Source organism: Saccopteryx leptura, chromosome 3 (genome assembly GCF_036850995.1).
Source record: "Saccopteryx leptura isolate mSacLep1 chromosome 3, mSacLep1_pri_phased_curated, whole genome shotgun sequence".
In the NCBI taxonomy this organism is placed as follows: domain Eukaryota; kingdom Metazoa; phylum Chordata; class Mammalia; order Chiroptera; family Emballonuridae; genus Saccopteryx; species Saccopteryx leptura.
The window spans coordinates 51,793,356-51,865,444 of record NC_089505.1 but is presented as its reverse complement, the minus strand read 5'-3'; the positions used below and the strand labels follow the sequence as shown (position 1 = coordinate 51,865,444).

The 72,089-nt window shown below is 41.5% G+C and overlaps 1 protein-coding gene and 1 non-coding gene across 2 annotated transcripts; both read left to right on the top strand.

The window, feature by feature from the left end:
• Positions 1-27,051: 27,051 nt before the first annotated feature.
• AMD1 (adenosylmethionine decarboxylase 1) lies at positions 27,052-49,428 on the top strand. Its single transcript, XM_066373472.1, has 9 exons — positions 27,052-27,460; positions 43,983-44,069; positions 45,005-45,131; positions 46,084-46,186; positions 47,238-47,280; positions 47,381-47,525; positions 47,652-47,744; positions 47,826-47,981; positions 48,577-49,428. Exons 1-9 carry the CDS (start codon positions 27,351-27,353, stop codon positions 48,715-48,717), a joined length of 1,005 nt encoding a protein of 334 aa, XP_066229569.1. The 5' UTR covers positions 27,052-27,350; the 3' UTR covers positions 48,718-49,428.
• A 16,114-nt stretch (positions 49,429-65,542) lies between these two features.
• Positions 65,543-65,648, top strand: LOC136401994 (U6 spliceosomal RNA). Its single transcript, XR_010750908.1, has one exon. It is a non-coding gene; the product is annotated as a U6 spliceosomal RNA (small nuclear RNA).
• Positions 65,649-72,089: the final 6,441 nt, after the last annotated feature.

Genomic DNA, 72,089 nt, shown 5'->3' with positions numbered 1-72,089 from the left:
AACTGGGAAATATCTGTTTTGTAAACCTTAGTTATATCAAATAAAGGCTTATATTCTAGCCTTAGCTTAAAAATAAAAGGTAACAGGCCCTGGCAAGTTTGTTCAATGGTAGAGCGTTGGCCCAGCATGTGGAAGTCCCAGGTTTGATTCCCGGTCAGGGTACGCAAAAGAAACACCCATCTCCTTCTCCACCCCTCCCCTTCTTCTTCTCTCTCTGTCTCTCTCTCTTCCTCTCCTACATCCATTGTGCTTGATTGGTTTGAGCACATCACCTGGGATGCGGAGGGTGGCTCTGTGGAGCCTCCACCTAGGTGCTAAAAATAACTTGGTTGCAAGCATGGCCCAAGATGGGCAGAACATTGGCCCCAGATGAAGTTTTTGGGGTAGATCCTGGTTGGGATGCATGCAGGAGTCTGTCTCTCTATCTCTCCTCCTCTTACCTGGAAAAGAAGAGAAAACATATATGAAAATAAAAGGTAAAAATAATAAATGATCCAAAGAATTACTAATTTTTACCTGTATACTTTATTTTTTATTTTATTATTACTATCATTTTAAAGATTTTATTTATTGATTTTAGAGAGAGAAGGAAGAGAAAAGCAGGGGGGAGGGAGAAGTGGGAAGCATCAGCTCATTGCTTCTTGTATGTGCCTTGACAGGGCAAGCCCAGGGTCTTGAACTGGTGACCTCAGCATTCTAGATTGATGCCTTATCCACTGAGCCACTACAGGTCAGGCTATACATTTTTATTTTTATAACAAACTTCTTATGAAAACCTCACAATGCCAATATGAGTCTTAATTTCAATACTTACTTCAATGCCAAAATAAATGTTGATGAATAGCTGTTGCATAAATAAGTGTTTGCAATCATTCATTCATTCATTCATGAATACATAAAGCTGATACCTAAACCTAAGTGTTCTGGGAAAATATAAGACTAACAAGAAAAATACGTAGGTTCAAGTAACCATATCATTGGTAAACTACCTGACCTTTTGAAACTAATCATTAAGGTTAAGAATTCTTCATTTTGTCTCTGTGGCTACATAATATTGTAGCCCTATCAATTATATAGTGGGATGATTGTGAACCAGCTTAGGGCTCAAGGCTGTGTGATTGGATAGGCCCACCACACAACTGCATTCATGTGTTACGTAGCAGATTTCCCTGTGCCCTCTCACCTCCTGTTGGGAAACCCACTCAGAGGCTGGGGAACTTGGCAGAGGTGAAGGAAAATCCAGTGACAGATACTTTAGGTCCAGGAATTTACAGAGACTATAGGTGTCTTTTGGTTTTGGATGGCAGGGTTTTATTCCTAGCTTTTTTTCCCCCTTTATTTAAGGATTAGAGCATATATACTAGAGAGTTTACTGCACAATAAAAGATGCAGAACAGAAACATGTTTGACTGGAATAGTGTTTTTTAGCACTGGTTCTACCACACCTTAATTGCTAAAGACATTTCTGCTGGGAAACTCTGACACTCCCCTTCTCACACTTGGGGTTACAGCCCTGGAGAGTTAAGCAATACACTACTTCACACTGAAAACCTGAATTTAAATGAGTTGCAACTGTCTTTTATGTAGGTCAGCAAGGTGCATGAAAAAGAAAGTAAATGAGTACAAAAGAGGAAGGAATCACCCCTATTTAACTTCTTGGCTGTAAGTATGAATCTGAGTTGGTAAAGTGTATACATCAATACCAGCCTATGTGAACAAACATAAGCTGACATTATTACAATACTTTGTTCACACAATTACGTTCTAAAAAAAAAAAGGATCCTGACAAGTAGTATCATAGTGGATAAAATGTGACCTACTACCTGGACCACTGAGGTCCTAGGTTCAAAACCCCAAGGTTACCAGCTTGAGTGCAGGTTCATGGGCTGCTGACTTGAGCACAGGATCAGCATGAACCCAAGGTCGCTGGCTTGAGCAAGAGATCACTGGCTCAATTTAAGCTCCACCCCCACAGCCATTAAACCTCACTCCCATCAAGGCACATATGAAAAGCAACCAATAAACAACTACAGCAGTGGTTCTCAAATTTTTGAAGTTGGGGCACATTTAAAATCCTACAAATAATTGTAGGCGCACTATATACAAAATTTCTGAGAAATATAATAACTAAGTCAAATATTAAAAAATATAAAGTCCAAGCGTGCTTTTATGGTAATTAAATGAAATATGACAAAATTAAATTTATTCTGACATTAAAAAACCATTTTTATGTTACAGTTTTTGAGTTATGCTTTTTAGAATTTGTAAAAAAACGGGTTAAAGGCCCTGGCAGGTTGGCTCAGTGGTAGAGTATCGGCCTGGCGTGCAGAAGTCCCGGGTTCGATTCCCGGCCAGGGCACACAGGAGAAGCGCCCATCTGCTTCTCCACCCCTCCCCCTCTCCTTCCTCTCTGTCTCTCTCTTCCCCTCCCGCAGCGAGGCTCCATTGGAGCAAAGATGGCCCGGGCGCTGGGGATGGCTCCTAGGCCTCTGCCCCCGGCGCTAGAGTGGCTCTGGTCACGACAGAGCAACGCCCTGGAGGGGCAGAGCGTCGCCCCCGGTGGGTGTGCCGGGTGGATCCCGGTCGGGCGCATGCGGGAGTCTGTCTGACTGTCTCTCCCCGTTTCCAGCTTCAGAAAAGTACAAAAAAAACCCAAAAAAACGGGTTAAAAAATGAAAAATCGACAAAAGATTATCTTTTTATATATATAGACACATTCTTAGTAAGATTTAGTAAATTCAGCAGGTCCCGGCACAAATGTGTTAAGTTTTTTCATCTTGTGTTTATGAGAAACATGAGCCTGATATGTCCTAGCAATTTCTTCAGTGTTTGGGCATATATTTGAAATGCAAACTCTCATTTCCTGGTCAATACATTGAAGAATTCCCCTCTTTTTACTCTTAATTGTGTTGAGGGTAGAAAATCCTAATTTACATAAATAGGATGTTGAAAATTGTAGTAAAATGCTCTAAGCTTTTTTAGATATTGCCACATATTTCTTTTATAGAAATCCAAAAGGCTTCAAGAGACAATTCCTTATGTTTAATCATCAATCCAAAACCCCAACCATACATATTATCTTAACTTTACACCAAAGGATAGAAGAAACTTGCCTCCAGTCTTTCCAGGGAACATGGGAGGTAGTGTAAACAATCCAGCACCACAGCTTAACAGCCTTTGCAACCTAATCAGGCAAGTGAGGTGGGGGTTGGGCAGACTGTCAGCTTACAGCCAATTCCCCACACCCCTGTCCCCCAAAAATCTAAACTCCAAAAACCCTGTTTGATTTTTGGTCCCTAAAAGGCACATATTTCTCTGGAAACCATAGGATGCACCTGGAAATCTCTCCTCCCTCTCTCTCTCTTCCTTTCTCTGAATAAATAAATAAATAAGCAAGTTGAAATGAATAATTACCTTCTTAAATATTGTTTTCTTAAGAAAAGCTTATATTTAAGGCTAAGTGAAAGTAATATGCTAGATGTGAACTGAGTTGTAGAAATACCAAAATGAATAAAATGTTTTACATTTTGTTTAGGTATGAAAGTAAAACAGTATTGTGACTGCAGTATTCAGAGCAGATAAAAATTACATTGTCATATATAGTTGAACTTAAAAGATTTTATTTTTTTTTAAGTGAGAATAGAGGAGATAGTGAGACAGGCTCCCACATACCCCCTGATGGAGGTCTACCTGGCAACCCCCATCTGGGGCAGATGCTCAAGTCAACCAAGCTATCCTCAGTGTCTAAGGCTGACCCTCGGAACAGCAGAGCTATCCTCAGCGCCCAGGGCCAAAACTCGAACCAACCAAGCCACTGGCTGTGGGAGGGGAAGAGGGAAGGAAGAGGGAGAGGGTGGGGCAGAGAAGCAGATGGTCACTTTTCTTTTGTGCCCTGGCCAGGAATCGAACCTGGGACTTCTGCACACTGGGCTGATGCTCTCCACCGAGCCAGCTGGCCAGGGTCTATAAAATTTTCTAATTTTTTAATTATCCAAGGATAGAAATTACTGACCTGTGGTGGCGCAGGGGATAAAGCGTCGACCTGGAAATGCTGAGGTCACCGGTTCGAAACCCTGGGCTTGCCTGGTCAAGGCACATATGGGAGTTGATGCTTCCAGCTCCTCCCCCCTTCTCTCCCTCTCTAAAAATGAATAAATAAAAAAAAGAAGGTTGTCAATTATTCCCTTTTATCCAAAATGACAATTTTTTTTTTTTTAGAGAGGAAGGGAGAGAAAGATAAGCATCAACTCGTAGTTGCTTCATTTTAGTTGTTAATTGATTTTTTTCTCATATGTGCCTTGATGGGGGGGCTCAAGCCAAGCCAGTGACCCCTTGCTCAAGCCAGCAGCTTTGGACTTCAAGCCAGCAACCTTGGGCTCAAGCCAGCGACCTTGGGCTCAAGCCAGCGACCTTTTGGTTCATGTAGATGATCCCACACTCAAGCCAACAAGCCCACACTCTAGCCAGTGACCTCAGGGTTTTGAACTGGGACCCTCCGCGTCCTGTGGCTCACCAGTCAGCTAAAATGAAACCAATCAGGCTAAAATTACAATTTTTATTTTTGTCTATCTCACTTTCATAAAGATTTAAGGATTGTAAACTGTGTGACTTATAAACATAGTTTTTGGGGGTTTTTTTGTTTTTGTTTTTTTACACAGAGACAGAGAGAGGGATAGATAGGGACAGACAGACAGGAATGGAGAAAGACAAGAAGCATCAATCATCAGTTTTTTGTTGCGACACCTTAGTTGTTCACTGATTGCCCTCTCATACGTGCCTTGATCGTGGGCCTTCAGCAAACTGAGCAACCCCTTGCTCGAGCCAGAGACCTCGGGTCCAAGCTGGTGAGCTTTTGCTCAAACCAGATGAGCCTGCGCCCAAACTGGTGACCTCGGGATCTCGAACCTGGGTCCTCGGCATCCCAGTCCAACACTCTATCCACTGCGCCACTGCCTGGTCAGGCTAAAGATAGTTTTTATTAATCACAATTTAAAAGTTATTTAAAGAAGAATCTACCTGGAAAGTGTGTACTTTATGATATGACCAGATAACTACCCATAATTATTTGCTGTTTGCACATACAAAAAATTATCTAATATACCATTCTTAACAAGGAGATCTCCCCTACTTCAAAGTTTTGTAATTCTTGTAGTCTGTGGGATAAAATTTATTAGTTGAGTTTATAGTGAAATGTATAAATTCCTAGTTTCATGCATTTTATATATGGTCGTTTAAACTAAAGGGTCCTGATATTGTGCTTTCACATAGTGCTATGTACACAGTAGACACAACAAACTTTTCCAAAGTTGATAACTACAGTTGTAGATTTTGAATAAGTAATACTATACTGGTTTTGTATAAAATGTGAAGATTAGTTGTTTTGTTTTGTTTTGTTTGTTTTTTAGCAAAGGAGAACCAGAGACAGGACAGGAGAGAGATGAGAAGCATGAACTCATAGTTGCGGCTCCTTAGTTGTTCATTGGTTGCTTTCTCATATATGCCTTGGCTGGGGGCTCTAGCCAACCCAATGACCTTGGGCTCAAGCTAGTGACCATGGGGTGATGTCTATGATCCCACACTCAAGCTGGAGACTCCACACTCAAGCTGGTGAGCCTGCGCTCAAGGCAGTGACCTTGGGGTTCCAAACGGGGGTCCTCAGCGTTCCAGGTCAATGGTCTATCCCAGGGGTCAGGAACCCATGGCTCGCGAGCCAGATGTGGCTCTTTTGATGGCTGCATCTGGCTCGCAGACAAATCTTTAATAAAAATAATGTTAAAAATATAAAACATTCTCATGTATTACAATCCATTCATTTACTACTGCTCATGTTCATGGTTGCTGGTAGCTGGAACCAATCACAGCTGTCCTTCAGGACATCACCGAATTTTTATTAGATAATGCTTAATGTACACTGGTCGTTGTATGGCTCTCACAGAATTACATTTTAAAATAGGTGGCGCCCTGGCCGGTTGGCTCAGCGGTAGAGCGTCGGCCTAGCGTGCGGAGGACCCGGGTTCGATTCCCGGCCAGGGCACACAGGAGAAGCGCCCATTTGCTTCTCCACCCCTCCGCCGCGCTTTCCTCTCTGTCTCTCTCTTCCCCTCCCGCAGCCAAGGCTCCATTGGAGCAAAAATGGCCCGGGCGCTGGGGATGGCTCTGTGGCCTCTGCCTCAGGTGCTAGAGTGGCTCTGGTCGCAACATGGCGACGCCCTGGAGGGGCAGAGCATCGCCCCCTGGTGGGCAGAGCGTCGCCCCTGGTGGGCATGCCGGGTGGATCCCAGTCGGGCGCATGCGGGAGTCTGTCTGACTGTCTCTCCCTGTTTCCAGCTTCAGAAAAATGAAAGAAAAAAAATAAAATAAAATTAAATTAAAATAGGTGGCGATCATGGCTCTCTCAGCCAAAAAGTTTCCCGACCCCTGGCCAGTATGCCACCACCTGGTCAGGTGTAAAGGTTAGTTTTTGTGGGTTTTTTTTTTTTTTTTTAATGTGAAGGTTAGGTATGTCTATGAATATCTCTACCTAGGGAGGTTTTCTACACATTCTTTGACTGCATGCTGAAAATTCTTTATTTTGATAATTTCTCAGCAGAGGCTTTCTCTAAGAGAGATCTCAATACTATATAGTTTATTAAAGTTTCAACAAGGGAAGAGAAAGAAAACTCCATTCCCACACACATAAAGAGTAATCTTAACATATTTTTAAAACAAGAAATTTTCTACCTGCGGTGGCGCAGTGGATAAAAGCGTCGACCTGGAACACTGAGGTCGCTGGTTCGAAACCTTGGGCTTCCCTGGTCAAGGCACATATGGGAGTTGATGCTTTCTGCTCCTCTCTCTCTTCTCTCTCTGTCTCTGTCTCTCTCTCTCTGTCTCCTCTCTCTAAAATGAATAAATAAAATCTTTAAAAAATAGATAAATATTTAAAAAAATAAAACAATTAAAAAAAATAAAAACCACTACAATTATGTAAAAAGTGATGTTTGTAAAACATTAATTACCTTGTGGTTATGTTCAATCCAAGAGTCATTGCCCTTTAACTCCAATTTAAAAAAAAACAAGGTATGCCATTAACTATAACAAAAAGAAATTAAAATTGCATAAAAACTAGAGCATGCACCAAAAAACAGATTTATAAATAAAAAAATAAATAAACAAGAAATGTTCTTTTTTAGATTTTATTTATTAATTTTAGAGAGGAGAGAGAGAGAAGGGGAGGAGGAGCAGGAAGCATCAACTCCCATATGTGCCTTGACCAGGGAAACCAGGGTTTTGAACTGGCGACCTCAGAGTTCCAGATCAATGCTTTATTCACTGCACCACCACAGGTCAGGCTAAAACAAGAAATTTAAACGCAGTATCTTGAGTGTGATGTAGAGGGGTGTTTTCAACATCTGGGGGTAAGGAGCTGAGAGTATTGTCCAGCAAGGTATAGTCAGTGCCATTAATGACATCAGTGAAGAATTTTATCTTATTTGTAGACTTTAATTTACTGAATGTATTAAGGTTATAATTATTCCTAAATCTTTTTTATTGACTGAAAGAGGAAGAGAGAGAAAGTAGGAGGGAAGGAAAAAGAGAGAGAGAAGCATCAACTCATCCCACTTAGTTGTTCCATTTAGTTGAGTATTCATTGCTTCTTATCCCACCCTGACCCAGGATTGAACCCAAAGTCCAGGTGCACAGAGCAACACTTTACTGAACCACCCAGCAAGGGCCAAAGTTATAATTTTATTTATTTTTTTATTTAGAAATTAAATTTTGGTCTCATCTGTGGTGGCACAGTGGATAACATATTGACCTAGAATGCTGAGGTCATAGGTTTGAAACCCTGGGTTTGCCTGGTCAAGGCACACATAGAGGTTGATGTTTTCTGTTCCTTCCCTTCTTCTCTCTATTTCACTCCTTTCTCTCTCCACTCTAAAAAAAAAAATGAATAAATAAAATCTTTTTAAAAAATTAATTAGGCCTGACCTGTGGTGGCACAGTGGATAAAGCGTCGACCTGGAAATGCTGAGGTCGCTGGTTCGAAACCCTGGGCTTGCCTGGTCAAGGCACATATGGGAGTTGATGCTTCCAGCTCCTCCCCACCTTCTCTCTCTCTCTCTCTCTTTCTCTCTCTCTCTCCTCTCTGTCTCTCTCTCTCCCTTCCTCTCTCTTCTCTAAAATGAATTTAAAAAATTAAGAAAAATAAATAAATTAAATTTGGCCTTGGCCAGTTAGCTCAGTCAGTTAAGAACAACATCCTGAAACAACAAGTTTGTGGGTTCAATCCCCGGTCAGAATGAAACAACAAATGAATGCTTCCCTCACCCTCCTCTCTCTCTGCCTTCCTGTCTCTCTAAAAAATTTTAAAATAATCAATAAGTTTAAAAATCAAGCCCTGGCCAGATTCCTGGTTGGTTGGAGCATCATCCCAGAGAGAGAGAGAAAGAAAGAAAAAGGGAAAGAGAGAGGGAAAGAAAAAGGAAGGAAGAAAGGAAGGGAGGGAGGGAGGGAGGGAGGGAGGAAGGAAGGAAGGAAGGAAGGAAGGAAGGAAGGAAGGAAGGAAGGAAGGAAGGAAGGAAGGAAGGAAGGAAGGAAGGAAGGAAACATTGTTTCCATGTCTTGGCCACCATGACTACTGCTACAATGAACAGGGGACATTTATCTTTGCATACAGAAGTTTTAGAGTTTTTCAGGTAGGTACTCAGTAGAAGGATTGCTGGGTCATAAGGTAAGTTTATTCTTAATTTTTTGAGGAACCACCATACTGTTTTCAATAGTGGTTGTACCAGTTTACATTCCCACTAGCAGTGAATAAGAGTTCCTTTTTCTCCATAACCCTGTCTTGTTGAGGATCATAATTTTATTATTTTATTTTATGAGAGAAAGAAGGAAACAGAGACAGATACAGAGACAGAAAGGAGAAAGATGAGAAGCATCAACTCGTCATTGTGGCACTTTAGTTGTTTATTGATTGCTTTCTCATATGTGCCTTAACTAGGGCAATCCAGCCGAGCTAGTGACCCCTTGCTCAAGCCAGTGACCTTGGGCTTCAAGCCAGTGACCTTTGGGCTTAAGCCAGCAATAATGGGTTCATGTCTGTGATCCCATGCTTAAGTCAGCGCCCCACACTCAAGCTGGTGAGCCTGCCCTGAAGCCAGTAACCTCAGGGTTTTGAACCTGGGACCCCGGTATCCCTGATTGATCCTCTATCCACTGCACCACCACTGGTCAGGTGAGTGTTATAATTTTAACAATTATGTTCCTTATTGCAAACTCCCCATTATTGTTTTAGAATCTGGTCTTTCTAGCAGATAATCTGTCTAGAAATTTGATACTTTAATCAAATTCATTTTAGTTTTTGCAAAATTTCTTTTTTTTCCTCCAGATCTTTAAGATTCCTGAGATCAAGGAAATATATGAAAATTTCTAAAAATATCCATGTTTATTTAAAACACTATAAGTATTAACCCTGTAGAAAAACTGATGGTTAGGAACCTGCAACCAAGATTTAATAGCTTTATTTTACAAAAGAGTACTGAAAGAACAACAAACCATAATAGATACAATAAAGTTATAATATTTATTCACAAATTAGCTTCAAAAATGTATAAATTCATAAATGGCATCAAATTATATAGATTATTCATCAAGTGGCTGATCATCTGGTTTTTTTCACCATCTACCAGAACTGTTGAAGAACAAGCTGAGTCCCAAAGGTGATCCTTTACGGACCTTTGAGTCTGTCACTGGAAGGATCCAGGCATCTCTTCTGTAGGACATTGCAAGGAAAATTTCTTCTCCTCTGTAAAATTTCCCTGATCCCAATCAACTTAAAACAGATTACAGTGACCTGTAGGATCCAGGTGGTAATAGAGAGATATGAAAAAGTAGAGGTGTGACATGCCAAAAATGAGCTTTTAAAAACTGTTGGGTGAGGAATTTTTAGTTATAAGCAAAAGGAAGCTATCTAAGTTAAGTTCAATAAAAAAGGGAGTGTCAGAAGTTCAGAGAGGAAAATTTCATGGATCTCAAACACAAGTATAGACATCGTCAAAGTTGTCAGGTAACTATGCTCCATCTTTCTCCAGGGCTATGTGATTTCTGCTTCCTTTGGCACATCCAGGTTATGGCTTATCTCTGAAGACTGGATTTTTCAGTTTAGTTGTATGCATACAACAAAAACTGGCTGCCTCTCCTGAGTCTACCTGACCTTACAGCTGCTCTAGTGTCCTCCATGGAGTTACTGACTCAGTGTCTAGGTCACTGGGTTCAAATAATCAAGCAAAAGAATCTAATTTGGTTAGGTGTTCTCCCCTGGTCCAATCAGCCATGGCTGGGGAGACAAGGTTTAATGTGAGTAGGACTGTCCCCTCTCAGAAGTGGATGTAGGTGGGGATAAAGCAATTAGTAGCTCAAGTTTCCAGATACCAGATAGGTTGAAGTTGGGCTTTCTTAGTTGTCAGATACCAGATAGGTTAAAGCTGGGCCTTCTTAGTTGTTTTATTTTTTTATAATTTTTATTTTTAAAATTTTTTAAAATTCATTTTAGAGGAGACACAGAGAGAGAGAGAGAGAGAGAGAAAGGGGGGGAGGAGCAGGAAGCATCAACTCCCATATGTGCCTTGACCCGGTAAGCCCAGGGTTTTGAACTGGTGACCTCAGCATTCCAGGTCGACGCTTTATCCACTGCACTACCATAGGTCAAGACAGTTGTTTTTGTTTTGTTTTGTTTGAAGGCTCTTTCAAGTTAAAAGTTCAGGCTGAGGACAAACCCTTGATCAGCATATTTAACTTATTCCAAAACAAGGTAGGATTTTGGTATGTGGCAGGTCTATTAAAATTTGGAGAGTGGTTCAGCCCTGGCCAGTTGGCTCAGTGGTAGAGCATCAGCCCAGTGTGTGGATATCCCAGTTTCGATTTCCAGTCAAGGCATACAGGGGAAGCAACCATCTGCTTCTCCACTCATCCCCCTCTCGCTTCTCTCTCTTTCTCTCTTCCTTTCCCACAACCATGGCTCAGTTGGAGCAAGTTGGCCCTGGAATCTGAGGATGGCTCCATGACCTCACCCCGGGTGCTAAAATAGCTCGGTTGCCGAGCAACAGAGCAACAGTCCCAGATGAGCAGAGCATCACCCCATAGGGGGCTTGCTGTATGGGTTGGGGCACATGTAGGAGTCTGCTTCCCTGCATCCAGCTTCTCACTTAAGAAAAAAAAAAATTGGACAGTGGTGTCCTTGCAGGGAAGCTCAGTTGGAGCATCATTCCAATGCACCAAAGTTGCAGGTTTGATCCCAGGCCAGGGCACATACAGGGAACTGATAAGTACATGAATGTGTGAAACAGTAGGTTGATGTTTCTTTCTCTCTCTCTCCTTCCCTCTCTCTCTCTAAAATCAATAAATAAAATGTTTTTTAAAGATGGAAAGGTGGGTCTGACTAGGCAGTGGCGCAGTGGATAGAGCATCAGACTGGGACGCGGAGGACCCAGGTTTGAGACCCTGAGATCTCCGGCTTGAGCATGGGCTCACCATTAAAGCCCAAGGTTGCTGGTTTGAGCAAGGGGTCACTCATTCTGCTGTAGCCCCTTGGTCAAGGCACATATGAGAAAGCAATCAACAAACAACTAAGATGCTGCAACAAAGAATTGATGCTTTTCATTTCTCTCCCTTCCTGTCTGTCTGTCCTTATCTGTACCTCTTTCTGACTCTCTCTCTGTCTCTCTCTCTCTGTCTCTCTCTCTCTCTCTCACACACACACACACACACACACACACACACACACACACACACACAAATTGTAAGGTGGCCTGACCAGGTGGTGGCGCAGTAGATAGAGCATTGGCCTGGGACACTGACGGCCTAGCTTGAGCAAGGGTTACCAGCTTGAGAATGGGTTTGCCAGCTTGAGTGCAGGGTCACTAGCTTGAGCACGAGATCATTTCTCTCTTGCTAAAAAAAAAAAGGGAGAGTAGGTGTACTAGAGGTTTTTGGTTCCCACCTACTTCTCTAGCTTCCAGAATGAGTGAAAGAGTGCGTAAAACCTGTTCCAGATGCCAGAATAGCTTCTGTTCTGCTCCGAATAAAGATATCCTAAGAGAGATAATACATTGTTAATGATAGTTTATTGCTCCAATTATTCCAAATTATCTTACTCAAACAAGACAATTCTCTAACACTTTGTTTCCATTGTCCTAATTGTAATATCATTCTTTGTGTAATAAAACAGAAAATCACATTTTACTTCTGATTTTTTTAATAGTTTGTAGAGATTGCTTGCTTTTAGTAATTAATTGTTATAGGGTTATAATAAGTTGTAGTGTTTGCTTTTACTATCACCGCATAAAACATGATATATTCAGCTTAGCACAGGACCTATAAAGAAACATAGGTACTAATGTACAATATGGTGACTATAGTTAATAATACTGCAGTGCATATTTGAAAGTTGCTAAGAGATTAAACCTCAAAAGTTCTCATCACAAGGGAAAAAAGGAAAAAACTTATTAACTATGTACAATGTCAGATGGTAATTATATTACTGTAGTGATCATTTCACAATGTATACAGACATCAAATTATTATGTTGTACACCTGAAACTGAAAATGTTATACATTAGGTATGCTTCAGTTTTTACATTTTAAATATATAAATGAGTGGAATAAAAAAGTTACTGTGTGAGACTGGGTAGAGTTCTCAGTTAAAAATACTGTCTCAAAACTTTGAAGGTATTAATCCTAAGCTTCCAATGATGTTTAATGGCTGTATAAATGTCTGATCATTATGTTGTATACCTGAAACTAATATAATATTCTATGTCAACTGCAATTGGAAAATAAATAAAAATTGTAAAAGCTCCCAATGTTATTGTTGGAAAGTCCAGCACTCTCTGATTCTTTACCCTTTGATTGTTACCTTTTTGTCCCCCTTTCTATGGAGGCTTTTAAAATCTTTATACAGCCTGATCAGATAGTGGCACAATGGATAGAGCATTAGCCTGGGATACCGAGGACCCAGGTTTGAAACCCCGAGGTCACTGGCTTGAGTGCAGATTCACCAGCTTGAGAGTGGGGTCACCAGCTTGAGCATGGGGTCATAGATATGACCCCATGGATGCTGGCTTGAGCCCAAAGGTCACTGGCTTGAAACTCAAGGTGGGTGGCTTGAGCAAAGTGTCACTCAGTCTTCTGGAGCCCCCGCCTCCTGTCAAGGCACACATGAGAAAAGCAATCAATAACAACTAAGGTGCCACAACAAGGAACTGATGCTTCTCATCTCTCTTCCTTCCTGTCTGTCTCTGTCCGTCTTTCTCTCTTTCTCACTAAAAAAAAAAATTAAAAATTAAAATAAAAAAATTTATCTAGCCTGACCAGGTGGTGGTGCAGTGGATAGAGCGTCGGACTGGGATGCGGAAGAACCCAGGTTCGAGACCCCGAGGTCACCAGTTTGAGTGCGGGTTCATCTGGTTTGAGCAAAAGCTCACCAGCTTGGACCCAAGGTCACTGGCTCGAGCAAGGGGTTACTTGGTCTGCTGAAGGCCCATGGTCAAGGCACATATGAGAAAGCAATCAATGAACAACTAAGGTGTCACAAAGCGCAACAAAAAACTGATGATTGATGCTTCTCATCTCTCTCTGTTCCTGTCTGTCTGTCCCTGCCTATCCCTCTCTCTGACTCTCTGTCTCTGTAAAAAAAAATAAAATAATATAAATAAACGAGGAAAGAGAGATTAAAAAAAAATTATTTAAAGTGTACTGAAATTTAAGTTATTATGTGCCTTCGTTTGAGTTTTTAAATTTCTTATTCATTGCATGGGACACTAGGTAAGCTCTTTCAATAATGTCCTCTGTTCTGAAATATTTTATTATATTATTTTTTATTTAAAAATTTTTTAAATTTATTTTTTAGAAAGAGAGAGGAAGGGAAGGAGAGATTTAGAGAGACAAGAAGGACAAGAGAGAGAGAGAGAGACAGAGAGAAACATCAACCCCACTTATTTATATATTCATTGGTTCTTGTATGTGCCCTGACCAGGGATCAAACCTGCACCTTGGTATATGGGGACAATGCTCTAACCAACTGAGCTATCTGGCCAGAGCCTATTATATTGTTATTTTTAAACAATTACCTCCTCTCTCCTTTCTTTCTAGATCTATATTGTTTGGTTATGAGGGCTCAGATTAATGAACTAATTCCCCTATCTTTTATCTCCTATTAATCATCTCTGGCTTGTCCTACTTTATCTCTTTTTCCTCTGGTTTCTTTTTCTCTTGTTTACTTTGATCTATCTTTAAATATCTTTCTTCAAATATCTAATATGTGGCTATTAGTATAAGCATGAAGCACTACTAAATGGTAAGCACTTGACTTCTGGACTTATAGGCCTCACCACAGGACAACAAAGTTGAATGTTTTTGTTTTTGTTTTTTTATTTTAAATGAGCCTCAAATGTCACAATGTAGATTGAGGTCTTTCACTTGGAGCTACTAAGTTTCTAGAGTAGAAGCCTCCAAACTCTAGAAGATAACAATTTGATTCCATTTTCAGCAATTAGACATTAGACCTGGGAGGAGGGGAAGAATAGAGATAATTTTACCTAAGAATTTTTTTTTTTTTTTAGAGAGAAAGCCAGACAGACAGACAGGGACAGACAGACGGGAAGGGAGAGAGATGAGAAGCATCAACTCATAGTTGCGGCACTCTGGTTGTTCATTGATTGCTTTGTCATATGTGCCTTAACCAGGGTTTCCCCAGCTGAGCCAGTGACCCCTGGTCAAGCCAGTGACCTTGGGCTTCAAGCCAGCAACCTTTGGGTTCAAGCCAGCAAACACAGGTTCATATCTATGATCACACACTCAAGCTATTAACCCCGCACTCAAGCTGGTGACCTTGCACTCAAGCTGGATGAGCCTGTGTTTAAGCTGGTGACCTCAGGGCTTCAAACCTGGGTCCTCCGTCTTCCAGGTCAATGTTTTATCTACTGTGCCACTGCCTGATCAGGCAAGATTTTTTTTAAAGATTTTATTTATTGATTTTACAGAGAGATGAAGGGTGGGGGAGCTAGAAGTATCAACTCATAGTTGATTCATTTTAGTTGTTAATTTCTTGCTTGTATGTGCCTTGACCAGGCAAGCCCAGGATTTTGAACCCACAACCTAAACATTCAGGTTGATGCCTTATCCACTATGCCAGGGGTAGTCAACATTTGACTACCACTGCACTATGCTATCACAGGCCAGGCTTCCCTAAGAATTTAAAAATTGAATATTCAAAAAACATTTTGTCCAAATACTTCCCTTAAGAATTTACCATAATCTGCTGGCTGGTTGGTTCAGTGGTAGCCCATCAGCTTCTTGACCCCTAGCCCCTTGCTTCTCTCTCTCCCTCTTTCTCTCTTCCCCTCCTATAGCCATGGTTCAATTGGAGCAAGTTGGCCCCAGGCACTGAGGATAGCTCCATAGCCTCTGCCTCAGGCACTAAGAAGAGCTCAGTTGCTGAGCAACAGAGAAACGCCCCAGATGGGCAGAGCTTTGCCCCCTGGTGGGCTGGTCATGTGGATCCCAATCAGGGTGCATGTGGGATTCTCTCTCTGCTTCCCCTCCTATCACTGAATAAATTTTTTTTTTTACCATAATCAGGAGACAACAATAATTGCATTTCTGTAAATATTTGTCCTCAGAAAATGAGGGCTTTTTAAATTTCAATCTGACAGGTTTAGGGTTTTTTTGAGATAGACTGGCTGTTGGGACCCAAGATATTAAAAATCTCTAAGAAAATGTAATGTTTACCACTGGCATAGGAAGACTAAAGAACAGTTGGGGTTTGGGCCTTTAAATTACAGCTGTCAAAAGTTGTTAGTGTAACTGCACAAAATACTTTTTTTAATAGGCACTTTTATTTTGGCTGTTGTTTTTTTTTTTCTTTGACTCAAACTGGCCTCACCTAGAGCCCTGACTTACCCACCTCCCTCTCCCTTGCTTAATCATTAAGCCCTCAGGACAATGAGGTTCTGATCAACATCCAGTAGTCTTAGAGACAAGGTCTTGAGTCTGTTGACTATTGAGACAGAGTTTTCAATCAAACTAAACATAGTATCTGGGCCTCAGTTGTGTTTTAGCTCTGGACTTAGAAAAGTGGAACAATCTTTTTTTATAGATTTTTTTTTAAATTTTTATTTATTTATTTCAGAGACAGAGCGAGAGTCAGAGAGAGGGATAGACAGGGACAGACAGACAGGAATGGAAAGAGATGAGAAGCATCAATCATCAGTTTTTCGTTGCAACACCTTAGTTGTTCATTGATTGCTTTCTCATATGTGCCTTGACCGTGGGCCTTCAGCGACCGAGTAACCCCTTGCTCGAGTCAGCGACCTTCAGTCCAAGCTGGTGAGCTTTTTGCTCACACCAGATGAGCCCACGCTCAAGCTGGCAACCTCGGGGTCTCAAACCTGGGTCCTTCCGCATCCCAGTCCGATGCTCTATCCACTGCGCCACCGCCTGGTCAGGCAGAAAAGTGGAACAATCTTACTGAACAAATCCTCATGACACTGGATAGAACAACTCCATGGCTGACATCAGGACCAAATGCAATGATCAATTACACCCTACCCTAGCACCAACCAATCAGTAGAGACCACAATCGTAACTCTATTAGACACCATGATTAATGATTTTTTTCCCCCTGCTATAATTCATCCTCTGGAAGCTATTAAAGAACCAGGTCTTTGAGCATGAGCTACCTGTGACTCCGGGCATAGTGCCAACTCCTTAATAAATCCTTACTTTCTTGGCTGCCAACTCCAGTTTGTCTTATTGGGCTTTGTTGTATACAGGCAAAAAGAACACTTCAAGAAGTTACAGTCCAGCCCTGGCTGGTGGCACAATGGATAAAGCATCAGCCTGGAGGACCAGGGTCAACAGCTGGATCCAGGGGTCACCAATCCCAAGGACACCGGCTCAATTTTAGCCCTGGTCAGGGTACATATGAAAAGCAATCAATTGCACAACAAAGCTTGAACAATGAGTTGATGCTTCTCTCTCTCTTTTTTGCTTTCTCTCTCTCAAAAACAAACAAACAAACAAACACATGGTCACTTCTGTCACTTCAAATTCAGTGCACATTGCTGGCATAGTTATGACTCAAACATCCACTTCTGGAAGTAACAGCAGTTGGAGCCCAGGTGAATATTCCACATCTCTTGTCCTATGTCCACAATACAAAAGGCAACTGAACACAAATGCCAAAAAGGTAGAGTATTGTTGACAACCTAGGAGAAAGAACTTGCTTTGGAATATCAGAAAGATTTGAATATCAGAAACAGATTTTTTTTCTTTCAAATCATTGTAATAACCTGGCAGTGAGTCAAAATATGAAGATTCAAACTTGCTCCCTTTAAGCGGGAATGCTATCCTGATTGCCTCCTCACACAAGCATGATCAAAGGTAATGATGACACTGGATTCCAAAAATAAGGGTGGTAAGAAGGCTTCTAGGATCCTAGTTGAAGAATTTGGTTTTGGAAAGCCTCAGAGGGGTAGCAGGTGGCAGGAGAAACATGAAATTTAAGTGACCGTCATAGTACAGGGCAACGTTGCTGGGTCATCAGAACCTTGAAACATTTCTTTCTTTTGTGTGTGTGTGTGTGTATTTTTCTGAAGCTGGAAACGGGGAGGCAGTCAGACAGACTCCTGCATGCGCCCGACCGGGATCCATCCGGCATGCCCACCAGGGGGCGATGCTCTGCTCATCTAGGGCGTCGCTCTGTCGCAACCAGAGCCACTCTAGCGCCTGAGGCAGAGGCCAAGGAGCCATCCCCAGCGCCCAGGTCATCTTTTGCTCCAATGGAGCCTCGGCTGCGGGAGGGGAAGAGAGAGACAGAGAGGAAGGAGAGAAGGAGGGGTGGAGAAGCAGATGGGCGCCTCTCCTGTGTGCCCTGGCCGGGAATCGAACCTGGGACTTCAGCACACCAAGCCGACGCTCTACCACTGAGCCAACTGGCCAGGGCTGAAACATTTCTTGATGGTGTTGAGTATTTATCATCTGGGGAGAACTGAGCAGGATGAGCCAGGCAAGTCTATTGTCTCATAGCATCAAATTTCTTCAGAGTATAGACTTGGTCTCCCTGTTCGTTGAGGCCATGCTGAGAAGCATGATCACACTGAAGCTGGAAGTTCCAATTGCGTCAGCAGCTCGGTCATAGAAAAAGATTTTATAAAAAGAAAAAATAATTAACTTGCCAGATTCTATTTCTCATTGTGAATGTAATAATTTTTGGCCTATTAAAGTATCTTTTCCTAGTGTCAAGTATCCATTTTCTTGCTTCTCTCAGAGCACCAAAGATGCTCACAAATTAGGGTGAAATTTCAATTTTTTTTTGAAATTTCAAATATTTGAGCATAGTGGCTGAGGTACATTTTGCAATATGAAAATTTTTATATCCTTAAATTTTTGTATATGTAGGTATAGACATAACATACATGAAGTGGGATACAGACAGTTTACATTAGTAGCAAAATAGACATGCTATACTGGAATAATAGTTTAATTTTCAGAAAAATTATAGGTTTCATTAAATTTTCAAAAACTAGATTTAAAAACTTTATAATTGTAAACTTGAGTTATTATTAGTCATAATTCATGCCCTGGCTGGGTAGTTCAGTTGGTTTGAGCATTATGCCGATACATCAAGATTGCATGTTCAATCTCTGGTCAAGGCACATACAAGAAGCAACCAATGAATGGATAAATAAGGGGAACAACAAAATTGATGCTCTCTCTCTTTTACTCTTTCTTCCTCTATCTAAAATCAAGAAATAAAAATATTTTTAGAAATCATAATTTAGGTATTTTTTGTCTTTAGCTTTAACAGACAGCTAAAGAAAGAAAAATTTTGGAAGAAAAATACCAGAAAAAAATTAATTTGTGATGTTTTTACACTTATTTTATATTTTATACACATTCAAAACAATTACTTTTTAAATTCTTTAGCTGACAGAATGGCTACAAGTTTAGATCATGATAGAAAAAGAAAACACAGAAACGAAACAAAAAACAGTAAAAAATGGAGCAAAGATGGCCCGGGCGCTGGGGATGGCTCCTTGGCCTCTGCCCCAGGCGCTAGAGTGGCTCTGGTCGCAACAGAGCAACGCCCCGGAGGGGCAGAGCATCGCCTCCTGGTGGGCAGAGCGTCGCCCCCTCGTGGGCGTGCCGGGTGGATCCATGCGGGAGTCTGTCTGACTGTCTCTCCCCATTTCCAGCTTCAGAAAAATACAAAAAAAAAACAAAAAACAGTAAAAAATGTTTTTAAAGAAAAACAAAATCAACATTTTAAAAAAATTATTAAGTGAGAGGCAGGGAAGCAGAGAGACAGACTCTCACATGTGCCCCAACCGGGATCCACCCAGCAACCCTGTCTGGAGCTGATGCTCTGCCCATCTGGGACCGCTGCTCCATTGCTCAGCAACTGAGCTATTTTATTACCAGATGCAAGCCCATGGAGCCATCCTCAGCACCTGGGGCCAGCTTGCTCCAACTGAGCCATGGCTGCAGGAGGGGAAGAGAGAGCAAAAGGGGAGGGGTAGGCATGGAGAAGCAGGTGGTCGCTTCTCCTGTATGCCTGACTGGCAATCGACTGTGCCCAGGACTTCTACATGCTGGGCTGATGCTCTACCACTAACCCAACCAGCCAGAGCTCAAAATAAACCTTCAAAGAAACTATCATCTATTTATTTATTTTGTGTGTGTGTGTGTGTCAGAGAGAGAGAGAGAGAGACAGAGAGACAGAGAGAGACAGAGAGGGACAGATACAGATAAGGACAGGCAGGAAGGGAGAGAGATATGAAAAGCATCAATTCTTTGTTGTGGCACCTTAGTGGTTCATTGATTGCTTTCTCGTATGTGCCTTAACTGGGGAGCTACAGCAGAGTGAGTGACCACTTGGTCAAGCCAGTGACCTTGGGCTCAAGCCAGTGACCTTTGGGCTTAAGCCAGAGACCATGGGGTCATGTTCATGATCTCCTGCTCAAGCCAGCATCCCCCACGCTCAAGCTGGTGGGCTCAGCATCTGAGCCCAAGCCAGATGAGCCCACACTCAAGCTGGTGACCTCAGGGTTTCAAACTTGCGTCCTCTGCATCCCAGTCCAATGCTTTATCCACTGTGCCACTGCCTGGTAAGGCACAGACTATCATCTATTTAAATATTTAAAACCGAAAGTAAAAGTATTCATGAACCACATAAAATTTGCAAACAGTACATTGCAAATCCTTTGCTTACTGAATATTTATTACTGATGAAAATGAGTAAGAAAATTATTTTAGTATATTTTGCCAGGACAATGGTTAACTATATTGTTTATGAGTGTCATTGTCCATTTCCATTCATTAAGTTCATTGTCTATCTTTTCTTATTTTTAAATTTATGTCTTTTCTTAAATGTTTAATTTGTTCTAGGAAACACCATACTAAATTTGTTATATTCTGAATTTCTTATACTCTCTTACCAGTTTCACTTTTTTTGTTACTTTTCTTTCCACATGTCTGATAAGTTGACATACAATGGGGAGCATTAAGGTGCATCATTCCAAATAAAACTGTATTTTCACCTTTGGCATACTTCTTTTTATTTGCATTAGTCACACCAAAGAAGTCAACAGCTTAGGGCATTATATCTGGGAACTTTTGTTTTACAATTTAATGTAAAACATCTCAGACATTGCAGTGTTATTCCTTTCTTCAGAACTTTTGCTTCTGTATTTTGTAATAATACCATATCTTATCTTTGTATGCTATTTTATAGTTTCTACATCACTCTTATCAACATAATAGCAATGGAGACCCACAACAGCCTTGGGTGTTAGAACTTACATTTACATTAGAGAAAAACATGTCTTCAACATCACAAAGTGACATTTGTGACAACCAATGGTATACTGGTAAATGTTTTAACACCTGCCTCTTTGAGGGTATGGAGAGGCTTGATCGTAGAGTTTATCGATTTCCATGAAGCAAATACTCTGACCACGGCCAGATTCAAGCTAACAATGTGGTGCAACTGGCTCCTAAAAGTTCTGAAAACTTAACATATGGCTCTTGCAAACAGAAGCCAACTCTAGCAAGGGAACCAATCACTTTAAATTTAATTCAAAAGTATATGAAAACTTACAAATGTGCTTGTTTGAGATTGGGGTATCAAGATAAAAGATATCATGTGCCAATTTAGTTGGCAGATTAATCCAACAATGAAGCAATTAAGAAGTAGTGTGGTTTTTTGTTGTTGTTTTTTTTGTGGTTTTTTTTGTATTTTTCTGAAGCTGGAAATGGGGAGAGACAGACTCCCGCATGTGCCTGACGGGGATCCACCCGGCACGCCCACCAGGGGGCGATGCTCTGCCCCTCCGGGGCGTCGCTCTGCCGCGACCAGAGCCACTCTAGCGCCTGGGGCAGAGGCCAAGGAGCCATCCCCAGCGCTCGGGCCATCTTTGCTCCAATGGAGCCTCGGCTGCGGGAGGGGAAGAGAGAGACAGAGAGGAAGGAGGGGTGGGGGTGGAGAAGCAAATGGGCGCTTCTCCTATGTGCCCTGGCCCGGGTCCCCAGCACGCCAGGCCGACGCTCCACCGCTGAGCCAACCGGCTAGGGCCTAGAAGTAGTGTGGTTTTAATTAAAAATGCTTTTGGAGTTCTCAGAGGGTAGTGAGTATGATGGGTCCTCAATTATAGGAATATGCTATGAAAACATGCAGTTAGGAAAATAATTAGAGACAGCAAAGGCACCCTAGAGTGAACACCCTGAGCAGACTAGAGTCCAGGGGCTTCTCTGACCCTATACTGGAAACAGCAAAACAGCAGGGTAAGATTCAGCAACAGAAAATTGTTTAGGCTCTCAGAACAGAGATTAGAAGTCAGCGTGTTCCTTGTCCTTTACTTCACCCCCAGAAAACTTCTGCTGTCTCCTTCCTTGAGTTATTTGTACTGGCTAATAAACATCTGAGTAAGGCTGGGGATGGGGCTTCAGTCCTTCTGTCTGCTGACAGGGGTTGTTGCCTCACCTCGGCCTCTCAGACCATGTCATCTGGTCTCTGCGTAGTTCATTGTCACAGCAACACTCAGTGATCCCCAACTTCTGGTATTCAAGTCCTGTGGAATTCACTCCCCTTCCGTATGGGTAGAACTGGTGACTTTCTTCTAACCTTCTTAGAATATGGCAAAAGTGATGGAATGCACTTCCATAATTATATTAAATTGTAACTTCTGTCTTACTAGCAGCCTCTGTTTCTGGCTTTGTGTGAACTGACCTATAAAGAGGCCCACCTGGCAAGGAACTGAGACCCTCACTCCAACAGATTGTAAGGAACTGAATTTTACCAACAATGATGTGACCTGAGAAACAGATCCTTTCCTGGTCAGACCTTGAAATGATACTGCAGCACAGACCAATACCTTGCAGTGTTGTGAGAGACCCTGAAGCAGAGCTAAGTAAGCCATGTGCAAACACACCTGACCCACACAAATAGTGAGGTAAATATGTGCTTTTTTAAAGCCACTAAGTTTGTGTGATTTGTTATGCAGCAATAGACAGTTAATACAGTAAATTTGTGCTATTGTCCTAGAGCAGGGGTCCCCAAACTACGGCCCGCAGGCCACATCCGGCCCCCGCCACACTTCTGGAAGGGGCACCTCTTTCATTGGTGGTCAGTGAGAAGAGCATAGTTCCCATTGAAATATTGGTCAGTTTGTTGATTTAAATTTACTTGTTATTTTAAATATTGTATTTGTTCATTCCCGTTTTGTTTTTTTACTTTAAAATAAGATATGTGCAGTGTGCATAGGAATTTGTTCATAGTTTTTTTTATAGTCCGGCCCTCCAACGGTCTGAGGGACAGTGAACTGGCCCCCTGTGTAAAAAGTTTGGGGACCCCTGTCCTAGAGAATGTTATGCGAAATTGTAGCTAATATTCGAAATTGAATAAGATTTTCATATTGCAAGAATAAAGGGGATTTTGAGGGAATGTTAAGAGATAAGGTAGGTTTGAAAGGGTCGTAGTATATATCAGAACACAAAGACTCATTTATTCAACTAATACTAATTGAATACCAACCTTAAGCAAAATACTTTTTGGAAGTAATGTTAAAAGGTATTGGGCAAAGACAAACAAGCTTTTATGTAGGTTAAAGTATAATCTGAAGGTGAGAGAGAGCTGACAATCACAAGTAAATACAAGAGAATAATAAGAATTATGTAGAAAATTAAAGCAGAATGGTGTATTAGGTAGTGACTAGCTGGCTACTGTAGCTTAGGTGGTAAGGAAAGGTGCAGCAGGCCTGTAGATTGTCCCCCATACCCATTCTTTCCTTCTTTTCTTTTAGTAATAAAATTGCCTAAATTTTGACCAGGAACTAGCTACCCAGGGAGCAACTATATTTCCCAGCCTCCCTTGCAGCTAGGTGTTTACATGTGACTCAATGAACAGAACTAATGTTACAATTTCCTTATCTTGTTTCATAAAGAAAGTTTTTTCTCCATTTTCTCTTTTTTCCAATTGGAATATAGACAAACGTAGGCCAGCCTCAATCATGAGAATGAAGTTTGCACTCTATGATAGGAATAGCGATAGAAGGAACTTGATCCCTGAATGATCTCATGGGGCCAAGCTGCTCACTCACCCTTTACCACCTGCCTATCTCTGGGCTTTTGTGTGAGACTTAAATAAACTGTAATCTTTTTTATTACTATATTTGGGGATCTCTTTGTTATAGTACCTTAGCCTATGCCCTACCACTACAGGTGACCTACCAGCAGAGGTGATTTTTTTTTTTTTTTTTTTGTATTTTTCTGAAGCTGGAAATGGGGAGAGACAGTCAGACAGACTCCTGCATGCGCCCGACTGGGATCCACCCGGCACGCCCACCAGGGGGCGATGCTCTGCCCACCAGGGGGCGATGCTCTGCCCCTCCGGGGCCTCGCTCTGCCGCTAGCGACCAGAGCCACTCTAGCACCTGGGGCAGAGGCCAAGGAGCCATCCCCAGCGCCCGGGCCATCCTTGCTCCAATGGAGCCTTGGCTGCGGGAGGGGAAGAGAGAGACAGAGAGGAAGGAGGGGGGGGGGGGTGGAGAAGCAAATGGGCGCTTCTCCTATGTGCCCTGGCCGGGAATCGAACCCGGGTCCCCCGCACGCCAGGCCAACGCTCTACCGCTGAGCTAACGGGCCAGGGCCCCAGCAGAGGTGATTTTTAAGCCAGGACCTAAGTGACAAGGATGAACAAACCATAAATGGGGAAAAGAAGCTTGACCAGGTGGTGGCACTGTGAATAGAGAATCAGCCTGGAACACAGAGGCCCCAGGTTCGAAACCCCAAGGTCACCAGCTTGAGCACAGGCTCACCAGCTTGAGCACGGGGGGTTTCTGCTTTGAGCATGGGATCCTAGACATGACCCCTTGAAGCCCAACATTGCTGGCTTGAACCCAAGGTGGCCGGCTTGAGCAAAGGGTCACTGGCTCTGCTGGAGCCCCCCAATCAAGATTTTTCATTGATTGAGAAAGCAGTCAATGAACAACTAAGGTGCCACAACAAAGAGTTGATGCTTCTCATCTCTTTCCCTTCCTGTCTGTCCCTCTCGCTTTAAAAAGAAAAGAGGAAAAGAAACAGCATTTCAGACAAATGAAAAGGACCAAAAAAGAGAAATGTCCATGACTGTGGCACAGGGAGTGAATGGTGGAAATGCGTTGAAGAGCAATTAGTCTGGGACCAAATCATACAGGGATTTAAAGGCCAAGGTAAGAAATTCTGACTTCAAGTGTGATAGGAAACAACTGTAGAATGTTAAAATATTAAAATTAAAATGTTAAAATATTAAAAAGTGTCAAATTGAATTTATGTTTAAAAAATCACTTTGGCTGCTATGGTAAATCATCTGAGGGGGCTGCTTAGGAAAATAATATATTTTACAAAGGACCAGTCCAGTTGATAGACACTTTTTAAAATTATCCTATATCAAACTAACAAGAACTCACCTTGCCAAAATTTTTGGCACTTTTATATTAACTTAAATAGCATTGGGGAAAAGCATAATAGTAACTGAAAAGCAACTAATTATAAGCAATTACAAATCAAATTATGTTTATACAACAATTAGTGTTTGAGGTGGTTTAGTAGACTGATTCTTCATTTCAATGAGCAACATCAAAATAACTGAATAGCTTGTAAAAACACATATTTCTTTTATCTTTATTCCAAGTATAACTACTACATTCTCTTTGTATTATTATTACAATAAAATAAGCAACAGTTTTATCTTTTGTCCCAATCCCCAGTTTAAGTTGGACGCTTTTAAAAACATGGCAAGAGCAGTATATGTACCTACCACACAAATCACCTTTCAACAGGTTTTATGGAGAAATGTGAACAGATGCACATGTATTTTTGTTTGTTTGTTTTTAGAGACAGATAGGGACAGGAAGGGAGAGAGATGAGAAGCAGCAATTCTTCCTTGCACCTTAGTTGTTGATTGCTTTCTCATATGTGCCTTCAGGGGGTAGGCACTACAGAACTAGTGACCACTTGTCAAGCCAGCGACCTTGGGCTCAAAGGCTTCAAGCCAGCGGCCATGGATGTCTATGATCCCATGCTCTAGCCAGAGACGCCACGCTGAAGCTGGTGAGCCCCAGCTCAAGCCTGACATGGTTTAGAACCTGGGTCCTCCACGTTCCAGTCCGACGCTCGATCCACTGCGCCACTGCCTGGTCAGGCTAGATAAACGTTTTTTGTAAGTTCTACCCTGCAGAATCTGGAGTGCAAACTCAAACCATGTCTTTTTCATTAAGCTTTTCAGGGTAACAACATTATTATATTTCACTTTTAGTTGAGGAAAGCCTTTCTTAAAGGATGATAGGGAAAAGTCTTTTGTCTTGCCACAATGGTAACGTTTATGTCAGGTTGGGTTTTTTCCCTCATATTTCTGAGTAAGTCATAACTTTGTTACCACAATTTTGTTACCTCAGGTTAAACTGAATACAACTTGACAACAGTTTTACACTTTACGTTGATTATAGAAATATTAGATACATGGTTCTTTAAATAACCACTAATGATAGCTTTGAATCCTTGTTATATTGATTTCCATATATATTTTGATTCACTGAAATGGTATCACTGTAAATTCTGGAGGTGGTAGGGACCCCCTTCAATTAGTTCACCAGACAATTCAAATTAAAATGTTAGCAAACAATTTCAGATTAAATAAATCAGTTTCTAGAAATAGTTTTTGCAGAATAAATTCCCACCAGTTGACCTAATGAAGCACGCAGTCGCCAGCGCTTCACGGCAGCTGCTGTGCTCTGCCAATCCCGAGGCTTTAGCGAGTCGCACGGTGGGAAGTAAGTAAAACCAGAGCCCTCCAGGGCTCGGAGCCACGTTGCTTCTCCTTTTTTAAACAGGGAAAGAACGTTTCTGGCTATTGTGTAAACGGGTCGTGAACTATGTTCGTTCACACATCAGCTAAGGCGTGAGCAGAATTAAAGCGCCTTCTAATCCAATCCTTGGCAACCTGTGCGTCACAAATGTTGAATTTAAACGCCTGGCTCCATTCGCCTTAGGGGAAACACACCTCAGAGAACTGCCAAATACCTCAGCAATCGCGGCAAACCGTACAGGATCAAAACCATCATGCCAGCCCAGCATGGCCACCGCCCTCACCCCGAACCCCGCCAACCCTCCCAAGGACCCACCCTTGTTATCTGCTAACCAGCTGTTTTACGCATAGCTGCACGGCATTTCTTCACTCGGTTCCCGTTCTCCCCACCCACTCTGCATTCGACGCCAGGTTCCTAGTCCTCAGCAGGACAACATACGGCGGTCTCCCGCCCAAGGAGCAGAGCTAATCCGCACCGCACCGCGACTGGCAGCTCCCCGCGCTCCTCGCAGGCCCGCTGCCAGCCAGCCGCAACTTGGTGTCTGGTGATTGACAGGCGGCTGCCCCTATGAGACGCAGGGGCGGGACATGCGTCACTTCCTGGCCTTTAGAGGGAGACGGGGTATATAAATTCTCTGCTCACGCAGCGCCCTCGCTTCCACAGTATGGCCGGCGACATTAGCTAGCGCTCGCTCTGGTCTCTTTAACGGGGAAACAGCGGACTACAAGAGACTGAACTCTATATCTGCCTCTATTTCCAACAGACTCACGTTCAACTTTCACTCACAAAACAGCCGGGAAAATTTTATTAATCCTTTTTTAAAAAAAAGTTAATATAAAATTATAGCAAAAAAAAAAAAAAGGAACCTGAACTTTAGTAACAGCTGGAACAATCCGCAGCAGCGGCGGGAGAAGAGATTTAATTTAGTTGATTTTCTGTGGTTGTTGGTTGTTCGCTAGTCTCACGGTGATGGAAGCTGCACATTTTTTCGAAGGGACCGAGAAGCTACTGGAGGTTTGGTTCTCCAGGCAGCAACCCGACGCAAATCAAGGATCTGGGGATCTTCGCACCATCCCAAGGTGGGTGCTCGAGGCTCTCGCCCACAGTTGGTTCTGGTTCTGTCGCCCCCTGGAAGATACGAACCACAGGCGGAGGTCGGGGGCCGGGTTCCCGCAGCCTTCAGGTGGGGACAGGTCTGCTTTTGGGGGTAGTTTCGGCGCGCCGGAGGGGGCCTCGGTGCTGGGAATAGCGGCCGCGTCTACGCGGGGCCCGAGCCGGCTTCTCTCGCCGCCGTTGCCGGGCCCGGCGCTGCCCGGGGGGAGGGGAGGAGGAGGCCGGTGCCGCCGCGTGCTCAGGTAACGTCCCCGCCTGGGCAGCGGGCGGCGCCGCCGCTCGGGGCGGTTTGGCGGCCCGCGCCTCGGACTTGCCCCTCCGGAGTAGAAGGTACGAGGCCCCCGGCGGGGGCGTGTAGTGGGGCTGCACCGCCTCCCTCGCGGCAGGTGTGGCTCGGCGGGCTTAGTCAGGCACTACTAATTCGGGCGTGTCCGCCTTGGGAATGGAGGAGGGAGGGAGCGGGTCTGAACCCCGCGTCCGGCGGGGCCGAGGGGGCCCTCCGGGCCCCGGGCTGCGGGGCTGCGGAGCAGGCCTCGCGCTCGCGGTCCGCGCTGGCAGCATGTGGTGCCCGAGCGGCGGGGATTGGCGGGGAGCGGTGTTGTCGCAGTGTCTGGGCCCCACCGCCGCCCTAACATGCTCTGCACCAAAGCCTTTTCGGGGCGGTCCCCGGAGACGGCCGCAGAGCCCGCCGAGACTTGTTCCCGAGTCTGTTGACCTTGGTTTGTGTAACCAGTTACCGAGTCGCTGGGGTCCTGGAGAGGTGCGGGCTGCGAAGTAAGGTTTACTACATTGACGGGCTGCAGGCCCGTCCGGCCCGGGACATAATAACCTTTAATGCCTAAGCCAGGGAAGGAATTTGGGGCCCCAGCTTCCCACCCCGGCAGTCACGCGAGAGAGCCGGCCTGTTGCGCAGAAAGCGAGAGGTATTCTACTGGTCTTGGGGTAATCGGAGCGCAAATAAAAGCGCAGGCGATTCCGCAGGTGCCTGGGCCTGTTTTCCACGGCACTCAGACCGCTAGCGGCCCCTTGCTTTCTAGGCTCCTCCGCGCCCGAGTGCGGCGATTGTGGCGGCGCGGCGCGGCGCAGGAACCGGCGTGGCCGCTTCATTGAGCGTGGACGACCAATGAGCTCCTGGGCCCCCCGAGAGCCTGGCCCCGCAGTGTGGGCCAATGGGCGTTTCAGGAATGTTGGCTGTGCTCACCGCTGTCCCTGACAAAAAGGAACTTGAGGAGGAAATCCAGGAGGACACGTGCTGCCGGGACTTTAAGGCATTTTGTCTTGAAGGATTCTTCTCTTGTAGAAAAGCATCATGATACCTCAAGTCACAGGTTTCATTTTTCACGCTTTGTGCGACATTTAAAATGTTTACCAAGTGCCAGGCTCAGTTCTAAGTACTTTATCTGTATGTTACAGGAAGCAGTTACTTACAAAAATGGGGAAGCTTAGTATTTCCTCCATTTCATAGATGGGAAAGCTCCCCGGTGATGGTGATTGGATTATCTAGAAAATCTTATAAAATAAAATGAATAACCTTGTTTTGCTCTGGCTCATTAAAAAGTTCTGAAAGTTTATTTGTAAGGACACGTTCTTAATAAACAGAAGAGGGCTTTTAACGGGTAGAAACGCCAAAATTTAACCTTGGGCTTTTTTGGTGATTAAGAGTTCCCTGAGTCCAGAAGAGAGAGAGAAAGGCTTATAAAACAACAGCTTTCTTTCTTTAAAATTTCAATTTTTTTATTCCTTTTAGAGAGGGGAGAGAGAGAGAAGGGGGGTAGGAGCAGGAAGCATCAACTCCCATAATGTGCCTTGACCAGGCAAGTCCAGGGTTTCAAACCAGCGACCTCAGCGTTCCAGGTCGCCACATTATCCACTGCACCACCACAGGTCAGCGCTTTCTTTAAAATTTTGAGAACCACTTTTCCTTTGTACTTTTATCAGTGGCAGTTATTTTACTACTTGAGTATGGCTCTTAAAATAATAGCTAAAGTTTAATTTCAAGCACTGAAATTCTGTACAGTTCATGATTTAGCGCCATACATTTTGTAGACATTTAACATTTCGTTAAACCATTTTGAGAGTCTAGCAGGCGTCCCCAAACTACTGCCGGGGGCGCATGCGACCCCCTGAGGCCATTTACCCCCCCCCCTGCACTTCTGGAGGGGCACCTCTTTCATTGGTGGTCAGTGAGAGGAGCACTGTATGTGGTGGCCCTCCAACGGTCTGAGGGACAGTGAACTGGCCCCCTGTGTAAAAAGTTTGGGGATCCCTGGAGAGCATTTCAGCTGTTTTAGATGGAACAACCAAGAACTAAACTCTTTAGCAGGTTTAACTGAGAAGTCCATTGGGAACCTTTCTGGGAACCTTTTTCACTGAAGTGTCAGTCAATCAAGTGTGTACCAGATAGATTATCTCACTAGGAGGTTTAAAAAGTACCTGAAAATGGCCCCAGCTGGTTTGTTCAGTTGTAGAGCTTCCGCCCAGCCCCCCCCCCCCCCCATCTCCTTCCATAGCCATGGTGCGATTAGGTTGGAGCGCATGGTCCCTGGGCCTAAGGATGGCTCTTGGAGCTTCCACCTCAGGCTCTGAAAGTAGTTTGGATGCAGCATGGCCCCAGATGGGCAGAACGTTGGCCCCAGACAGGGGTTGTGGGGTGGATCCTGGTTGGGGCTCATGTGGGAGTCTGTCTCCCCTCCTTTCAACTTGAAAAGAAGAAAGAAAAAAAGTACCTGAAAAAATATTAGATGCTAGATAAATCACCTAAGATCCATGACCTGGCAAGAGGGAATCACTGGAGTCTGATCAATAGGAGGGGGGTGTGGGCCCCCAGAGACCCAGACCATGTCAAGATCATCCCTCATCTAGAAGAGAATAATACATAATGAAATGGTGCTTATCCTTAGTTTCAATCAAACAACATTTAATAGCAAAACTGCGTGAGACAGTAATGGTACCTACTTCATGGGGTATTTGTGAGGATTAAGTGTGTTAGTATACATATAATATTTAAGTGACACATAGTAACAGCTGTACAAATGTTGTTTATATTTGATTCTTTGCTCTTTAGAACAAAATCTTCCCCACCTGCCTCTCTCAACATCTCAACCAAGGCTGGAGAATAAATTGTATCAGATTGTAATCTGAAAAGCTACACATCAAAGGGTGCCCTAACAATTTGATGTCGTTTTTTATTCAAATAGAGGAAATAGTGTCACTGGAAGTTTTAGATTGATTATTCTGTAGAACAGCTGTTCTCAACCTGTGGGTCGCGACCCCAGCTGGGGTCGAACGACCAAGACACAGGGGTTGCCTTAGGTTGAGAACCGCTGCTGTTGAAGGATTAATATAATGAAGCAATTTTTAGTAGAGTTTTTATTTATTATACAGAAATTTGGAAGCCAGAAAGTCCTTGCCTCACATTCCACCCTAACTAATTCATTAAAATGTACATAGATGAAAGGTCTCAAAAGACTGACTAGATAAAATTAGAGTAAATCTAATTATGTTTTAAGGACATTGAGAGTGAAAAAGCACAAATGTCCTGACTGGATCACTAACATTATTACATTTGCTATAAAGACATTAAAAGGATAACAAGTACATTATGGGAAATTCCTAGAAAAATACTTTTCTAACACTGATGCAAGTAGAAATGGAAATCTAAATAGTCCTATAACCGTTACATAAATTAAATTAATCTGTAATCGTCCTATAAAGATTCTAGGTCCAGATGGTTTCACTGGAGTGTTCTTTTTAACATTCAAGGAAGACATAATTCCAGCCTTTTATATACATTCTTGTAAACAAAGGATATATTTCCCAGCTCACTTTGGGATTGACATAATTTTGATATCTAAACCTTGACAAGCTGTGAAGGAACCAGAACTCTTCGTGGGAATGGAAGCTAGCCAACCACTCTGGAATATGGTTTGTCAGTTTCTTAAAAAGTACTGTAGTGTGACCTGGCCAGATAGCTTGAGCTTCGTCCCAAAGCACATAGATTGCCGGTTCCATCCGCAGTCAGGGCACATATAACGGGAGCAGATCAGTGTTCCTGTCTCTCTCCCTAAACATCAATAAATTAAAAGAATTTTTTTATAAATGCTATAGTGCAATATTTAATTTCTGTAAAACTCTAGAAAGTATCACTGGTTGCCTGAAGATGGGAGTAAAGGGAAGGGTGGATTATAAAGAGTCATGAGGAAAAAAAAAAAAAAAAGAGTCATGAGGGACCTTTTGGCAATGATGGAAGTGGTCGGGATCTTGTACTAGTTTCACAAGTAGATGTCTATGTCAGAAATCTTGTCGATTAAATGAAAAGATGTTCTATTTGTTTGTTTGTTTTTCAATAATAGGACTTTTTTGATGTTAAAAGAATTATTTCTGCAATACTGAAACCTTATTTTATTGCCTGTTCTATTTCACAATAATAATTATGACAGGAGGGTTCCTGGCATTTTGTAAGTTACAAACAAAAACATGCCAACTTTTCTGTTTGTTGTAAAATTCTAGTGTTTGAAAGTTTTTGAAGAGGGACTTTAAAGCACAGGAGCTTTATAATGGAAAAAATATAATCTAGCTCTACAGTGTTTCAGAAATGACCCAGTACAGTGGTGATCAAAATTATTAACTACCTTGGTGATGGTTATCCAAAGGAAAATATATATGTAACTATACCTAAGGCTATGTAAAACCATTTTGTGCATCATATCCTAGGAAATGTAACTTTTTTCCAATAATTTGTTCAGATATATGTTCATAGTTAAGATCACCACAGTTATTTTTTAAGTAAATTTGAACTGATAGTTATCTTAAGGTTTTTTTTAGGGTGAACCAATCATTTTCAAACTCTCCATAGCCGGGGTCCAAGCATACTCCAAAAATTCTGGCGCCTTAGTTGTTCACTGATTGCTTTCTCATATGTTCCTTGACCTGGGGGCCCCAGCTGAGCCAGTGACCATGGGGTCATGTCTCTAATCCCACACTCAGGCCAGCTACCCCGTGGCTCAAGCAGCAACCTCGGGGTTTCGAGTCTGGGCCCTCTGTGTCCCAGTCTGATTCTCTATCCACTGTGCCACTGCCTGATCAGGCTCAAATCTTTACCCCAAATTGAAATGACTTATCAGTATAATTACTACATTCAATCAATTATTCCAGTGTGTTCTTAACGAAAGGTGGTTTGGAAGCAGCAGTTAAATAAATTTACTATTTTAACCACTTTTAAATGTGCGGTTCAGTATCAAGTATATTGTTGTGTAACAGATCTCTAGAACCTTTTTCATCTTGCAAAACTATATTGAAGCTATACCCATAAAATACTAATTATCCCTTCCCTCTCCCCCAGCTCTGGACAGCCACCTTTCTACTTTCTCTGTGATTTTGACTACTTTAGATACTTCCTACAAGTGTTTGAGTACTTCATACAGTATTTGCACTTGTGACTGGCTTATTTCGTCTAGCATAATATTCTCAAGATGCATCCATGTTGTAGCATGTGATAAGATTTTCTTTAAGGCCGAATAATCCATTATATGTATATGCCACATTTTCCATTTATCTTCCTTTTTTTTTTTTTAAGACAGGCAACAGGAAGGGAGAGAGATGAGAAGCATCAATTTAATTCATCGTTATGGCACCTTAATTGTTCATTGATTGCTTTCTCATATGTGCCTGGGGGGGGGGGGGCCTCAACCCAGCAACCATAAGGGGTTATGTCTATAATCCCACACTCAAGCCAGCATCTTTGGGAATTCAAACCTGGGTCCTTAGTGTCCCAGGACAGGTTCTTTTTAAGATTTTCTTGATTGATTTTAGAGAGAGGATCCAGGGAGAAAGGGGTGGAGGAGCGGAAAGCATCAACTTGTAGTAGTTTCTCCGGTATGCCTTGGGGCAAGTCTGAGGTTTCAAACCAGTGACCTCAGCATTCCAGGTCAACTCTTTATCTACTGCACCACCACAGGTCAGGCTCATTATCCATTAATCTCTTGATGGACATTAACCCTTTGAGTGGTACGAAGATTCATGTACATCCTCACGCCTCCTGACCATCCAAAGTACAGTCGTACAAAAAATTTATTTTAAAAATGTGTAAGGCAACATTTAAAAAAGGCAAATTTATGTTCTTGTTTCCATTAATTGGTTATCAAACAAACATGATTTTAAGTTAATAAAACTGTAACTGGAACTAATTTCATTTTTTGAAGAAGAAAAACCTCACTTCTCAAAGGGTTAAGGGTGTTAACACCTTTTGACAATAGTAAGTTACAATGAACATGGCTGTGTAAATAATTCCAGATCCTGCTTTGAAATCTTTTGGATATATACCCAAAAATGCTGGGTCATATGGTAGTTTTCAACAAAAGTTAACTATTGTTATTTCTCCACATCCTTGCAACATTTGTTATTTCCTTCCTTTTGTTTTCCTTGAACATCCTAATGGGTGTGAAATGGTTTTGGTTAGCATTTCTTTCATGATTAGTGATGTCAGTCATCTTTCCATGTGTTTTGGCCATTTGTGTGTCTTGAACTTCTATCAAGTCCTTTGGCCATTTCTTAAGTTGAGTTTTTGTTGTTGGAGTTCTTCATATATTCTGGTTATTAACCTCTTGTCAAATACAGGATTTGCAAATATTTTCTCCTGTCCTGCATGTTGCCTTTCACTCTGGATTGTTTTCCTGTGGTGCACAGAAATTTACTAAGTTTGAAGTAGTCCATTTTGTCAAGTTTTTGCTTTTGTTGCCTGTGCTTTTTGTGTCACAGCAAGGAAAACATTGCCAAATCTAGCGTCTCCTAGGAGTTTTATAGTTTTAGGTCCTAATATAAGTCTTTAATCCATTTTTGAGTTAATGTTTATATGTGGTTTAATGTAAGGGTTCATTCTTTTCTGTGGAGACCCAATTTTCCCAACTTCAATTGTGTAGTCTAGGGACTTTTGTTGAAGGTCATTTGACCTGAGGCTTTTTCTTTTTCTTTTTTCTTTTTTGTCTTTTTCTGAAGTTGGAAACAGGGAGGCAGTCAGACAGACTCCAGCAGGCGCCCTACCGGGATCCACCCTGCATGCCCATCAGGGGGTTATGCTCCGCCCATCTGGGGTCTTGCTCTGTTGCAACCAGAGGCATTCTAGCGCAGAGGCCATAGAGCCATCCTCAGTTCCTGGGCCAACTTTGCTCCAGTGGAGCCTTGGCTGCGGGAGGGGAAGAGAGACAGAGAGGAAGGAGGGGGGAGGGTTGGAGAAGCAGATGGGTGCTTTTCCTGTGTGCCCTGGCTGGGAATCGAACCCGGGACTCCTGTACACCAGGCCGACGCTCTACCCCTGAGCCAATCAGCCAGGGCTACTTTTTTTTACATTAAATGTCAGTTGGCTCTTGTGAGTGTAACTGAATCAGATGATGTGAAAATCTGTCTTGTCATTTTAATCATAGGTCTTTCTTTTGTAAACCCCACCTTGTTCTATTATATTTAAAGAAAGCCTTAAATATAAAATGTGTTTTGCCATTAATGTTTTTTGCTTGTTAGGCATGGTGATTAAGATCATTTAACCTATGTACTATCATTAGTGAAGACTTCTACTTTGGGGGGATCATTATCAAGATCTGATTGTATACTTTACGTTTAAGTTAATTAGGATTTCTCAACCTAAACACTGTTGACATTTTGAGCTAGATGATTTTTCACTGTGGTAACAGTCCTATTTTCTGTGTGATACACTATTTACTCTTTGGTGTGGCAGCATCCCTGGTCTCTCTACCAAGTACATGCCAGCAACAACACCCCCAGCGTGGCAACCAAAAATGTCTCTTAACACTGGAACGTTTTCTGGGTGACAGTCATCCTTAGTTGAGAACTACTAAGTTAGACCAATGAGGTGAGGTGGTGATATTTAAGTAAAGAAAATGTAATTCAAATCAGAATATTTAGGCTAGTCTATTATTTTTCTTTCGTTTTATAACACCTAGCAATAGTTTAACACTTTTAATACCATACACTGTCTCACTTTGAAATCACAAATAAGTAATCAGCAAATTTTAAATTTTGCATGCAAGTCTTATGTTGCAACTCCTCAGCTCTGTCTGCCCTTAAGGGAGAAAGCAGCCATAGACAATATATAAATGAATAGGCGTGGCTAGGATCTGATAAAAGCTTTCTTTACAAAAGCAGGCTTATTTTTCCCACAGAAATGTGAAAAATAAAGTGCTGGAATTCTTAGCTGTTTGGGTGTTGGTTTTTCACCATCCCTTTAATGCATATATATAACATTGTAATTTTACTCGTCATATCTTTCTTGCACCTGATTTATTATATTTTGAGGCTAGCAGCTCTCCAGAATTAATGTCTTTATAATCACTTGGTTGATAGGCCATCCAACTGTGTTTGTCTAGGTGTTTTAACACAATTGCTTTCTTTCTTCTGTGTCTTTGGGAAAATACTGACTGCCTGAGGGTTTCTGTTTGGTGAGGAAGAGTTTGATTGTAGAGTTTATTAAGTAATAATGAATGAATTACAAGAGCACTGTGGTTTCCATTAAGGTGGAATAAGCACCTTAATGAAAACCCTGGACAAGAAGGCACTGAGCTGCTATCGAGGACTCTGAAAAGTAAATGTTAACAGGTGAATGGGAGAAGGAAACCAGAATTCAAAATACCACTGAAACAGCCATGATTTCCTGTTTTCTCCCCCCCCCACACACACACACCTGAAATCTCCTGGGGTGGCCTCAAAGGCTGCCAGAAACCCAGAAGTGCACACCAGCTGCAAATAAAGAGCTCCAATACAGAAGAGGGGACCCCTTTGGTTTAGAGAGAGTTGGGGGAATCCCTTTTTTGTTTTGTTTTTTCCTCTGTTTTCTCCAGTCACCACAGCTCAGGCAGTCCTGTAGTAAGTGTGGCCTAAACTCCAAGGGATGGGGGAGCCCCTTTTGACCAGAGGAACTGGGGTCCCTAGATGGAATATCACCAGGAATATATCCCTGTTGTTCTTAACCCTTTTTGTCATCTCCCCCATTTGGCCTGAGAGAGATAATCACAGACAGCCTACTTAAGAGTAGAAAAACTAAATCCTTGACTTTCTAGCCAGAGGACCAAAAAGCTCCCTTGTTTCTGCCTCTGAGACAGAAATTGTCAGAGCAATTATGGAGAACAGAGTTGAAGAAAGTGGATCCCATAAAGATTTATATGATGAACACCCTGAACTGCTCTTGTATGGCTCTGACCCTAAACAGACTAGCAAAGGCTTTGAAAACTGATAGTGTTCCACCCAGTCTCAGACTGGCCACTGAGTGTGGGACAGATCTGAATGTACCATGGCATGCATAATATCATTTCCTAATTAAACTGAAACCGTATGTAACATAATTCATAAAAATAAATTGGATAAGAACTTGGAAGACTGAACCATAACCATTTCAATTGCCTGCTAAAACAATTTTTAAAAATCAACATGCTCCATGGGATTTAAATAAGATTTGAGATTGCCGGTATATAGCATAATCAAAATGTTCAGGCTGCAGTCATAACTTGGGCCATTATATAAATGACCGGGAAATTCTCAGCATCTGAAAGGAAGACAGTCAACGGAGTGTAAGACAGTAGTAGTAGCCTTGAGGTGATGCAGCTCAAGATTTAAAGGCAGCTGTCATAACCACTTTATAAGAAGTAAGAGTGAATATTCTTAAAATGAAAGAACGTCTTAGCAGAGAAATAAGATGTAACTTGAAAATACAACAAAAAATAACTACTGGAATAAGAAGTTAACTGGGTGGGCTTGAGTCGAATAGAGATGATAGAAGAGTATGTGAGTTTGAAGATAAATCGGTAGGACTTATCCATTGAGCAACAGAGAGAAAAGGTTGGGGGGGATGGGAAGGATGAACAGAACTTGAGGGGCCTGTGGGACAAACCAGAAGGTTTATCACTTTGTTATCAGCCAATTCCAAGAAAAAAGTGTTATGTAAAAAATTTTTTGAGAAAATAATCCACATCTAGATTCATTATAATGAGTGGGTCCTATAGCATCTACGTTAGTTGACAGTGAAATGAGTAAGCCTCATTTATGTAGATTAAAATAAGATGGCATTCAAGGTAGATATGTGTCTATAGTTAGTTGACCGGATAATTCAGTCAAATGAATCTTTATTTTGTCAAATGAATTGTTACAGTGACCAGTTTAAAAAACAATAAAGGATAATGTAACAATAGTTTAGATTTAAAAATTTTAAGGACCATTATGATTTTTCAGCAGGTCCTTTAAACCTAATTAAAATAGTTGCTAAATTCAACAAATACTGGGAGGCCAGTTATGAACTGGGCAAGGCACTGGGAATAGAAGCCATAAACATAAAAGTACCTGACTACATGTAATGCTAGTGGAACTGATGTGAATACCAAAATAACTGCACAAATAATACTTTGGCAAGTCTTTAGAGTTTTAAAACCTTTAATGACAGGTTTAATCTGCTAGGAGTAGTAGAGTAACTTGAGCTTGAAGAAGGGGGTTGGGGCAAGGGTTATAGGCAGGATGAAATCCATTACAACAGTACCCACAACGGTCAGAGTTTACATTGTCTCCGCATAATTATGTTCTCCTTCACTTTCAGGTGGCTTGATTTGGGTGAACAAGTTTATGGTACCCAATTTCTAGGGAGAGAGAACGTAGGAAAGCTTAGCATGACTGAACTACAGAAAATGAGGATAAATTTAGTTAGCTGTCAAAATAGGTTTTATTTTGTTTTGATTGTTATTTTAAGTCTTTTTTAGTGAGAGGAGGGGAGGCAGAGACAGACTCCCGCATGTACTCCTCCTGGGATGCACCTGGCAAGCCCTCTAGGGGGGTGATGCTCTGCTCGTCTAGGGCCCTTGCTCTGTTCCAGCCGGAGCCATTTTTTAGTGCCTGAGGTGGAAGCCATGAAGCCATCCTCAGTGCCCAGGTCCAACTTGCTCTAATCGAGCCATGGTTGCAGAAGGAGAAGAGAAGAGAGAGGAGCGAGAAGAGGTGGGGTGGAGAAGCAGATGGGCATTTCTCCTGTGTGCCCTAACCAGGAATCGAACCTAGGACGTCCACATGCTGGGCCAACGCTCTACCACTGAGCCAACTGGCCAGGGCTTAAGTCATTGTCTTTATATTAAAAAGTTTATCAAGTCACTTTGGGGGGGGATACTCGGAGAGCTGAAGATTAGATAATAGTTATTCTCTGGAGAGAGTAATACAGAATCTTTCTGAAATAAGGAATTCTAGATAGTTAAGGGATAGTCACTATGCAGAAAACAGAATAACTGTGCCCTGGCCAGGTGGTTCAGTGGATAAAGCATCCCATCATGCCATGGTCACAGGATCAGTACCTGGTCAGGGCATGTATGAGAAGCAATCAATGAGTGCACAACTAAGTGGAACTAGTTGATGCTTCTGTCTCTCCCTTCTTCCTCCTTTTTTCTCTCAAATCAATGAAAGAATTAAAAAAAAAAAAATATATATATATATATATATACACACACACACACTTTTTTTTTTTTTTTTTAAGTATGAGATCCCTAACCCTTTACCCTCTTTTGCCTACCAGAAACCTTAATCTTGCTTTTCAGGCAAGAGAATGGAATACAGCAGTGGTCCCCAACCTCTTTTGGGCCACAGACTGGTTTAATGTCAGAAAATATTTTCACGGACCGGCCTTTAGGGTGGGATGGATAAATGTATCACGTGACCGAGACAAGCATCAAGAGTGAGTCCTAGCCTGACCCGTGGTGGCACCGTGGATAAAGCATCCACCAGGAATGCTGAGGTCGCCAGTTCAAAACCCCAGGCTTACCAGGTCAAGGCACATATGGGAGTTGATGCTTCCTGCTCCTCCCCCTTCTCTCTCTCCCTTTCTGTTGCTCTCTCCTTCTCACCTCTCTAAAATGAATAAATGAAAAATTAAAAAAAAAGAGAGAGAGAGAGTCCTAGACGGATGTAACAGAGGGAATCTGGTCATTTTTAAAAAATAAAACTTAGTTCAGATTTAAATATAAATAAAATGGAAATTTAAGTTATTTATTCTTTCTCTGCAGACCGGTACCAAATGGCCCACGGACCGGTTCCGGTCCGCGGCCCGGGGGTTGGGGACCACTGGAATACAGTACATGGATAATCTGAACTGTTCAGGAAAAAACTAAGCTTGACCAAGTGGTGGCACAGTGGATAGGGGGTTGGCTTGGGACACTGAGGACCCATGTTCAAAATCCCAAGGTCATCAGCCTGAAGGTGGGATCATAGGCTTGAACGCAAAGGTCACTAGCTTAGCTGGAGACCCCACACACACACAGTCAAGTCACATAGGAGAAAGCAATGACCAACTAAGGTGCAGCAACTATGAGTTGATGATTCTCATTTCTCTCTCTCTTTCCCTATCTCTCTCAGTTAAAATATATATATTAGCATAAGGAACTTCCCCAGTGATACAGTCCAGAGTAACCTGTGTAGAGGCCCACAGTAAACAAGCCCCCCCCCCTTTTTTTTTTTTTTGTATTTTTCTGAAGCTGGAAACGGGGAGAGACAGACAGACTCCCGCATGCGCCAGACCAGGATCCACCTGGCACGCCCACCAGGGGGCAACGCTCTGCCCCTCCGGGGCGTCGCTCTGTTGCGACCAGAGCCACTCTAGCGCCTGGGGCAGTGGCCAAGGAGCCATCCCCAGCTCCCGGGCCATCTTTGCTCCAATGGAGCCTCAGCTGTGGGAGGGGAAGAGAGAGACAGAGAGGAAGGAGAGGGGGAGGGGTGGAGAAGCAGATGGGCGCTTCTCCTGTGTACCCTGGCTGGGAATCGAACCCGGGACCTCTGCACGCCAGGCCGATGCTCTACCACTGAGCCAACCGGCCAGGGCACAAGCCCCATTCTTGTGCATAGACCTGATGAGTTAAGTCTTAGTACCCTATTCTTGGCCAAGACTCACTTAAATGTTGAAGAGACAGTTGGGGAAAACATCTGAAAATTAATTCAGATAGGTGCATAGAAAACAAATAAATGGAGAAGCAAGACAGTGTTCAAATCCAGTGAAAGCAAAGTTACACAGAAAAGTTTGTTATACTATCTAGCTCAGCCATGAAGCATTTTTTAAAGTGTTAATATGCTGTATTTAACACTGCTGGATGATAATGTATGAAAATTAAAGAGAGTAAGTCTTTGTAAAGAGTTCTCATCACAAGGAAAAAATACTTTTTCTCTTTTTGCTTTCTCTTTATTTGTATCTATATGAGATAGTGGATGCTAACTAAACTTATTGTGGTAATTATTTTACAGTATATATATCAAATCATTATGCTCTACACCTTAAACTTACACAGTAATGTATGTCAATTTGATTTCAGTAAAACTGGGGGAGGAGGTCTTATAGTGACTATAACTGAGAAGGGGTGATAGGAAAGGATTCATTAATATGTCCAGTGGGTAGTAGAAAGTATTTGCAAGAGTGCTGAATTCTGGTGGACAGTCATTAGCAGGTGGCATTGTTGGAAGAACAATCTCTTAGTATTTAGTGGGGAAGTTTTATAGGCATTGTATAATTTAATCTTGTCAGACCTCTGAAGTGAGTTTTATTACCCACCAAATAAAGAAACCAAGCCCAGGAGTAATTAATTGCAAGCAATGTCAACCAAGCAGAAAAGTAATAGCTTCTATAAGAACCTCATCATTTCCTTTGGTTCCAATTATTCCTTTTTGCATTGAAACATATTAGTTGTGAAGTTAAAATATGGTGGATTCTGAAATTTTTAAATGTTATTGAACGTTGAGTCTTGGAAAATCTGAAATTCAGTCACTGCTTGGCTACCTAAAATAAGAGAAATAAAAGTTTTTATTATTCTGAACTGGGCCTTAATTGTAACTTTTCTTCCTTAACCAACAGTTGTACCACTTTAAAATTTCAAAACAAACTACAAAAATATAACCCAGTCTAATGTGTTTGGTGTAGGTGTTAGAGCAAACACATCTTAAGAAAAACAATGTTTTTCTTAAGATTTTATTTTATTAATTTGAGAGAGAGAGATAAGGGAGGGGGAAGAGTGGAAATCATCGACTCATAGTAGTTGCTTCTCATGTGCCTTGATCAGGCAAGCCCAGGGTTTTGAAACGACAACCTCAGCGTTCTAGGTCAACACTTTATCCACTGTGCCACCACAGGTCAGGCTGTTTTTTTTGTTTTGTTTTATTTTTTGTTTTTTCTTTGTATAAACAGTTGGCACCTTTTAAAAAGAGAAGTAATTGTTAGCTCTTAAAAATTGGTAAAGTTATGGGCAAATAGGCTCTAGCACAGGGGTTGGGAACCTATGGCTCGCAAGCCAGATGTGGATCTTTTGATGGCTACATTTGGCTCGCAGACAAATCTTTAATAAAAAAATGTTAAAAATATAAAACATTATCATGTATTACAATCCATTCATTTCCTACTGCTCATGTTCATGGTTGCGGGTGGCTGGAGCCAATCACAGCTGTCCTCCAGGACAACACCAAATTTTTATTGTATAATGCGTAATGTACACGGGTCATTGTATGGCTCTCACAGGATTACATTTTAAAATATGTGGCATTCATGGCTCTCTCAGCCAAAAAGGTTACCGACCCCTGCTCTAGCACATCTAACTCATTTAGGTTTTTCAGATGGGTCTCAGTGCTGTGCAGCTTAACTAATTTACTCATCTTAGAAATTACTGCTTTCGGCCCTGGCCGGTTGGTTCAGTGGTAGAGTGTCGGCCTGGCGTGCAGAAGTCCCAGGTTCGATTCCCGGCCAGGGCACACAGGAAAAGCGCCCATCTGCTTCTCCACCCCTCCCCCTCTCCTTCCTCTCTGTCTCTCTCTTCCCCTCCCGCAGCGAGGCTCCATGGGAGCAAAGATGGCCCGGGGGCTGGGGATGGCTCCTTGGCCTCTGCCCCAGGCGCTACAGTGGCTCTGGTCTCGGCAGAGCATCGCCCCCTGGTGGGCGTGCCGGGTGGATCCCGGTCGGGCGCATGCGGGAGTCTGTCTGGCTGTCTCTCCCCGTTTCTGGCTTCAGAAAAAATACAAAAAAAAAAAAAAGAAGAAAGAAAGAAAGAAATTACTGCTTTCTCTATTTGGTCATATACATTTTTCCTGCCAAAATAATGAAACAGGCACAAAATTCTGACAGGATTGAATGGTACTATGCTTGCTTTTTACTACAAAGGAATAAAACATACCTGTTTTTTGTTAGCTATGCTATTGAGGATATTTCTTACCTAAAAGTCTTAAATAGAAAAGAAAACTTTAAGGATAACATACTATTTTCTTGGGTATGAGAATGACCTACCCTTTTTTTTTTTTTTTTTTTTAAGAGAGAGAAACAGGAAGAGAGGAAAGAGAAGCATCAGCTCATAGTTGCGGCACGTTAGTTGTTCATTGATCGCTTTCTGAAATGTGCCCTGACGAGGGGGAGGGCTGGGAGGGACCTTTAGCCAAGGCTCTGTCCACTTCACCGCTGCCTGATCAGGCCAAATATTAAAAGCCTTAAAACATTTTTAGCCTTTAATCTGATATTTTAAAAATGTTCTTTGGAGCTATTTTGTGTTGACTTTCTGTTTATAGTGGGTGCACTATAAAGAGGAAGCACTTAAGTCTCAGTCAGATAATTAAAACTAGTTTTCTTAGTTACATCCATATGGCTTCCATTTTGCTATTGTTGCTTTTTTTTTTTTTTTTTAACAGAGACAGAGAGAGAGTCAGAGAAGGACAGATAGGGACAGACAGACAGGAACAGAGAGAGATGAGAAGCATCAATCATCAGTTTTTCCGTTGCGACACCTTAGTTGTTCATTGATTGCTTTCTCATGTGCCTTGGTCATGGGCCTTCAGCAGACCGAGTTACCCCTTGCTCAAGCCAGATGAGCCCGCACTCAAACTGGCGACCTCGGGGTCTCGAACTTGGGTCCTTGGCATGCCAGTCTGATGCTCTATCCACTGCGCCACCGCCTGGTCAGGCTATTGTTGCCTTTACTACAGACTTTCCACTTTGTTGAAATAGGGATTTTCCCCCCTCATTAAAGAGCTGCATTGTATTGCCAAAATCTTGGGTATGCTTATACTGTTGAATTGCCATCCAAAGACACTTTTCATTTTTTGACAATGCTTCTTAACTTTTAACTTAGTTTTATTTAATCACTTCACTATTAGTAAAAGGTAATGATTTTCCTTGGTTTTATGAGCCTTTTGAATTTCCTCTGTATATGGCTTATTCACAGTATTTTGTCTGTCTTTTCCTTAGTCAATTACAAAAAAAAAAGTATAATTTCTATTTTCCGGTTTGCAAAATGTATCATCTTATTTAGTTGATGTCAATTTAGATAGACAAGTTTGGAGCAAAACTAAATGTTGTTATTCATAAGAGAAGCTAGAACAAGAATTGCTGACAAATATATTCTGTGTTAATTATTAGAAAAGTTAAATGTGAGAAATTTATAATTTTTGAGAGTAGGCAAATCGTGTTATGAATTAATCGTCCTTTTTATTAAATAATAGATCCGAGTGGGACATACTTTTGAAGGATGTGCAATGTTCAATCATAAGTGTGACAAAAACTGACAAGCAGGAAGCTTATGTACTCAGGTAAGTCCTATAAAGCAAGTGTTAGCTAACATTTCAGTCTGAATCCTACTTTATATAGAATTGCAAATTGCTTCTCTGGACCTTAGTTCTATAATTATTTTTGCATTATTTTTTAAAATGTGTAAAATAAAATGTTTAGTTCAGGTGTCCCTAGGCATAGGTTTTGAAGTCTTACCTGAAAGCTCTTGAAGATGGTTGCCACCTTGATTACTTCCTTGTGGTTAGTAGGAAGTATCCGTAAAGCAAGGTGGAATGCCATTGTACCTTTACTTTCAACCACAGGTGTAGGTCTTTTTTTTAATATATGCCTCAATACCTGAACTTCAGGCAAAGTGAAAATTAGCTTCCCATATAAATAAGACTGCTATATGTAACAGAGGAAAGCCATTCAACCTTTTAGTAGATGCAGAGATACTTTATTCAGTAAATACATTGAATTCTTATATATATTATAATGGGCCTTGGATTGAACAAGATTCCTAAGATACCTGCTTCTTACTAAGCTTGTGTTTGACACGCATAGATGTTTATAGCAAAAGCTTAATGTGCCCGACAATAGGGATATAATGGTGAATTAACATTCCTTTCCTTTTGGGCTTATTACCTAGTGTAAGAAGTAATGAGATGACCATAGTACTAAATGTGAGAGGGAGTGGTACAAGATGAAGTAAAATATGAATTTGGTAAATAATTTATTAGGATAGGTGAGGTGAGGAGGAAAATTTAGTAGTAAAAAAGAGGATTTGTGTAATGAGCTAATATGTTTTATAACTAATTCAGGGATTGTTTCTGTGGGTTTACATTCTTTGCTACTTTGAGATCTTGACATTTAAAATTACTAGCCAAAATTTTATATTGTAAATGATAGTCCAGTAATAGGTCAATGCATCTTAGTATAAAAACAGCATTATGACTGTAACTTTTTTCAACTGCAGTGAGAGTAGCATGTTTGTCTCCAAGAGACGTTTCATTTTGAAGACATGTGGTACCACCCTCTTGCTGAAAGCACTGGTTCCCCTGTTGAAACTTGCTAGGGATTACAGTGGGTTTGACTCAATTCAAGTAAGTATCAAAAAACATTATTTAATCTTTTAAGTTAAAAATAAATTTGTGCACTTGCTGCTTTAGTTGTAATGTGTAAGATGGGCACACTATGGAGTACCTTCCTGATACTTGAGAGTAGGAGAGTATGAAGGAAGCACAGAATGAATTGGAATAAAATCCACATGGGAGAAGGAAATGAAGAAACCAGGCATATTCATTAGTTAAGTGCTTGATGTGTTGTTGATATGAATGGTAGAGAAAATAAGGTGTTGCCTGACTTGTGCTGAGGTCGCAAGTTCAAAACCCTGCCCTTGGCCTGGTCAAAGCACACACAAGAGGCAACTACAAGTTAATGCTTCCCGTTCTCGCCCCCACCCCACCTTTCTCTCTCTCTCTCTCTCTCTCTCTCTCTAAAATCAATAAATAGAATCTGTTTTAGAAAAAAATAATAAAAAGAATTGAGGTGTTTATACTTAGGGCATAATTGTTATGGTGAGCCGATGTTTAAGTTTTTCATTTACTTACTTATTTTTCATTGATTTGGGAAGAGGGACCAGGGAGAGAAGCATCAGCTCATTCCACTTAGTTGTTCCATTTAGTTGTGTACCCATTGGTTGCTTCTCGTATGTGCTATGACCAAGGATTGAATCTAGGACCTCAGTGTGCTGGGACAATGATCTATCCATTGAGCCACTCAACCAGGGCTTATTTTAATATTTTACCTAATTAGGGTAAAGAATATCTTGTTACTAGGACCAAAGAGAGTTTTTGTTAATTATTGATTCTTACGAGGAATCCAAAGCAGTTGTTATGACTATCATCAGTAGACTAGGCATTTTAGTTTCTAGAAGGTCATCAGTGCACTCTACATTATTAATGCTCTGTTGAGACTTCTCATTGACTTAAAAACAAAGTTGCAGCAGATAACACTTAATTCATGGATATTGGTTTATCTACCTGTCTTTTTTAGAGCTTCTTTTATTCTCGTAAGAATTTCATGAAGCCTTCTCACCAAGGGTACCCACACCGGAATTTCCAGGAAGAAATAGAGTTTCTTAATGCAATTTTCCCAAGTAAGTTTAAATAAATAGAATTGAAATGTGCTTTATTAAAGTTACAGGGTGTATCTTTTCAGAGATCCGTTATATATATGTGAAAACATGTATGCAAATGTAACACCCATTATATAATTAAGGTAAATGGTTACAAATTAAGGTAGCTGGTTACAAACTTTAGAGTATGTATATATGCGCCTCAGATCATTAAAAATGATGGGGGGAATCAAGGAATTGGTCATTTGCTTGTAGATCTAATTTAGTGGTTATGAAGACTGATCCCCTTCATCCAGAAAAATGTCCAGGAAGTGACTTCATGATCCTATGTTAAGATAGTGGTCCAGCATTCAATACAGGAATTGAGCCGACTTACAAATGACCAACACAGTTAGATCATAGTATAACTTAAACAAAATGGTCAAGATTTTCTTCCATTTGTTTACAAAGCTTTTATTTATAGACCTTCCTTTTTTGAGATTCAAGGTCAGGGAACTAAAAGGTTATCCAACAACCTTAAACCTCGATGAGGCTGAAAACAGCTTGACAAAGCCAGTCAATACAAGTATGATTTTTTTTAAAAAATCAGATTTCTGTTCTTCTCTACTAATATGAAACTGGACTGGTCTAAATCAGAGTGTTGAATATTATTTGGTATAAATATCTACCAGTTGTTAATTTACTATGTTAATGAGGCTTTGAAACAATATAGAAAGAAATTATTATATAAAATGATTTGTATTTACTTGGAAGAGTAGATAAATGGGTAACCAAATTCTATTTCCTAGTGGAGCTGTAGGAAAGAAGGACCCATCGTTTTCTTAGCACCATTTAGACTGACTCACTAGCTGCTGAAGTGTGTCAGGTATCTCTAAATGACAACCAGTTATGTATATATTAAAGGTGATGGGGGATAATCCTGCCTACTTGGGAATTCACCTACTTAAATTTCCCTTCACTTATATTTCTGATAGGAAGCAAGTAGTGGCATTGTAGATATTACAAGGGTGAGAAAAAGCCATCCTGTCAAATGGGTCTGTTGCATTTATTTTATATTCTCCTCCCTCAACAGATGGAGCAGCATATTGTATGGGACGTATGAATTCTGACTGTTGGTATGTTGGACACAATTTCATGGATTTTTTTCTTCTGTAAAAGATTTACTTTAAACTGCCAGTTGTTATTTTTAGAAACATTTTTTTTACTTTTGTATAGGTACTTGTATACTTTGGATTTCCCAGAGAGTCGGGTCATCAGTCAGCCAGATCAAACCCTGGAAATTCTGATGAGTGAGCTTGACCCAGCAGTTATGGACCAGTTCTACATGAAAGACGGTGTTACTGCAAAGGATGTCACTCGTGTAAGGATTTTTAATAATTCTGGATTCTTTTTGGGAACTAAAATAATATTGTTTAATTCATTGTTTTATTTCTTAAAATTTGTATTTAATTCAGTCTCCCCCCCCCCCCCTTTTTTTTTCCTCCAGGAGAGTGGAATTCGTGACCTGATACCAGGTTCTGTCATTGATGCCACAATGTTCAATCCTTGTGGGTATTCGATGAATGGCATGAAATCGGATGTAAGTAATAATATTTGCTTAATATTTATTTAGATATTTAAGTGTACCCTTTCCATTATTAACAAAAACTATTTCTCTAAGGGAACTTATTGGACTATTCACATCACTCCAGAACCAGAATTTTCTTATGTTAGCTTTGAAACAAACTTAAGTCAGACCTCCTATGATGACCTGATCAGGAAAGTTGTGGAAGTCTTCAAGCCAGGAAAATTTGTGACCACCTTGTTTGTAAACCAGGTAATTTGTTTTATTTATTAACAGTAAAATATTCCAGAAACTAAAGATAGAAATGTTATAAAATGTCCTAAGATGACACATATCAGTCAGATACAGAGGTGCTACTAGTCGAGATTATTTGGATGAGAAGCTTTATGTGTTTCATTAGACTTATTGGTTCTTATTTTATATCTAGACTAATTGATGGGCTTCTCCTGTCCTATTTTCCCTGTTAGCAGGCCTGGGGTTGGGGTGAGGTCTGGGGAACGTAAGTTATCTTTATTTCACTGAAGCCCATAAGATGGCAGCTAAAATATTCAAGTACCACAGTTTCATTAAGTTAGTAGCATTGCCCTGGCTGGTTAGCTCGGTTGGTTATTCCAAAGCGCAGGTTGCTGATTCGATCCCTGGTCCATGCACATACCACAGCAGATTGATGTTTCTCTCTCTTTCCCTCCCTCTTTCCCTTCTCTCTCTTTCTCCCCACTCCTGCCTCTCTCACTAAAATCAGTAAATTTAAAAAAGATAGTAGTGTTAATATTTATGGCATCACTATTTTGTTTGTGATAACTTCTAGAGATTGGGAACGCTAATAATTTAACTTTTTTTTCTTCAGAGTTCTAAATGTCGCACAGTGCTTTCTTCACCCCAGAAGATTGAAGGTTTTAAACATCTTGATTGCCAGAGTGCTATGTTCAATGATTACAACTTTGTTTTTACCAGTTTTGCTAAGAAACAACAACAGCAGCAGAGTTGATTAAGAAAAATGAAGAAAAAACGCAAAAAGAGAACACACGTAGAAGAAGGTGGTGGCTGCTTTTTAGATATTGATACCAGGGGCCATGCTTTCCATAACCATCACCTTAGAGTTGCAGAAAGCCCTAGATGTAATGATAGTGTAATCATTTTGAACTGTATGCATTATTATACCAAGGAGTTAGATATCTTGCATGAATGCTCTCTTCTGTGTTTAGGTATCCTATGCCACTCTTGCTGTGAAATTGAAATGCATGTAGAAAATAACTTTTACTATATGAAACTTTACAACACTTGTGACAGTAGTTCAATTTGGTTTATGCACAGTGTAATATTTCTCCAGGTATCACCCAAAATCCCCCACAGACAAGGCTTTCGTCCTCCTTAGGTGTCGGCCTCAGCCTAACAATCTGGGACTGTTCTGTTAAATTGCTGCCAGGATATTCCATCCAGTTACCTCCCATTTCTAGAAAGAATTCTCTACTGATGTTACTGAAACCAATTTCTACTTCATAACAGATGTTTTTTGCAACAGCAGTTAAAGTTTTTCTTTCACAACTCAAGTTCTCTTAAGAAAATAATTGCAGTTATTCATTTTGTGTATCACTTTTTTAACATTATTTCTTCCTGTGCTTGTATTCCTTTGATTAGTTCCTCACCATGATGTCTCCCCTCCCAACCCTTCCCCCCAATAAAGCAATACACTGTTACACTCTGGGTTTATACCAGTCTTATATTCTAGAGCGGGTAGGGGGGTGGACCCTAGGCTTAGATTTTTTGTTTGTGTTTTAGGTCAAGGGAGTCTGGCTTTTTTATTGACATTGGCTCCTTTGGAAGATAGTGACAAAAGTAAAACTTTCTGGTGTTGATTAGCAAGGAATGAATTTTCAAATATACTGGCAGAACTATATTGGGAACTATGCCATTCTGTGCCCTTCAGTAAATAAGATTAGCTTCTCATGAGTGCCGTCTTTACTAACTTGCTTGAGTAATAGTCTAAAAATTTTTATCACTAAATTTATTGGCAAGGAGATTTCAAATAAAGATACTACTGGATTCAGCAAATCAAATCAGATCATTCACTATAATTTTTAATTTAGCAGTCATTTCCACTAATTTCCGTTAATATATACCATCAACTTTTAGTTCAAAGCAGCATCAGTGTCTTTGCCATCTTGTGACTTGAATTTCTGTGACGTGATGCATGTAATAGCGTTCTAACTTTTTTGTTCCTCTTACTGGTGGTGTTTCTTTCACCATAGTTTCAGATGATCAAGTGAATGATCAGAATGAGAACTGTTCAGGTTATTTGGACTTATGTAGAGAAGCAGAATGCTCTCCATAAAACATGACAAAATTCTAAAATGGTCAATGGGAAATGACTAGAAATACAGGATTTCCAGTGCTGGTATTTTTAACTATTTGCTAATGAGATTTAAGCAGCCTGGAAAACAGTAAAATTGACTAAATTTTATATTCTTGTCTTCAAGTTTGGTTTATTTGTGGCTTGATTCAGTGATGTTTTCGTTCCTTATTTATAAATGAAACACTTTTTTTTTTTTTTTTTTAGTGTTTCTAAAACAAAATTTACTTGGTTTGAGATCAAGTTGTTGGAACACTTTTGATTTTTATATTAAGCCCTTTCTTGATTCAAAGTTTCATTGAAGAAGCTTTCAATCAGTGGATCAGTTTGATTCTGTAATTAGCACACAGAACCTAATGTTTCGGTGCTGTCTTGAGGACCAATGCTCAAAGTGGATTTTGTTCTTGAACAGTGTCCCAGTAGATTTGATGTCATGTGTTGGCTTGAGGTCTACTTTCTTTTTCTAATAGATTTAAGATTTCTATCCAATGTTGGAAAACTGCATAAATTTGTATGAAACAAAACCTAGAAATATAAAAACTGTAGATTAGGTAGTAATTTAAATTAATCCTAGTATGTTATTAATAGAGGAGGGAAAATTTTTGGTGCCATAATTTCTCTATTCTTAGCGGTGTTGGGCTTAAATTGGTTGAAATGTATTTCTGTACCACAATTAAGCTTCAATAAAAGTTTGCTTAATTGATTGTGTAGTGACATTCAGAAAGTTTTCTGTTGATGTATTTTTTAAATAGTATACATGACCAAATACTAGACATCTAAAGTTTTTAAAATTAGTTGAAGGAATCTGCATTTAATGATGAGTTATCAAGAAGACAAAAGAGCCTGACCTGTGGTGGTGCATGCATAAAGCATTGACCTGGAACGCTGAGATTGCTGGTTCAAAATCCCGGACTTGCCCAGTCAGGGCAAATATGGGAATTGAAGCTTCCTGCTCCTCCTCCCTTCTCTCTCTCTAAAAATGAATAAACAAAATCTAAAAAAAAGAAGACAAAAGATCTTTAACTCTAGGGAGAATATCTGATTTGTATTCAGATTTAAACTTTTGTTAGCTTTGTAACTGAGGTTCAAAAGAAATATTTGAGCTACATACCAAGATACCAGAGAGTTCAAAGGGTAAGTAGTAAGAATAAGAATATGTATTTGTGAGTTTGACCTTAAAGGAAGTCAAAGGTTTAAAGGTGGAATGTTCCAGTACTCTCCCCCCACCCCCATTTTATGGAGCAAGCCTTATAATGGTAGGATGGGGAAGAACAAGCTGTAAATTTCCTTTAATTCATTGATGGTTATTTCTGTAACAACTAGAATTATAAGCTTGTCATTTTGCCATATAAGTACATATTTTTTGATCAATTCTTTGGTAAAATTTCAGTCTCCTAGCTACAGTATGCTGAAAAACAGAATCTTATAAGTGTGTGTATCTTATAAGTGTGTGTATTTAAATCTTACAATAAGCTTTATTCAGAGTATTTTCCAAAATTTAAGTAAAAAGGACAGAACAGGGTTAATCCTAAAAATATATGTGTGTGTGATACATGCTTTACAGGGTTCTTTACAGAAACGGGTGAGTTTGGGGGACACTAAAGAGAGTCACTGTTCACACATAGGTGGTAAATGTGATGTTACACTAAGAAAAATAAAGGATTTTACTTTTATTGTCCGATCCAGATCATTGTTACCAGTTCCTGGCTCCCTATCTTTAAACTCTTTTTCTCATCCACCCTTCTCTCAGTGTCATAATGGATGAAGTGCTGTTCCTTTGGATTCCTTCCTACCTCCAGAGACTTTGTAACCGAGTTCCCTGCAGGAATTCCTACTGTTGATTACTTAAGAGTTTTTACATTAGTTTTACTTTTCTTCCCACTATTTTTTCACTTTTTTTCTTCTCACCTCTCTTCTTAGGGTCTGCTTTGTTAATTTTTTTTTTTCTTTTAGAGGAAAGAAGTGAGAATGATCAACTCATAGTTGGAACTTTTAATTGTTCATTGATTGCTTTCTCATGTGCAGTGACCTGGGGGGAGAGGACTCCAGCTGAGCCAGTGACCCCTTGCTCAAGCTAGCGACCAGGGGGGTTATGTCTATGATCCTGTGCTCAAGCTGGTGAGCCCACACTCAAACCAGCGACCTTTGAGTCCTCAGCATCCCAGGGCAACACTATCCACTGCACTACTACCTAGTCAGGCAGCTTTGTTAATTCTTTACATGATGACAAGTGTCCAGATTCTTACCACAAAACTGAATTCTCCAACTCTTACTGCAATCCATCATTTCCTGATGCTTAAACCAGAAGTCTAGGATAAAATTGAGGATAGAAAGCGTCAGGGATTTCCAATGATCTGTTGGAATATGAGCTAGGGACCCAGAAAATAGAAGGAAATTTTTATTAATTGGAGAATTTTTCAATGTACCAAGTAAAATAATAGTACATTGAACCTTCGTACCCTTGCTTCAGAAACCACCACCTTTGCTTTCATATTTGTTTATTCATTACACACACATCTTAACTGCAATTTTGGGAAATGGTATACTTTTTAGATCATTGCCATTATCAGGACAACAGGTTCACTCACCTCTATTTAGGCAACTATGCATTCCTCCCAATCCCCAAGTTAACCACTCTTGAAAATTTTTTTCCGCTATAGACTAGGATTTCATTTCTCCCTCTAGAACTTTAATGTAAACTGAATCATATAAACTCTTACATAGTGCTTTCATTTAGCATAAAGTTTTTGAGAGGTTGAACCATATATTGCTAAGGTTAATATTCTGTTGTATGAATATGCTACCATTTGTTTATACATTCTATTAACATTTTATTGGTTTCTGGTTTGGGGAAATATGAATAAAGCTGCTGTGAGCTTTTGCATATACATATTTTTTGTGGCTTCTGGGTGTTACAGTATTCACATTTCTTAAGTGATTTTTCTCAGCAATGTTTCATATGATGCTTTGTCTTGCATGTTTGGTGGCAGGGGGGAGATGAGAAGCATCGGCTTATAATTGCTTAAGGTTTTTTGTTTTTAGAGGAGAACGAGAGAGAAGGGGGGAGAAGCAGGAAGCATTAATTCCCATATATGCTTTGACCAGGCAAGCCCAGGGTCTTGAACCAACAACTTCAGCATTCCAGGTTGATGCTTTATCCTCTGAACCACCACATGTCAGGCTTCATTTTAGTTTTATTATTGATGGCTTCTCATATGTGCTTTGACAGGCTCTATCACTGAGCCTGTCTGGGACCAATGCTCAATCCATTGCACCACCACTGGTCAGGCTTGCATGATTTTTAATAAATATTTTACGTTTCTTGATGCTAGTATCAAATTTTCTAGTTGCTGGTTTATAGGTTATTTTTTAATCTTGCATCATGAGACCTTTCCAAAGTCACTATTTCTTGTTTTGTTTTCTTATTACAACTGGTTAGCACCTCTAATATATGTTGAGTTTAAGTGATAAAAAGAGCAGGCTGTAAGTAAGGTGAGGTAAACAGGTATCCTAGCGAACAAAATTAAGGAAGATAACTCAGGAAGGTGACAGTAGGCATATGAAGGAGTGCATCCTTGCTTTCGGCTCCCTAGTGGCTTTGCCTCAGTCTTGTGCTTGTCCTGTAGAAGGCCATATGCATCGTTCCAGTTTTAGGTGGAAGACAATCAGTATTACATCAAGAATGTTTGCTGTTGGTTTTATGTAGATGATATCTTACATAATCTTGTCTATAGTTTGCTTTGTTTTTTCATGAACGGGTATTGAATCTTGTCAGGTGCCCTTATCTCCCCACCCATTGAGGTTTATATAGTCTCTCCTGTGAAGATACTATTGTCTTTTGGGAGTTTAGTAATGGAACCTTAGGATTGAAAGAGCCCCTAAAACATGGAGACAAATGTTTAAAGTAACAGCCCAGGTTTCCACTGTGTATCACTGGCTAAGGTGATGGTGATGGCGGAAACAGAAGATGGCAGATTATTTTTTTTAGAAAAGAGATGGAGGGACAAAGATGAGAAATGTCAATTTAGTTGTGGCATTTTAGTTCATTGCTTTCTCATGTGCCTTGACAAGGGGTCTCCAGCTGAGCCAGTGACCCCTTGCTCAAGCCAGCGACCAGGGGGGTTATGTCTATGGTCCTGCACTCAAGCCAGCGACCTCAGGGTTTTGAACCTGTGTCCTCAGCATTCCAGGCCAACACTATCCACTGTGCCACCTCCTGGTCAGGCAAGATGGCAGATTTTTGAAACAACAAAAGCAATTTCAATTGACTTCTACATGATGAGCATGTAAAACATCCAATTGACATCCTTCAGTCTATTTGCCCATGTGGGAGTACCCCTCAGAACAGATTATTGTGGCAGAGGAGACATACCTTTGTACTGCCTAAATAAGCAATGGGACAAAATATTGCCATGAAGAGCAACCAGGAGTAAATGGACCGCGAGGGTGAGAGCTCAGACTGGGATCCGGGACATTTAACTTTAATGCCCCCTGCATAGATGCCTCCTACCTTTGCCCCCACCCCTGCCACGCTCTGCCCTGTCCTCCCCTCTGCTATGCACACTACTTCCCATCTCAGCCTGTGTATTTTCTTTGAACTTACGCTGTAAAATGTACCAAGTGATGGTTAAAGGACATGTCAGACCCAGTGCTGTTCACCAGCACAACCTGCTTCCCAGTCTTCATGATATCCAGAGCATGCCTTCCAGGTCTAGAGACTGGTGCTGCTGCATCCAGGTGGCAGCAGTGGGGCTGGCCCTTTCCCATTCCCACCCGCTGGTTTGGTCTTACAGGTTTGTCATTGACTGGAGTTCCACCAGATCCCATTCCATGCCCCAACTCTGCTGAGCATGCGCCATAGGGAGAAGTCTGCCCTTTTGCATCTTGGACTATTGCGTGCTCCACATCCAACCCAATAAAACGATCTTTACTACTTGAGAGAAAAAAACACCTGCCCAAATTTCTCGGTCAGTGTTCAAATGCTGGTTCATTTTCTTAATTTTTTTTTAATTTTTTTATTTTTCTGAAGTTGGAAACGGGGAGGCAGTCAGACTCCTGCATGTGCCCAACCGGGATCCACCCAGCATGCCCACCAGGGGGCGATGCTCTGCCCATCTGGAGCATTGCTCTGTTGCAACCAGAGCCATTCTAGCGCCTGAGGCATAGGCCATGGAGCCACCTTCAGCACCCGGGCCAACTTTGCTCCAATGGAGCCTTGGCTGTGGGAGGGGAAGAAAGAGACAGAGAGGAAGGAGAGGGGGAGGGGTGGAGAAGCAGATGGGTGCCTCTCCTGTGTGCCCTGGCCGGGAATCAACCCGGGACCCCCGCACACCAGGCCGATGCTCTACCACTGAGCCAACCGTCCAGGGCCTTGGTTCATTTTCTTTTTTTTTTTTTTTTTTTTTTTTCTCATTTTTCTGAAGCTAGAAACAGGGAGAGACAGTCAGACAGACTCCCGCATGCGCCCGACCGGGATCCACCCGGCACGCCCACCAGGGGCGACGCTCTGCCCACCAGGGGGCGATGCTCTGCCCATCCTGGGCGTCGCCATATTGCGACCAGAGCCACTCTAGCGCCTGGGGCAGAGGCCACAGAGCCATCCCCAGCGCCCGGGCCATCTTTGCTCCAATGGAGCCTAGGCTGCGGGAGGGGAAGAGAGAGACAGAGAGGGAACGCGCGGCGGAGGGGTGGAGAAGCAAATGGGCGCTTCTCCTGTGTGCCCTGGCCGGGAATCGAACCCGGGTCCTCCGCACGCTAGGCCGACGCTCTACCGCTGAGCCAACCGGCCAGGGCTTGGTTCATTTTCTTAATCACTGCTGTCAAAGCTAAATCTTTCCTAAATAAATTTCCCTTTTATACCTAACATAACTCTTGGAAATTCAGTTACTTCACCTAGTTTATTTACAATTCAAGAATTATTTCCCCATTCTTTATAGCATATTTGCTTCTTTGGCTTCAACTTTAGAATTTTAGTAGTAAGGGAGTTTGAGGTGAACCCTGGAAATTAGAGGTGCTGCCTTCATTGACCCCTTAATGTCCTTGACTGGTGCTCCAGGCTGATTAATGATATCTCCCACTCACCCATTTTTCCTGATCATTCCTGATAGGGATTCAAAGACTGCAAAATAAGGGGAGAAAAGCCAATGCTGGTAGCCTTAAAAATGGTTCTCAAGGAGAAATCTGGTGATGCATTTTTAGCTTGAAGTTTTCAAAACAACCATATACAAAGTGTGTGGAATTACAATCTAGATATCGGAAATTGGGGTGCTAGTAAATGCCGGTTATAGTCCTAGATGCTGAGACTATAAAAAGGAGCCATAGTCACAACCCCTTCAAGGATCTCATCCTAATAGAGAAAGAAGACCTAAATCATGATAGAGGCATGTGTTGCAGGAGCACAGAAGAGTGTCTTATGTAGGGAGTTTGGGAAATAGAAGAGACCATCTAAACAAACAGCTCCAGGAACCAACTAAACAGTAAGCGAGATCTTTTCTCAAAGATCAAGGTGAATTGTTTGCTTTAAAAAATTAAAGAATCCATCTAGGTGAAGGTGCTAAAAGTATGAGAGATGGGGAAATGTTTACAATGGTGGTGGAAAGATTGTGGATGCTAAACTTGGATTTCATTTCTCCCTCCATTGCTGCCTTCAGGACCAACTCACTGATTCTTTTACCAGGAATATTGGCTACTGGCAGCTCACTGTTCATTTTCTCCTTGAAATTGTTCTCAGCTAAAGATTTCTGTATAAGAAAAATATATGACAGTTTTACAGAAAAGTTAAAGGGATCAAAAAGATAATCCTGGAGGGAGCTTCAAAATGGATTGCAAAAAGGTAGGCTGGATGCCAGGAGACCAATTAAGATTACTATTAGTGAAACAACGAATTGATGCTTCTCTCTAAAAAAAAAAAAATTTAAATGGCCTGACCTGTGGTGGCACAAAGGATTAAGCGTTGGCCTGCAATGCTGAGGTTGCTAGTTTGAAACCCCAGGCTGGCCCAGTCTGGGCTCATAAGAGAAGCAACTGCTACAAATTGATGCTTCCCACTCCTACCCCACTTCTCTCTTCTCTTTCTAAAATAATTTTTTTTTAATTTAATAATCAGGGCTAACATGAAGTTGCAGAAATAATGAATAATGAGCACAGAGAGGTAAAGAGTAGAAGACAGTTTTCTTACTTGGTTCTAGTGACAGGAAAGGGAGGAGGATTGGGACAGAAGATAATAGGTTTACATTTTGTTACATTGAGTTTGAGCCAATGGTGGATAAAGAAACCCAGATTTGCTAGACCAGGATTATGAGATGATTTACACTTCATAAAGAATATTTAACTTTTCTTGAAAACTTAAGTTTATTAAAATTTAAAAGAGTTACTTAATACAAGGGAAATAAACCTGTGCACAGATAGGGGATAATCATAGTTGAAACATGTTGAAGCTATCAGAACTTATAAATCTGTTGTCATGATAACATTTTTATAAAATGTTAACTGAGCCTGGCCTGTGGGGGAGCAGTGGATAAAGCATCAACCTGGAACGCTGAAGTCGGCAGTTCAACACCCTGGGCTTGCCCAGTCAAGGCACACACAACAAGCAAGCAATGAACAACTAAAGTGAAACAACTATTAGTTGATTCTTTTCGCTCTGCACTCCCTCTCCTTTCTGGTAAAATCAATAAATAAAAATCTTTTAAAAAATTAACTGAGTAGCCTGACTAGGTGGTGACACACTGGATAGAGTGTTGAACTGGCACACAAAGGAAGCAGATTCAAAATCCCTAGGTTGCCGGCTAGGCTAGAGCGTGGGATCATAGACATGATCCCATGGTCACTGGCTTAAGCCCAACTTTGCTGGCTTGAGCAAGGAGTCACTCGCTCTGCTGTAGCCCCTCAGTCAAGGCACCTATGAGAGCAATCAATGAACAACTTAAGGAGCTGCAACAAAGAATTGATGCTTTTCATCTCCCTGCCCATTTATCTCTTTCTGTCTCTGTCTCTATTACAAAAAAAAAAATTAACTGATAAAACAAGTACTATAACAATAATAATTAGCCACCATTTTTGTTTTTAGTGCATGTACAATAGCCATTTATAAATTGCACAGAATGTGGAATAATAGGTTCTACAGTGTCATCTTGATGATGAATTTATGGGTATGCCTCTACAATATACATGAACTGAGTAGAAAATAGGAATGACAAGGCCCTGCCTGACCAGGTGGTGGCGCAGTAAATAGAGCATCGGCCTGGGACACAGAGGACACAGGTTCAAAACCCCAAGGTCTCTGGCTTGAGCAAGGGGTCACTTGCTCTGTTGTAGCCCCCCATCAAGGCCCATATGTGAAAGCAGTCAATGAACAACTAAGGTGCCGCAACAAAGAATCGATGCTTCTCATCTCCCTTCCTGTCTGTCCCTCTCTCTAAAAAAATAATAACAAGGCCCTGGCTGGGTGGTTCAGTTGGTTAGATTATCATACTGATAATCCAAGGTTGTGGGTTGACCTCCCTGTTAGAGCACATACAAGAATTGACCAGTAGTGGCATGGATACATGGAACAACAAAACTGATGTTTCTCTCTACATTTCTCTCTGAAAATCAGTAAAACAATAACAGCAGCCCTGGTCCATTAGCTTGGTTGGAGTGCCCTAATGTGCTAGGGTTGTGCGCTCGACCCCCACTCAGGGCACACACAACAATCAACTAATGAGTAAATGATGGTGAAACTGCAAGTCAATGTTTCTCTTTTCCTCAAATATAAGTTTAATAAAGAACTCATACACACAAGTGTTCCTGCTGTTGCTTCCTGATTCCTTTGAGCCACTTACCATAATCTATACCACACAGGGATGGTAAGTTGCATGTCAATTAGAGCCCCCACGGGGCAGACTGCCCTGTGGAACCATGCTGAACTGAGTATATGGACTTTAGCCCTGATGCAGAAATAGAATGGAGGTCAAGCTATACGATCTGGAGGTTCCAAGACTGAGGCTAATGGCATTCACAAATTCAAGAATGCAAGGTTGGGTTGAGACAGGAATCTGCATTTTTCTGATGGCATCTGAGGTAAAGTGGTCATCCAGAAGAGTAACTATTAAATTTTTTACATGAAAGACCAGTTTTTCTTAATCTGTCACAGACTAATGACTTTGTAAACTATAACAAGTCAATACCTATGAAAATGAATTTTTAAATAGATGCAGCCTGATTTTTTTAATTATTTAATAATTCAGTAGACAAAATTACTCTGCCAAATAGTCATAAAAACTAAATGCTTGTGGCCCTGGCCAGTTGGCTCAGCAGTAGAGCGTCGGCCTGGCGTGCTGGGGACCCGGGTTCGATTCCCGGCCAGGGCACATAGGAGAAGCGCCCATTTGCTTCTCCACCCCCCCCTCCTTCCTTTCTGTCTCTCTCTTCCCCTCCCGCAGCCAAAGGCTCCATTGGAGCAAAGATGGCCCGGGTGCTGGGGATGGCTCCTTGGCCTCTGCCCCAGACGCTAGAGTGGCTCTGGTCGCGGCAGAGCGACGCCCCCGAGAGGCAGAGCATCGCCCCCTGGTGGGCAGAGCGTCGCCCCTGGTGGGCGTGCCGGGTGGATCTCGGTCGGGTGCATGCGGGAGTCTGTCTGACTGTCTCTCCCCGTTTCCAGCTTCAGAAAAATACAAAAAACAAACAAACAAAAAAACAACAACAACTAAATGCTTGCCCTCAGTTTCTGGTAATTACCTGGTTGCAAACTGAAAACAGTTTGGGTTTATATCAGTCAGCATCTTCTTTGTAGCCTGATCTAGAGCTATGTGTACAAACCAGGGAATGGGAAAAGGGAAACATGAGTTGAGGGTCATTTTCCTGTCTTTGTAGAAGTCATGTCATCCTGATAAAAGAAACAGGGATCCAAATGAAATTTGGAGCCAAATGCTATACCCACCACAAAGCTCACTTGTTCATTAGGTCATTAGTTCCAACAACATCTGAGTGCTGGTACTACCTGTCCAAAGAGAGGCAAAATAATTCTGGGTAATTTTTAGAAGTTTTTATTGGACATTTCTAAAACATTAAAACACGTATGAAGTAAGGAAGTGGGACAACACCCACATCCTAGAACAAAAAGTTCTTAGAGCTGAAAAGTAGATCATCTCATTTCAAATAGTCATCATTATTACTATAATAGGGCAAGACTGCTGCAAGACATTGTAGAACTCAATTAAAGGAGTTTCTTCCCAATCTAACCTTACTCCCAACAATTAGGATCAATAAATCCCTAATCTAGTTACTTCTGTGTCCTGAAAGGAAATTTTTTTTTTTTTTGTATTTTTCTGAAGCTGGAAACAGGGAGAGACAGTCAGACAGACTCCCGCATGCGCCCGACCAGGATCCACCCGGCACGCCCACCAGGGGCGACGCTCTGCCCACCAGGGGGCGATGCTCTGCCCTTCCGGGGCGTCGCTCTGCCACGACCAGAGCCACTCCAGCGCCCGGGCCATCCCTGCTCCAATGGAGCCCTGGCTGCGGGAGGGGAAGAGAGAGACAGAGAGGAAGGAGGGGGGGGGGTGGAGAAGCAAATGGGCGCTTCTCCTATGTGCCCTGGCCGGGAATCGAACCCGGGTCCCCCACACGCCAGGCCGATGCTCTACCGCTGAGCCAACCAGCCAGGGCCTCCTGAAAGGAAATTTGATCAGTTTTTTTTTTACCAAGTTACTAAGTCTTAATATTTAAAATTCCCCTTTTTAAAAACAAATAGCATACTCTGGTTTCTCTTCAAATTGCATAAATCTTTTGCCTTTTAAAAACAAAGATCACTAACCATACCAGGCGATGGCACAGTGGATAGTGTTAACCTGGGACACTGAGGACCCAGGCTTGAAACCCTAAGGTCACCGGTTTAAGCTTGGGTTTATCTGGCTTGCGGGTGAGATCACCAGCTTGAGTGTGGAATCATAGACATTATCCCATGGTTGCTGGCAACTAAGGTGCCACAACTATGAGTTGATGCTTCTCATCTCTCTCCTTTCCTGTCTGTCCCTCTTTCTCTCCCTCTCTCTTTCTCTCACTAAAAATTTAATTTAATTAAAAAAATTAAAAATAAATGACACGATATTTGTGATATACTACTTCCTATGTGGTCATAATATATACTTATATATATATAAAGCTATGAACAAAAGGGACTTTATTTCCATTCAAATGAATGAACAAGGCAATGGGACTAAAGACCTATTTTTAAGTATTGGAGGCAACTTGTAAAGAGAACCTTGCAGCAAAATATTTGTTAAAATTAAATCACTACTAAATTTGTGAATAATAATACGTAATAATTTTTTTTTTTGAGAAAGAGAAGCATCAACTCAATGTTCCACTTAATTGTGCCACTAATTGCTTCTCATATGTGCTCTGATCCAGGCTCCAACTGACAACTTTGGCATCTAGGCAGCGCACCTCAGGATTGAGCCAGCAACCCCGGGACTGAACGAGCAACCTCAGTGCTCCAGGACGACACGCTATCCACTGCACCACCTGTCAGGGCATGAATTATTTTAATGGTATTTCTACACTGGTTTTAGATATGTGCTGAAGTCTGAAAGTTTCACTATGTTCTATATGCCTCAAAACTTCCCCTCTGGTTGCCCTGGGCCTACCCAAATGTTGTCACTATTAGTATATAACTCTTTAAGTCAGAGCATTCTCACATATGGCTCCCACTGACATCAATCCATAGATTTTTATCTAACAGAAGTGCAAGACAGTGCAAGACACAGTGAGGGAATAAAAAGAGTATAACACCCTATGCCCAGTTAGTTCCCCATTTCACTCAATTTCAAGCTAAGGTCCTTCCGATGGGCCACAGGGCCTTATAAAATCTGTCCTCTCTAAGCTCATCTGCTTTCCTCTTGCTCACCACACTCCAAGTACACCAGCTCCTTTCCAATACCAGGCATGATTCTGTCTTAGGACCTTTGCACTTACTGTGCCCAAGAATACTCTTCCTTACCTACATAGCTCACACCCTCACTAACTTAAGTCTGTTTCAATATCTCAATAATACCTATCCTGAACTTTCTGTTTTAAACACCAAAAAAGTTCTATTGGTTCTTAATCTTTGTTTTTCATTAGATAATGGATAATTATGTTTATTGTCTAGCTCAGGTGTTGAGAATCTTTTTGGCTGAGAGAGCCATGAATGCCACCTATTTTAACATGTAATTCCATGCAAGCCATACAATGACCCGTGTACGTTACACATTACCCAATAAAAATTTGGTGTTGTCCCAGAGGACAGCTGTGATTGGCTCCAGCCACCTGCAACCATGAACATGAGCAGTAGGAAATAAATGGATTGTAATACATGATAATGTTTTATATTTTTAACATTATTTTTTTATTAAAGATTTGTCTGCGAGCCAGATGCAGCCATCAAAAGAGCCACATTTGGCTCGTGAACCATAGGTTCCTGACCCCTGGTCTACCTGCTTCTATTAGAAGGTAAACTTTTAGAGCAGGGATCCGTCATCTGTTTTCTTTCTTTATTTTCCTGGTACAAAGGCCAGCTTTTGAGATGGCCCCCAGTGATTCCCACAGTGATAGGACTGACTTATGTAGCCAATAAGATATTGCAGAAGTTATAGAGCAGGGGTCGGGAACCTATGGCTCATGAACCAGATGTGGCTCTTTTGATGGCTGCATCTGGCTCGCAGACAAATCTTTAATAAAAAAAATAATGTTAAAAATATAAAACATTCTCATGTATTACAATCCATTCATTTCCTACCGCTCATGTTCATGGTTGAGGGTGGCTGGAGCCAATCACAGCTGTCCTCTGAGACAACACCAAATTTTTATTGGATAATGCATAAGGTACATGGGTCGCTATATGGCTCTCATGGAATTACATTTTAAAATATGTGGCGTTCATGGCTCTCTCAGCCAAAAAGATTCCCGACCCCTGTTATAGAGTATAACTTCCAAAGATAGATTATTAAAAGCATCTTGGAAAAGGCATATAGGATATAAATCCACTAGATCCAGTCAAGCCTAGATGTCCTAGTCAACATCTTGCCTGCACCCTTGTGACACCCTGGCCCAGAATCACCCAATTAAGCAGCTCCCAGATTTCAGAGAAATTGTGAGAAACAAGGCTTATACATAGTAAGCTGTTAAATTTGGGGATAGTTACATAGTACAGATACCTAATACACCAAGTATCTAGAATCATATACCTGGCACATAGAGGCATTTAATATTAGAGGAAGGAAGAAACAAACTGCCCAAGTAAGTTGACTTTCAAAAAAATTAGCTGGGATTACTGTCACTTAGTAGAAAATGACACAGGCTTTCAGGCAAGTAGACATTGTACGGGTGAATGTAGGAAGAGAAGCTAAAGACGGGGTGGATCATAAAGTACTGCTTGGTGAGAGGAAAGCTATTCTGCTCTCCCAGAATCCTCTCCCATCTTTTAGTGCCAGTCATTTCTCAAACACTCAAGTGCCTTGTGGGACATGAAGATCAAAGATGTTTAAAAGCACATTATTTCTTTAGAAGTTGAAGATAAACTTCTGTTTCTGGACAAGTGGAGTAATGGGAAAAGGCTAAAAACTAAAAAACTGAGCAATATATATAAAACAATTTCTTTTGAGTGAACAGGCAATGAAGGAAAGTGAACTCCAAAGGGAAGGGAAATAAACAAGGCAAATAATTAACCTAATGTACTACATGAAAAGACTCCAGGCTGTAACACAGGATTGAGTACTTAAGAATTGTGTGGTTGCCTGACCAGGCAGTGGCGCAGTGGATAGAGCGTCGGACTGGGATGCTGAGGACCCAGGTTTGAGACCCCGAGGTCGCCAGCTTGAGTGCAGGCTCATCTGGTTTGAGCAAAAGCTCACCAGCTTGGACCCAAGGTCGCTGGCTCGAGCAAGGGGTTACTCGGTCTGCTGAAGGCCCGCGGTCAAGGCACAAAAGAGAAATCAATCAATGAACAATTCAGGTGTCGCAATGCGCAAGGAAAAACTTATGATTGATGCTTCTCATCTCTCCGTTCCTGTCTGTCTGTCCCTGTCTATCCCTCTCTCTGACTCTCTCTCTGTCTCTGTAAAAAAGACCCAAAAAAAACAAACAAAAAAAAAGAATTGTGTGTTCAGGGAGGCCAATACAGCTTGAGTTCACAGGATAGAGTACAAAAGAGGAAGAATACACAAAAGAATTTTTTTTTTTTTACAGAGACAGAGAGAGAGAGTCAGAGAGAGGGATAGACAGGAATGGAGAGAGATAAGAAGCATCAATCATTAGTTTTTTGTTGCTACACCTTAGTTGTTCATTGATTGCTTTCTCATTTGTGCCTTGACCGTGGGCCTTCAGCAGACTGAGTAACCCCTTCCTCGTGCCAGCGACCTTGGGTCCAAGCTGGTGAGCCTTGCTCAAACCAGATGAGCCTGCGTTCAAGCTGGCGACTTTGGGGTCTCAAACCTGGGTCCTTCTGCATCCCAGTCTGATGCTCTATCCACTGCGCCACTGCGTGGTCAGACTACACAAAAGAATTTGAGGCCCTGGCCGGTTGGCTCAGCGGTAGAGCGTCGGCCTGGTGTGCGGGGGACCCAGGTTCGATTCCCGGCCAGGGCACATAGGAGAAGCGCCCATTTGCTTCTCCACCCCCACCCCCTCCTTCCTCTCTGTCTCTCTCTTCCCTTCCCGCAGCCAAGGCTCCATTGGAGCAAGGATGGCCCGGGCGCTGGGGATGGCTCCTTGGCCTCTGCCCCAGGCGCTAGAGTGGCTCTGGTCACGGCAGAGTGACGCCCCGGAGGGGCAGAGCATCGCCCCCTGGTGGGCAGAGCATCGCCCCTGGTGGGCGTGCCAGGTGGATCCCGGTCGGGCGCATGCGGGAGTCTGTCTGACTGTCTCTCCCCGTTTCCAGCTTCAGAAAAATACAAAAAAAAAAAAAAAAGAATTTGAACATCTACAGAGGGTTCTTCTTGAATAGCAATGTATTGATCAGTGTGTGTGTGGTGAAACTACCAGAGGCGGAGGAAAGATTCACCTGAAAGGCCTGACCGGGGGTGGTGCAGTGGATAGTGTTGTCCTGGGACACTGAAGTCCCAGGTTTGAAACCCTGAGATTGCTGTCTTGACCCTGGCCTCACCAACTAAAGTGACACAACAAGTTGATGTTTCTCATCTTTCTCTCTTCCTGTTTCTCTCTCTTAAAAAAAAAAAAAAGGTTCACCTGATAGGATTAAGAGCATTGATCTCTGGCACTTAATAAGGCTAGCAATAGTTCGTGTTCCTAGTAGCCATGCCTCGACAATGAGGTAAAATTAGCCCTGACCAAATGCTTCCTTGTCCCTGCAAAGCAAGACCCTAAAGGATAAAATTGGTTTTAGGTAATGTAACTACATTCCAGCACAAAGCTCAGGAAATGAACAAGGTAAAATTGACACTGTTGTCCAATACAAAGTTACTTGGCAGGCAAAGAAGCAGGAGAAGTGTTTGCTTCAGCAGCACATGTAAGAAAATTGGAACAATACAGAGAAGACTAGTGTGGCCCCTGTGCAAGGATGACAGCAAGTTTGTGAAGGGTTCCATAAAAAAAAGAAAAAGCAGGAAAATACAGCAGACATTGAAGAGAAAAATCAAAGTAAATTCTAGAAAACGTGAAACTTTTCTGTAATTATAGGCATGGGTAGAAGGGAAGGATTATAAAAAGGGTACAAGGAAATTTTTAGAGGTGATAGATATGTTGATTACCTCAACTGTGGTCATAGCTATACACATACCAAAATTTATAGTTATTCACTTTTTAGTGTGTGTAATTTATTATATATCAATTATACCTCAATGAATCTGTTTTTTAAGCCCTGAAAGTTAAAAATTTTGCCACAAAACTAAAAATTTAAAAAGATTTTAATTATTCATTTTACAGAGGAGAGAGAGAGCGAGAGAAGTAGGGGAGGAGCAGGAAGCATCAACTCCCATATGTGCCTTGACCAGGCAAGCATAGGGTCTCTAACCAGCCACCTCAGCATTTCAGGTTGATGCTTTATCCACTGTGCCACCACAGGTCAGGCCAAAACTAATTTTTTTAATCATGGTTACACTAAATTTGCCATCCTACTTCTCTGTAAAAAATAAGGGGTTTCATGGTCCAAATTTTGTTTGGGACTGAGTGGATCAATTCAGATTCAAAACAAAGTGCAAGCTGTCATGTCAGCATTCAGCAGTTCTATGAGAAAGCACACAACCCTGAAGCCTGCAGGTGTAGGTGGCCACCACCTGAACCTGTTTCAACAGAGGTCTATTGTACAAAGTGAAACTGCCTTAGGCTTTTTTGGGAAACTTATCTAGACAATTTTGATAGCTGAGGAGTTCTTCCCACATTAGTCAAAAGCCAAAATATTGCAGGTTCCTTATTTTTACAGACGCCAATGTTCTTGTTGGTTCTCCTACACTGCATGTGCGCACACACACACACTTTTTCTTCGAATGTTAAATTTGGTAAAAGTTACAACTCGGAGAAATTATACTAGCATATAAAACATGAAAAGTTTGTGGGGTTTACTTTCTATATAAAACCTCTGTTCATATGTTTTTATTATTTTCAAAAGTCCATTGATTCTACTATTAATATTTCTGCCTATTATTTTATGTAACTAAATTAATAAAAATACAAATGACACAAAAGGGAATAGGGTGAAATTCAGTCACTCTCCTACATCCATCCCCCACCCTCCAAATCCCCTTCTCAGAGGCATCCAGTTTTGCCAGTTTCTTGTCTGAACTGCCAGGAAGTGTGCACATACAAGAAAATATGTGTTTCCATACACAGGTAAATCTACACATACACACACATCTGTCTTAGTAGAGAGCACAAGTCTTATTACTTGGTTTTTTAAAATAATGATAACTTTTAAATAGATAACATATTTATGTGTTAATATTCAATAGGCACAATGCCTGAGGTTTTGCTTTCATCCTTGCTCCCTACCTAAACAACAAGTATTGCCAGTTTGTTTTGTTTTCTTCTAGACAAAGTCTATGCATATATAACCAGTTTTTATACTAATAACAATTTGCTCTACACGTGCAGGGACTCTGCCGATTTGGTTTACTGTTTCTTCCCTAGCCCCTAACAGCTCCTTTCACACAGTAAGGGTTCAGTAAATATTTTGAGGATGAAATAATATAAATAAGTATCATCCTTACCTCCTTAATCTTTCTCATCTCCATTAAAATGTACCTAACAAGTCTGATTAGTTCTCCAATGGGAACTTTTCTTAGTTTCATCTCTTCCTTGCTATGATCACAGTCCAAGCTCAGGGTCTAGTCACTATCTGCTTCAGACTATTGCAACCTCCTAAGGAACCTCATAGCTATCTCTCATTTAGGTGCAAAGCTGTAGGGAAAGAGAGGCCATGTCACATGATGGGAAGGAAGGCTAGGTTTAGAATCAGATTGCTTGAGCTTATATTCCAAGTTTGCTATTTAGAGCAATGGGACCTATTTTAACAGATTTTTTTTTTTTTTTTTTGCCTCTCTTTCCTTGTCTGTACTATAGAGATAACTCTCCTTCATAGGGTTGATTTAAGATTAAACGGTCTCACTTGTCCAGGTGGTGGTGCAGTGGATAAAGTGTTGGCCCGAGACGTTGAGGCCCCAGGCTCAAACCCTGAGGTCACCAGCTTGAGTGTGGGGTCATCTGGCTTGAGTACGGGGTCTCCAGCATGAGCGTGGGGTTGCTGGCTTGAGCACTGGCTTGAGCCCAAGGTCACTGACATGGCTGGAGCCTCCAGTAAAGGCACATATGAGAAAGCAATCAATGAACAACTAAGGTGCCACAACTATGACTTGATGCTTCTCTTCCTCTCTGTCTGTCCCTGTCTGTCTGTCTGTCTCTCTTGCTAAAAAAAAGATTAAATGGTCTAGGTTGTGAATGCACAGTGCAGTATATAGATGATGTAATATGGATGCTACACCTGAAACCTATGTAATTTAAATTTTTTTTATTTACTTATTTTTTTAGAGAGAAAGGAAGGAAGGGAAAGAGAAAGAGAAGGAGAAAGAGAGGAAGAGAGAGAAACATTGACCTACTGTTCCCCCATTCAAACATTCATTGGTTGACTCTTGCATGATCCCTGACCAGGGATCAAACTGGTAACCCTGGTGTATCAGGACAATGATTTAACTAACTCAGCTACCCAGCCAAGGCAAAACCTATATAATTTTATTAATCAATGTTACCCCAATAAATTCAAGTTAAAAAAAGATTAAATGGGCTAATATATCATATAAAGCACATATAGAGGTGGGAAAAAGTAGGTTTATAGTTGTTTGAATGAAAAATAACACAATAATTAATACATAATAATACAAGAATAAACCTGTGTTTCACATACTCACAACTGTAAACCTTTTGCCCACCCTTGTATATGCACCTGGCATATATAATAAGTTCAATAAATCTTAGCTATTATTATTATAACACAATTAATCTTTCTTAAGCACTGTTTTGAACATATAAGTCCTTTTCCATAAAACTTTAAAGCAACTCTTCATAGAAACTGTACATTATAGGCCTGACCTGTGGTGGCACAGTGGATAAAGTGTTGACTTAGAATGCTGAGGTCGCCAGTTTGAAACCCTGGGCTTGTCCGGTCAAGGCACATATGAGAGTTGATGCTTCCTGCTGACTCTCTCTCTCTCTTTTTCCTCTCTAAAATGAATAAATAAAATATTTTTAAAATCCTGCATATTATGTAAACTGACTGAGCCTTAAAGTTCTTTATCAATTTACCTCTTCCACCTTACTAAACCAGTTTTTCTTAAAAAAAAAAAACAAAAAAAAAAAAACCAAACAATTATTGATTGATTTTTAGAGAGAGAGAGTGGAAAGGAGAAAGAGAAATACTGATTTGTTGTCCACTTATTTATGCATTTATTGGTAGATTCTTGAATCCCCTGACTGGGGATTGAACCCGCAACCTTGGGATGTGGGGACAATGCTCTAACCAAGTGAGCTACTCACCCAGGTTATTTTTATTTTTAAATGCTGGAAAATTTTTGTTTAATATTGAATACTCTTATCCTTAACTGGTTGCTATCCCACATCACTCAAAATATGAAAAGAAACATTATATTGTGGAAAAATCATAGCTTAATAAATCATAGTATAATCTAATCAAATTGCATCATCTACTTTTTAATTTGTTTCCACATTCATGAATACTTAATAGAGTGTCATGTACCAGGGGAGCTCAATATATATTCAGCAACTCTATATTTCTACAGCAGGCAATTGGTTACTTGAAATTCTTTTTTACCTTTTTTATGTTTTGACTATCAGCACACAAAAATAAAGTGCATTTCACTTGTGTTCACATTATAAAGTATTTTTCTTCAGACCTTAATTACCAAAGCCACATTAGCACCAGAAAGGTGGCAGAACATTCACAGTATTAACTATTACTAAAACAGAAAGTCTTGTTCTAGGCACATGGTAGAAGCTGTTTCACATCAGAAAGCACAGAATGATGAGGTTATAACTAAAGTTTAGCTATCTTTCACAAACTTGTCCTCTTAAATAGGAGAAATAAGTGTGTTCCAAATGTTTGTGCTTAAAACCAGAAATAAAGGTCTGATTGTTGCTTTTAACTTGTTGCTATAAAACTCTTTTGCTTGTAGAGATGAGCTTGGCTTATGGCAGGACATTTTGTTCTCTGGTTATGTATCTTGACCTATATAGTGATGATAACTAACTTCCTACCGAGGGGCGCTCTGTTCACAAAGGATAGCACTGAATCCAGTGTACTTAAGTAAATGCCAAGTGTTATTATTGACCCCTATCCTCCATCCTCCTTTTGCTACTCAGAGGTCTGTGGCAGTTTTACTATAAGAGCATGTGTGTTTAATTGTGCACTATACTCTTAATATGATTTCACGATATCTATGGCTATTAATGTCAGAATAATCAGGATTCATGTGGAGATCTAGATAGAATGTGTATTCAAGGTGACAAATGAGTTTCCTTAGTATTGCAAATATTCATTGACTATTAACTTCATTTAGAAGACGACAATGCAATAGAAGCAAGAAAGACTTGCCTGATCAGGTGGTGGTGTAGTGGGTAGAGCATCAGAATTGGGATGCAGAGGACCCAGGTTTGAAACCTCAAGGTCGCCAGCTTGAACATGGGCTCATCAGCTTGAGTGCAGGATTGCTGGCTTGAGACATGACCCCATGGTCACTGGCTTGAGCCCAAAGGTCGCTGGCTTGAGCCCAAAGGTCGCTGGCTTGAGCCCAAGTTCACTGGCTTGAGCAAGAGGTCACTTGCTCTGCTGTAGCCTCCCAGTCAAGGCACTTATGAGATAGCAATCAATGAACAACTAAGGTGCCGCAATGAAGAATTGATCTTTTCATCTCTCTCCCCTATCTGTCTGTCTGTCCCTATCTGTCTCTCACTGTCTCTGGCATATAAAAAAAATAAAAAATAGAAGCAGGAAAGAGAAACTTCTTAAAGACCTATTTGATGCCCTCCAATTTCATTCCAACTTCAACAAAAACAGAAATAGCTAACACAATAAAAAAACTGCAGAAAACAAATTTAATCCTTGAAGGGCTCAGAACTGGTCACTTTACATCTCTGATTTGATCCTTTGATCATTAATTTATGAGCAAATGCAATCTTTTTTAAATTTTTATTTACTGATTTAGAGAGAGAAGAAAAGAGAGAGAGAGAAACATTCATTTGTTGTATCATTTAGTTGTACATTCATTGGTTGCTTCCCATATGTGCCCCGACTGGGAATCAAAACCACAATGTTGGCTTTTTGGGAACATGCTCTAACCAACTGAGCTAACCAGCCAGGGCTGCAAAAGAAAATGCGTCAGTGTATAGGAAGGAAATAGGGCATAAAAAAAAAGAGAAAAATTTGTTGAATTTAGCAACTCTCAAATGAAAAAAATATGGATGTTTTATTCTCCACCCACTAGGGCAGCAATGTACTTTTTAGTAAATATCTGTTGAATTAAAAGACTATATTAATCATTCTTGCAGCTAGATTTTTATCTACCATTGTTAAAGTCAGAAGATGCTATAATTTAAAAATGATACTATCAACCACAATTATTATCAGTCTGAGTGGGAGTTGCTGAAAAGACTGATACTGGATTACTGGGTGTGGTATTTTTATTTCCAGTTAAGAATTAAGGTTAGAAAGCCATTATGTCTGCAATTTACTCTGTGTGTGTGTGTGTGTGTGTGTGTGTGTGTGTGTGTGTGTGTGTGTGACAGGGAGAGACAGAGAGAGGGACAGATAGGGACAGACAGGAAGGGAGAGAGATGAGAAGCATCAATTCTTTTTTTTTTTTTTGTATCTTTCTGAAGCTGGAAACGGGGAGAGACAGACAGACTCCCGCATGCGCCCGACTGGAATCCACCCGGCACGCCCACCAGGGGCGAAGCTCTGCCCACCAGGGGGCGATGCTCTGCCTCTCCGGGGCGTCGCTCTGCCGCAACCAGAGCCACTCCAGCGCCTGGGGCAGAGGCCAAGGAGCCATCCCCAGCGCCCGGGCCATCTTTGCTCCAATGGAGCCTTAGCTGCGAGAGGGGAAGAGAGAGACAGAGAGGAAAGGGGGGGGTGGAGAAGCAAATGGGCGCTTCTCCTGTGTGCCCTGACCGGGAATCGAACCTGGGTCCCCTGCACGCCAGGCCGACGCTCTACCGCTGAGCCAACCGGCCAGGGCCGAGAAGCATCAATTCTTTATTGCAGCACCCTAGATGTTCATTGATTGCTTTCTCATATGTGCCCTGACCAGGGGGCCACAGCAGACCAAGTGACCCCTTGCTCAAGCCAGCAACCTTGGGCTCAAGCTGGTGAGCCTTGCTCAAACCAGATAAGCCCGTGCTCAAGCTGGCAACCTCAGGGCCTCGAACCTGGGTCCTCTGTGTCCCAGTCAACACTCCATCCACTGTGCCACTGCCTGGTCAGGCTCTGCAACTTACTCTTAAATGGCTCCAAAAACATAGTTTATATAGAA

Excerpts from the sequence above, each read along its gene's own strand:
- AMD1 (XM_066373472.1), top strand. The coding sequence starts at position 27,351 with ATGGAAGCTGCACATTTTTTCGAAGGGACCGAGAAGCTACTGGAGGTT. Across the intron at positions 44,070-45,004 it reads CAGGAAGCTTATGTACTCAG|TGAGAGTAGCATGTTTGTCT; the intron begins GTAAGTCCTATA and ends TTTCAACTGCAG. Across the intron at positions 47,745-47,825 it reads TGAATGGCATGAAATCGGAT|GGAACTTATTGGACTATTCA; the intron begins GTAAGTAATAAT and ends TATTTCTCTAAG.